The sequence below is a fragment of the Lissotriton helveticus genome, chromosome 9 (genome assembly GCF_964261635.1).
Source record: "Lissotriton helveticus chromosome 9, aLisHel1.1, whole genome shotgun sequence".
Lineage (NCBI taxonomy): Eukaryota > Metazoa > Chordata > Amphibia > Caudata > Salamandridae > Lissotriton > Lissotriton helveticus.
In genome coordinates, this window is record NC_136070.1 from 1,273,309,926 (window position 1) to 1,273,382,014 (window position 72,089).

Here is a 72,089-nt window from a genome sequence, read left to right on the forward strand (position 1 = left end):
TTAATTAGGTGGCCGGGCACTAGTGAATTACCCCCCTCCCCTAGGCGCACCCCTCCCAACTAAAGGCCCAATTATAACTTGCAGGACTTCAGCTAGCATTATGTCACAGAAATCTGTTTATTACACTGACACAATTATCACTGTGACAGTCCACTTCATATCTCCTTCAAATCAAGTCTGAGTTACACGAATTAAATCTGCTTCATTTAAAGACCCATCTGGGGTGTTAACCTGAATAAAGTTGTTGCTCTGCTCGGTGTTCAGGAGGTCCTTAATATCTGGCGATTGCTGTGATTTTACCGCACAACCTGGGACAGTCGCTGCTTCCTCCTCGCTCTGCAGAAGGTCCTCTATTATGAGGCCTCCTTTCTCCTCGCAGTGTCTCCTTTTGGGTTTGGAAGAGATTATATTGTATTGTATTGTAATTGCATTTATATAGCGCTTACTGCCCCTGATGAGGCGTCAAAAGCGCTTTTTTGGCGGGTAGCACGCTACTCCGAGACCCACAGAGGATTAGTGTTGAATTAGTATAGTGAAACATGCAAGTTCATTTTAAGTGGTGGATTGGTTAATCAGGGTTTTGGATTTGGAATGATAGCAGAAGGATAGAGTAGGACAAAGGTTTGTATTTATTTATTTATCGCTCGCTTGTTGACGCTGCTATTCAGGAAGCCTATAAAGGATTAGTGGTGAATTAATATGGTGAAATATGAGGTAATTTCAGTGGTGGAAATTGGTCTGTTACTTGGAGTGAGAGGGATAGCGGATGGATAAAAGGGGAAAGGTTTGCATTCATATAGCACTTGTTACCCCTGATGGGTGTTGAAGCGCTTTTCTGGCGAGTAGCACTCCACTCCGGAACCCATAAAGGATTAGTGTTGAAAATGAGTATAGTATAAATATGAAGTAATTTGAGTAGAAGATATGTTATTCAGTTATTTGGGCAGTATATTAGTATAGTTGAATATGGAATATGGAATTTGAGAAGTGAAACATGTTAGTCTGTTAATTTTGATTGAAAAAGGATAGTGGAGGGATAAAAGAGTGAAGGATTTTTTTTTTAAGTCTTAGCAGTAGGAAGAGGCTTTTGTATGAGTAAAAAGGAGTTTTGGAGGGAAGGAGTCAGAGGGGAGAGTTTAGAAATGTTTGTTTTAGGGGATCGGTGTAGTAAAATGAGGTGTCAGATGATGCAAGGAGGGGTAGAGCAGGAGAGAGTCTATGAAAGGTTATTTTGGCGATCATAGTAGTGGTATGGGGTTTGGAATAAATGAGAGAGTGGATGTAGAAGATATATTGATAGATCTATAGGATGAGAGATAGGGTAGTGCATTAGAAGGAGTAGTAGAAAGAAGTTTGAGATGAGTCAGAAGGTAGGGCTAGAAGATATATTGAGCGAAGTATAGGCTGAGAAATAGGCTAGTGCATTGGAAATGCTAAATTAGATGAAAGTGATAAATATATAGATCCATAAGTACGTTGAAAGTATATAGATACATAAAATAAGTAAGTATATTTAGATTAAATATATTGATAGAGGCACAGGATGAGAAATAGGGTAGTGCATTGGATATGCTTTTTCAGGAGAAAAGTAACAGACACACAGATCCAAGAACATGGAAGGTACATAGATGTACAATGGAAGTATGTACATGTAGACCAAAAATGATTTTTATTTATTGATGAATATTATTATTATTATTATTTTATTTTTTCTTCTCTTGACAACATAATTGTTTTACATGTTTTATAAAGTAATACACAAAGATAGGTGCATAGCTATAGTGAAAACAAATGTGTATGGTGCTTATGTGGGGAAGAGCCAGATCTTGAGTAGTTTCCTGAAGATAAGGTGGGTCCCAGGGAGGAGTAGGCGCTCTGCGGTGGTCCACACTCCTACGTCTACTCTCTGAGGAGAATTAGGATATTGCTCTCCGAAGGATTAATATCTCTCTGGGGCTCTCACACCTTTTCCAATCTTGAGGTCACAGCAGATGTTTCTTGCAGATCCCGCCTCTTTTTCAGCTAGCCTAATGGGGTCTCGATGGATCCGTTTTCTTTCCTTTGGAACCACCTACATTTTCTGGTATACATATGAAATGTTTTTTTTTTATTGTAGTTCCCATTGCGTTCCTGGCCACAGACTTGAAAGATAATTTTCTGCAACTCTGCGTCTTCCTGATCTTACGGTGTGGCTCCGTAGACGTCTGATATATGGCTGGAAGTGCTTCGACGTCGCGGACGTCGCGTATATTACCAAGAACGAGCTCTTCAACCGTATCAACATTACAGATTATTTTCATGCCAAGAATTACTGCCAGAGGATCCATGTTCTTCTTGGATTTTCATGAGGTCTTCGGGCAGTACCGTTCTTGAAGAAGTACCATGCATGGTTGCAGACAAGGTTGCAAATTTGCTTCCTTCTGTCTGACACTGCTGAGAATTCTGAATCATCTCAAAAGGAAGGAATGTATTCAGTATCCTATTTTAATCCTGTGGACCAATCCGGATACACTTCTTCAAGTTGAAATACTTTCCTAGTAATAAGAAAACAAATTCCATACTGCTCAGTCATGCCACGCCCTATCGCGGATGTATGTCGTTACAACGCGTGGTATTACAACGCGTGGTATTACCACGTGTACCGTTACAACGCAGGTTTTACAAAGCAAGTCGTTACAACGATTTGCATTGGGGGGAGCTGGATAGTGGAATAGTTTACTTTACTATTCCAACTCCAGTCCCCGTGGATAGTAGGGAAGGGGTTGGATAGTAAATTAAACTATTCCCTATCCTACAGCGCCCTCCAGCGCAAGTCGTTGTAACGACTTTTGTTGTAAAACCTGCGTGGTAACGGTACCGCGTTGTAAAAGATTTGTGGTAAAGGATGTCCCCCCTATCGCCAGTGGTTTGTGGATTAATGTCAGGAAGCTGGGTGTGCCTGGATGCGTCAGGCGTCCCCCTAATCTATGTACCCCAATGCTCCAGCACGCATTGCCTAAGCCGCAGACAAGTCCAGGCCACTTCTCTTGGCATTTCCATGGTTATATTTCTTCTGGTTCCTTGTAGGAGTTGGTGTATTTGTAGCAAACGCTGGACGCGTCTGTCTTGGTGGTAGAAAGGGACTCATGTGTACAGCCTGAATGGCACAAGAGAGTCGCCCCTGAAGTAAAGTCATCTGTTCTGGGTATCTTAAGGGTACCTGACTATACCTCCAAGGATCATGTTTCACTCAACGGTTTCTTGGAGACACCAGCAGGTTCTGTTGCAGTCCAAGAGTACAATGCTTCAGCCTAAGAGATTGGATGGATTGTGTTTCCTCACTGTGGTAATTGCCTCTGTGCTAAATGTGGCGAAAGGGCGGGGCGCGTTGTCTACTGTATTTCAGGTTCACCAGTGACTGCCGGCTAAGACTTAGACCACTCTACTAACTGCGGGGATAGCATCCTTTGCACCTCTCAAGGACCTGACTCCGAGGAGGGCTCTAAAATACCTCCTGAGGACTCTGAATTAATTTGAGGGAGACCAAATATTTAGGGTGCTGTGTCCTTAGGGCCCCATCAGGGCGGGGTACCATGTTGGGTGCTTTGCCCTAAGAATCGGAAGAACAGAGGTGCTTGCAATCAAACAAACCTCTCAAAGAATCTATTGTACCTGCAGGAACATAGCGAAGCCCCTGCCCTGACCCCTCTAATAAGTAGCCACTTACACTTATAGTTTATTATGATTTAGAATGTATTATGTGCTGTTATTCTACAAATGGTTAACCCTAGGCAAAGTACTACGGTACGCTTGCGTAGTTTACGAAGTTTGCGCTACTTCGCACTACGCGAGTTGCACGTAGCACAGTGCAAACATGCGTAGCATAGCGTATCGGTAATTTTTTGCTTGCTCGAGGTCGTCAACGTCAAGTTGGCGACCGCGAGCGAGCAAAATGACATCCCGGCGAGACTTTTTCCTCGTTCGCGATCAGCAACATCAACTTGCCGATCATGAGCGTGGAAAATAAACCTCCCGGCGAGATTCTCAACGCAGGGAGGTCAGGTTTCTCATTGCAAGTGGTTGCGTATGTTCGAGACCGCTCGCGATGAGAAACTACCAGTCCTCGTTGAGAAAGCTGCCGCTCGAGTAGAAATCTACTCGAGCTGCAGAAAACGACCGCTTGCACTGTGCAAGATGCTGTTTGCACTGATTGCACAGTGTGGACAAGCATCCGGCTCTGTGCAATCAGTGTGAACAGCATTTTGCACAGTGCACTACGCAGTTCGCATAGCTTGCGTAGCTACGTGCAGCGCTACTACATGAACTACGCCCAGGGTTACAAATGGTACGGTTTAGACTGGTCTTCATGAATAATACCTCAGAGTTGAAAAAGATGTGTGTGAAAACGAAATAGACCCCAAACATTGTTAATTCCTAATCCCTGCCTTTAGTCTATAATCCCATAAAGCCATGTGGTGATATGTATTAGTTTAGAATATTTTCCAGGACATGTTAATCTCCGAGCCTAACTGTAAATGAAGCCTCACAACAGATCTTTATTTAACAGTCCCTCCCCTGGCACATGGTTCATGTCCTTGCTGATCCTTATTTGTAGGGTCTTTTAAACCATTTTCCCTTTAACAGCACGTGGAATACATCAGGGCGCTGCTCAGTGGTATCCTGCATTTGCAACACAGGACTTTAACCCTGGGCGTAGTTTGCGTAGTAGTGATATGCATAGCTAAGCAAACTGCACTTTGCACTACACACGCTACGCGGAGCTAAGCGAACTGCGTAGTGCGGTAGGGAAAATGCTGTTCGCACTGATTGCACAGTGCCGGAGGCTTGTCCGCCCTGTGCAAGCGGTCGTTTTCTGCCGCTCCAGTAGATTTGTACTTGAGCGGCAGCTTTCTCAACGCGGACTGGTAGTTTCTTGTCGCGAGCGGTAGCGAGAATAAGCGACCACTCGCAATGAAAAACCTGACCTCCCCGCGTTGAGAATCTCGCCGGGAGGTTTATTTTCCACGCTCGCAATCGGCAACTTGATGTTGCTGATCGCGAACGAGAAAAAAGTCTTGCTGGGATGTTGATTTTGCTCGCTCGTGGTCGCCAACTTGACGTTGAGGACCGCGAGCAAGCAAAAAATGCTTGCTACGCTACGCACTTTTGCACTGAGCTACCTGCAATTTGAGTAATGCGTAGTAGCGCAGTACTACGCCCAGGGTTACTTACAATGCTCAATTCATTGATCAGGAAGTGCTCTGAAGCCACCGTTTTAAACCTCTTGAATGCGGCGAGAGCTGTACAAGGTCAGTCTGCAAACTGAACTTTTGTCCCACGAACACTGCAGAAAATGGAAAGTACCATTTCTTGCAAACAAAAAATGAGATGCAAAAAATGTGACATTTTAGCGCATATAAGGATTCTGTTGGCCTACAAAAATAATACTAAGGGAGTCTGGACACGTTTTACTGAATGCCTGGCTCCTAAAATCTGGGTCAAGTATATCTATAAATTGAACACCCAAGCCCCTCCAATGAAAAACAAAGAATATGTTCACATTTATCAAAAGAGACGCAGAGGCATGAGGCATGAACTCTTCTTCAAAGAACCAATCCTGATGCTGAAATAAGGAGACAGTCTTTAGTGAGCGATGGAACCAATCCTGATGCTGAAATAAGGAGACAGTCTTTAGTGAGCGATGGACTCCGGCCTGTGTTCAGCCCAATCAGTTCTGCCCAGGCCTGGCTGTGGGCAAGATTGTGAGGTGGGAGAAGCCTGAAAAAAACAAGAGAACAGTAGGCAGAACAGATATATACATTGGATCTATTCAAATGATCACCATAGGTTTCTGGGTCACAAACAGGGCTTACATCTTCGTCATGTAGACATAAGTATGATTTTAAATAGCGCAGCCGCAAAAATGTCACTCAATGTGAGTAACAGGGAAACAGGAGAAAGAGTAATTTCCCCTGTACTATAAAAAAAGGAAAAAAGGAAAACCTTGACCCGAATAACAAGAACACCTTTTGCCCCTTTACACATTCATCTGCTGTGGCAAAACAAGCAGAAAACGTTAATTTCTTTCAATTTTATGATGTTTGTCAACACTTATTTTGTGCCGGGTCTCTAGCAAATGGGATTATCCTGGATGGAGGAACAGAATCACGCCTGGTCTTAGCCCTGGAGGACAGCAGGGTCACCGAGTGTTATGGTGGTACCCCGGAAGTAGTCCTGCTTGAGCCTTCTGCTGCCCTTCATAAGGTGCTAAGACTATGGCTGGCCGAAGTTGTCATTGGTGGAAAGTTGTCAGCTTGTTTCAATCCATTGTATAACTTTGCTCTCCAATCCTGCCCTACTCTCTTGAAAAATCTGAAACATTTGAAATCAGATGCAAAGTGCCTGGGGGTCTGGCACTTCACCCACTCCAGGGCAGTGTGAGGTCACTGTCGGACCGGATCAGAGCGCTGGGCTGCAGGGCTCTCTCCCACAAAGGAGAAGTGTGGCTCAATGGTTAGAGCGGCAGACCCTGATGCAGACGTCTAGCCCGGGACCAGGGTTCAATTCCCGCCTCGGCGGGTCTTGGGCTAAAAAATTCCTCGGACCTGATAATTCTCGCCTCGGTGCCTATTCCAATCATGGAGTCCCACTCTGCAACTCTGGGCAATAGCTTGCTTAATCTCCACAACGGCCCCCACAACGCTAAGGATGCCTGGCCTCCACCTTGGGGGTGCCCAGGAGTGAACACCTCACAGGGAAAGCCAAGATGGGTTCCACAGCGGTATTCGTACAAGCGCCTTGAGACCCTTGCGGGTGAGTAGTGCGCTATACAAGTATCAATTTACATTACATTACATTTACAAAGGTAACTGGCATCAGACTAGGTTACCAAACTCCTTGTTCCCCAGTGAAACTGATGAAGTGTCTGACAGCCGCCCAGCAATGGAAGGACACAACTTCCTGCTGCTTAATGGGAAAAACTAGAACACACAACAAGGGGATGGGTGGAATGCTTGAATGAATCTCAGCCTTTGGCAATCGTTTGGGGCTGCATCCCAAACCACTGCTCCTCGTCCACCATGCCACCTCAGATTGGACCCACCCACATGCAAACCAGCTTTGCTCCTACTCCAATGGGAAAACCATCATCATTCTTTAGCTCACTCCGCCACCCCAGTTCAGACATGGCCATATGTAAATCAGTCCTGACCCTGTGCCTCATGGGAACAGTCCAACCCGAACTGCCAAGCCAGGTCTTCCCTGAACCGAAACAAGCTTCCGAAGACCGGTTTCTGGCTAATCAGCTGTCATCAGCCAGGCTAGTTTGAATCCAGTGGCAAAGTGAGCACGGGACCCACGTCTGGGCATACCCTGCCAACTTAGGGCAAACAAAGCAAAACCAAAGGGGATGATGGACGGAGTGTTGAAACACTCCAATGGGATCAGTCCACCCTGAACTGCAAATACACTTCCTCCCTGAACCAGAAAGCAGGTAACCTAGGACCCGTTTCACCCTAAAAATAGCTCATCGTCCAGGTATAGCTTGATTCCAGTGGCACAGTGAGCACGGGACGCACATCTAATATAAGCCTTCCATCTTTCACCCTGTTGGTGCAGTTAACACTCTAAGAGATACAGGTATGGCCAGACTTGTGCATAATGCAAAGGATGACATCTCTCATATTACACTCTCGGACATGCACTGCGCTGAGGGCAGGCTCTGCACATCTGTGTCCCCGAGGTTTGCTAGAGAGAGCGAGTAGGAACCTCTCCTTCCATCGACTGGACCCAAGCTGTGGAATTAACTCATTTTCAGTTCATAAGGCTTTATTCGGAACAAAGAGCAATGTCCATAAAAGCACATAAAAAATAAAAACATTTTAGACAATTTCCAATGTTAAAAACAAGATATACAGGCAAGGGGTTAAATAAATAATTTAAAAACTCAAACTTTTCCTTGCATTGATTGCTTTAAGAAGGAAGGTAGCCGTGAAAAAACAAACATCGGGATGATGCAAGTTAAAAAGTAATTTCATGGAGTCGTTTACAGTCCTGACTCCAAACTTCACAAAAATAGGTTTTAAATAAACAATTCGTAAATACCTATACGTTTGACACAACAGAAGAAAGTGCATAGTGCTTTGTGCTGAGATATTGTCACATGGACAAGGACCAACTGGGTGCTTGATCTGGAAAGGGAAAGCCACCAATTTGTGGGCAATCCCAATCCTTAATCTTGTTAGGACAAACCGATGTGATGCTCTAGTCACTTGGGTCAAATAAGGTTGATAGCCCACAAATTAATTTAAGCCATGATAGGACACACAGTTGGATAGCTTGCCACTATTACCAAGCCGCCTCTCAGAAAGAAGATTCAAGAAGGACTTCTTTATTTCGGATTTGGATAAATCAGAGGCCCCGTGATTGTCTAATTTGATATCGAGGCCATAGATCACTTGGAAGCTATCTAGATTGTATTTAATCCATGGGATCTTTAAATGGTTATCCATAGAGAGGCAGTCATTGATAATGGCTCTACATAGAGATGTTTCATCTTTCATCCAGATCGACCGCCATAACATAAGGGGTCTAAGGAGAATCAAATCGGTAAGATGTTGGATGCCGAGTTCTCTATGTACTAGTTCATTGGAGGCAGATTTAGGTAGACACAAAAGTCTTTTTAAAAAGACGTTCTCCTCCACTTGTAGGCTCCCGGCCGGGGCAAAGCCCCAAACCCCGGCACCATACAAAGCGGTAGAGAGACATCTAGCCTGAAATATTTTAAGCATGTCTCTAACCCGCCTATCCCTAGTTTTGTGGCCAATGTAAACACTCCGTAAGCACTCTTCACCATCTTAGCCCTCACATTTTTATGCTCGCTAGTCCAGCTGCAATTGTTCGAAAATGTGATACCCAGGTATGAAAAGTTTTCAATTTGTTGAACCTTATGTCCATCGATAAAATAAGAAGATGACTTCCTTTTACGCCCCTGTCCACATTCCATGATGTAAGTCTTGGATTTGTTAATCACAAGCTTTCTCCCTTTTATAAACTGTGAAAACCCATCCATCAGGCGTTGGAGGCCTATCGGGGTGCGTGACAATAAAACGGTGTCATCCGCGTAAAGTAATACCGGGACGTTAATATGGTTAATTTTAGGGGCATCTGCTGCAATGGTTTTTAGGACGGAATCCACTTTATTAATAAAAAGGGTAAAGAACAAGGGGGCGAGAACACACCCTTGTCTAAGACCCCGCCCAATCCTAAACGTAGTTGTACACTCACCATGGGTACCGTATTCTACACAAGCACGTAGTTTGGCGTAAAGGCGTGCTAAAAAATAAACGATACCCTCCGGTGCCCCCATTTCAATCAACTTGGCCCAAAGAATTGCGTGGTCCACCAAGTCGAAAGCACTACTCAAATCTGCAAAGCAGAGATAAATAGTGCCCAGCTTGGCCTGCGTATACTTTCCGATCAACAGTTCGAGATTTAGACACTGTTCGATCGTCCCCCGACCCTTTCTGAACCCAAATTGACATTCTGCCAAAATGCCATTGGCCTCTACCCATTCTTCCAGCCTGACCAGAAGCACCCTACTCATAACTTTTACCGAAGAATCTAGCAAGGAGATCTGGAGGTAATTCTTCACATCCCCCCGGTCTCCTTTCTTGTAAATAGGAATTATGATGGATTCTTCCCAAGTAGGGGGAACCCCATTACAAACTGCTGCGTTAAAATTTTTAGCTAAAAGAGGGCCCCATAGCTCTGGTACTAATTTATAAATATCGATAGGCACCCAGTCCAGGCCCTGTGCCTTCCCCCCTTTGCTGGCCCTGATACTATCTAAAACTTCCGTGACAGTAATGTCCAAAGGGACGATGGGCCAACTGTCCTCTTCATGACCCATAGCTTTGTCTGAATCAAAAATATTAGAAAAATGAGAGACCCATGTTTCTCTGTTAACCTTGGATGTTAATTCTGGAACCTTCTCATCTTTAAGGAACAGACAATTCACTGTGGCCCAAAACAAGGTACAATTATTAGTTTCGGCTGCCTGAGACAAATTATCCCAGGCCTCCTGCTGAAGTTCCAATTTCCTTCTTTTTAGGGTAACCCTGTAGCTAGCTCTAAGTTTAAAAACCAGGCTCTTATCTCTAGGTTTGGATGCCAGTGCCCTTTTTAGCTCTTTGAGCGCAGAAGTACATGCTTGGTCAAACCACCCCCTTAGGAGGTCTGACTTGCGCTTAACTGAAGTAGTAAGCTTGCAATCAATGACAAAGTTAATTCGAATAAAATGCCGAATTATTTCGGGAGTGACGTCAATATCTTCAAGAATCTCAGTGATTTCAGATAAGCAGCTATTTATAATAAAATCAGACGTCATTTCTGCTTTATCCCCTTTCCATCTTAGTCTTGTCCCATTAGGTCTATAGGGTTCAATATTCTCAATAAGCCCCATACTAGATATCATATTCTCTTTCCAGAGAAAGGCCCCTATGGTTAGACAGTCATGGTCGCTGAGCAAAATGTCAACGACTTTAGGGGCCAAAGTCCCGGGCACAAGTCTAGAGCAAATACAAATAAAACCAATCACAGTGTTGGCCCCCCGACCTGTAAAAGTGGGGATTGTCTCACCTAGATAATTTTTCTCATTGGCCAAAATAACCATGTCATATGATGCTAAGAGATTGTTCAGAGACTCCCCATACTGATTGTGTTGGAAATGGAGATCACCGTCTCCATATCGATTGACCACCCCACATGTATTAAGGTTAGAGAGGGGGCAAACAGACGTATTAAAAATCCCCTGCCAAAAGCAAATCAAAAACAACATTGGAGCCCATTGTGATGTCATCCAGGGCGCTTGCTAAAGCATTAACCACCTGTACCCTGGTGCTGTCAAAAAGATTATTGTAAAAATTAATTAAAAGGATGTTTCTACCCTCCTTCTGGGAGAGTCATAAGATCTGGGAATGTGCCCAACCAGTACATGTTTTTTAACAATTAAGGGGATTTTGACAGAAATCAAAACCAAGAGCCCACCTGTAGCTCTACCGGAGGTAGATGCCGTAGCAGGTAATTGATATGAGACAAATCCATTATAACCTTTAAAATCTTTGCACCACATTTCCTGGAAACAGATGATATCAAAAAGGGTCATAAATTCTGACCACCCCAGGCAATCAGATTAGGACATTAAACCCGCGATATTCCAGCTAGCAATATGGCAACTAGAGAATCCAGTTGCCATATTGATACAATGATTACCCCGTAAACTGGTTATGGACGGGTGGATGATGCTTTGACTATCATCTTCCGGCAATTCCTCGTTACATCCCCCTAATTCACCCTCTATACTGGCTTTCGTACAATCTGCATGAGTCAGAGTTTCTTTAACTACAGGCCCTGAAGTTGTTACAATGGGTCCTACTCCTGGTAATACAAAATCCTCACAGGATAAGGAGGAGGCCAGACCATAATCCAGTCAATCGTTAGAGTCTAACCCACTTAAACATTGAAAATGATTGGAGGTAGCCACCTGGAACCCACTCGGCATACTAAACATACTGGGTCCCCTCGCACTGCCCCACGCATGATCATTATTAGGCTGGCCAGTATAATGTCTATAAAAATAACCCAAGGGACGGAGTGAGATACCCTGGTCGTTCGGTGGGTGAGAGGTCGCTCTAATCAAAGAGGTGGTAGCAAGATGGGGAAATTGACAATGACACAATCACCCAAAATGTTCTTATGTGAAGTTCCTATCCAGTTGGTTCTGGTGGTGGCCAAAATCTGGTCTGCCAAAGCAACTGGAAAACCACATTCTCTGTTAAGCCAGGCCACAGTTTTATTCTTTAACGATTCGTGTGTTTCATGGATACCGTCAGGTCCCTCCTCCCTTACTGGTGGGACATTAGTCAGGACTGCCACATATGGTGCGCAGTCAGGTGGTAAATCAGGCTGTGAATAGCCATAACGCTTTGTCTTCACGATATTAGTTCTCAGTGTATTCCCTATAGTCAAAGTAGTGGGTATAATTGGGGACACAGGGTTGGTAGCCACTACCGTATCAGTGCTTGGACCACCATTGAGCGACTTCAATGGCTCACTGGTGCTGCCCTGAGCCGTATTAGCAGATACCACACAGTTGTTAAGGCCAGGATGTGTTTGCACAAAGCCTCCTAGCCGTTTCAGTTCCCCGGAAACAATATCAAGTTTATCAAGTAGGGGTTGTATAATTTTATCGAACTTGGCATCAATGATACCAATCAGCAACTCTAACTGCTCAGGTTCTAGTTTCAGGTGGGTATTGTTCGAAACAGTGTCAGAGTCATTGATAGTCCCTTTAGGAGTTGGTTCGATGTTTTTTTTACTCTTACGATTACCCCCCCGTTTGGACAAAGCAGGCCTACTTGCATTTCTTCCAGACCTTAACACCCTCTGGACTTTTGGGGCCGGTGAACAAGATACCACAGAATCGTCAAGAGTCTCATTCACCGCCAGTGTGGGCTCTAAATCAAAGGATGTCGGCATGATAACAGGGTCTGGGGAGCCTATAACACAGCTAACATCCACAGAGGGGGTAGACAGAGGAAGAGATGCCTGAGTTGGAATAGGGAGAGGGTCTGAAGAACTCCCCCGTCCTAAAGATTGTCGACGTTCCTTGTTACTTCTATCTACCACTTTGACAAGATAGTTGTCAAGAGTGGCTACAACAGGGCGGATATTCCCTCCATTGGTTTTAGAAATTGTAAATATAAGGAAAGATGGCCCTTCCCAGTAAAAATGGGATTAACTAATTTAAAAAATATAAAATTCCGAAGAGCACAATTTATGAAATGAGAATTACCCTAGCAAAATAGGGATAACAGAAGCAATCCTAAAGACTACCATACAATATTAAGAAGAGGGGAAAATTACTCTAAATGCCCAAAATAATATATGGGGTATTATTTTGGGAGACTAATCACAATTACCGGATCCGATTCACAGTTCTACGTATCCTCACAGTTTCTTAAGGCGACAGTCCAGGGTCCTTGGCCCAGCCCAGCCTCGTCCTGTTCCGGACTGTCACAGACTGTCCCGCCCTTGTCCCGGGCTTCTCCCGGCGCGTCCCGCACGCGTCCCGCGACGCAGAGGGAGACACTCACTTTTCTGCACCTCCGGGCGCGATTCTGGGCGGAAGTGAGGTGGTGCCGCTAAGCTGCCTGGGAGCTGTTGTCTCCTCCTACTGCGGCCGGTGATCTTCGAGCGGCGGCAGGAGAGACACACAGCATTGAGGACCCAGGAGGGGCGAGTTCTGCCCACACACGTCCACTCGTGTCCACCGCCAGGTAAGTTGTTGCCCCCCTATCATGGATCATTTAAGAGAATATGGAAGACTCAACTATTCTGCTGGTTTTATACCTATTTTCTCTGTTCCTGGTTTGTATTAGTTCCCCCTTTTACTGTTGCTGCTTTTTGATTAGGTTTCTCCTTTACTAAGCGCTCTGAAGCAGTCCCACTGGACATGCGATCAGAGAGTATTAAACATAGTAAAATAAAATAGAATAGAAAAGTAAATTGAACAGAATTGCTACCCTTGCACCACAAATGAGGACCTCAGTACCACAAATAGTGTCTGAAATCAGGGCAGGGGGTGTCGAAGTCTGTCCTTCAGCACCGTCGACCTCATGGGTAAACGATGAGGGAATTACTCGCTCTCTGTGGTCACTGTGAGGAGGGCTTCAACCTAAGGAAACATGTTTTCAGCATCTACTAACAAAATCACACCGGCAAACAAGGGATCACCACATTGGTTGAGGCATGTAGATCTTGGCATTGACTATATCCATATTACCACAGTGTGAAGGTGAGCACGGACGATCCCTAGAAGGGAGCTGTAAAACAATAGGGTTATTGGTTGAGGTGGGGTGAATCCCTACTCAAGCAACAGCCGCAATCCTTGTCAGGATGAACCACAAAAGTCATTAGATTAACTTGTGCTTGACCCTCTGGTAGCTAGGCACAAAAGCAGTCAGGCATAACTTAGAGGTAGCGTGTAAAGTACAAACAGTAATAACATGAAAACAACAAAAGCAAAATCCCAAACCAATTCAGACAAATAAATAACATTTTAATAAATAAAATGATACCAAAACAGTGTCTGTAAAACCAAAGTTATGAAATTGTAATGTTTTAGTGAAATTTAGACCCCAAAAGATCAAAGCGCCAACTGCAAGTATCTGTTTGATGCGAGACTGGGTCAAAGTCAGAAGTTAAGGCCAACCACGATGGAGCGTGGGTCTGCTACACAAGGTGGTTCGGGCACGGTCTTGGCTTACCTTCAGACTTTTGAATTCTGAAAAAAGATTCAGCGGGCAAGGAGATACAAAGTCTTCATAATTCCACAGAAGATGCTGAGAAAAAGCTCCCAGCAGGAAAATCAGGATTTCCAGGCCAAGGAGATCGTCATCGTTAATGAGAAGCCAATCGCTGCTGAAGATTTTTACCTTCAGACTAAAAAAAAAGTTCTTGAAGTTGAAAACCTCCAGCAGCTCGAAGCTGCAGGCTGTGGCTAAAGAGAGCTCTGCAAGGCTGGATATTGTCTCTGAGAGGTCCTGCAGAAAAGTATTTGCTGCTGAGCAGAAGAATGTAGAGGGAGCTACTGCTACTGCAAAGTCAGATCGACTGGTGATGCACCTTTGGCAGATCAGCTGACAGGTAGATCCCAGCCTTCTCTAGGTTCCCAGGGTGCTTTTTGGTAAAAAACAAGTTTATGTGCCATGTTTTTGGAGGAGTACCGCCAACACCATAACCAAGGATGAGGACCTGAGGGGCATCACTTGGGGGGTTAGGACTTGCTCCAGCAGAGGTCAGGTGCAAGTTCAAGGTCCCCTGAGATTGTTATGTCCCTGTAGCTCACACAGGAGGCCAGCCAACTAGCTCCTGGAGTCACTTCTGGTGGTCCTGGTTTGAAGGAAATGTCCCAGTTCTCCTTTAAGCAGCAAACAAGGCCTTCAAGAATCATTGCAGTCCTCTGGTAGTAGCATGGCAGTCCTCTGGGGTCCATATGACACTTCTGAAGTCTTCCACAGGCCCAGGATGTACTGAAGTGTTGTTTTGAGTGTCCGATATTTATGCCTGATGCCAGCCTTGTGGAGTGATGTCGAGGATTCCCTATCCTAACCCCACATCTGGTTATAGAAAGTTATTCCCTTACCCTGCCAGGTCTTGGGTGACAAAAGGCTTGTATCATATTCTTTTGTGTGTGGTGGAGGCAACCGCTTTAAAGTGTACGTGAGTCAGAGAACAGCTCCATCCCCCCCATCCTGGCAGGATGGCCCAACCTGCATTTACCCAGTCCCCTTTGTATCACTGTCTGGCAAGAATATAAAAAACCCTACAGCACTGCCATTCACAGTCAAGTGACACAGGACACTCTCAAAAGGCATCAAATGGCTACGGTAGAAAATGCCAACTTTCTAAAAGTGGCATTTTCTGACTTGTGACTTGCAATCCCACTTTACCACTAAAGAGGTGTTTAAATCAAAAATCATTTCCATGTCCAAACATGATGTATCTATCTGCTCCCAGGCCAAAGTTAGCACGTATGAAATGTAATACGGTTACCTAATGTTTTCCAATGAAGAGATAGGTCTTCCTTTCTAAACACTATCAGGACAAGTAAAACCTAAGCCCACATGTCCCAAATTTTAAATACAATGCACTCTGCCCTCTGGGCCTTTAGGGCTACCTTAAGGGTGACTTGTATATATTGAAAAGATAAATTTGGGCCTGGCAAAAGGTTTATTTTGCAAGGTCATTTTGACAGTTTAAAATTGCACTACAAGCTTCAATGGCAGGCCTGAGACATGTTTTAAAGGGCTACTTTAGTGGGTGGCACAATCAGTGCTGCCCACTAGTAGTATTTGTTTACAGGCCCAGGGAACATTAAGTATCACTTTACTGGCAACTTACAAGTAAATTAAATGTGCCAATGAGGTGTAAGCCAATTTACCATGTTTAAGGAAGAGAGGACATGCACTTTAGCACTGGTTGGCAGTGGTAAAGTGCAGAGAGTCCTAAAGCCAGGTCGCAGAAATTCAAGAGCAACAACCTGATGTCCTCACCAATACCTGTAACGCTGGGCGTCCCCCAAGGATCCTCACTATCCCCAACTCTGTTCAACCTAGTGATGGAACCTCTCACCACCTTGCTGCAAGCATCTAACTTACACTTTCACATGTACGCCGATGACACCCAACTATATCTCAAATTACAATCCCCCAAAGACATTTTGCTCCTGAACTCAACGATCAGAAACACCCAATCCTGGCTGGCCGATAATCATCTCAAACTCAATGCTCTGAAAACAGAGTTCCTTCTGATCTCACCTCCAGCGAAGATCTCCACCACTCAAAGTTGGCTCAAACACCTAACTGCACTCAATGTCCAACCCACCATCGTGGACTCAGCAAAATCTCTAGGCATAACCCTCAACACCAATCTCAACATGCAGCAACACATCAACAAGGCAACTAAGGGAGCGAATTTCCAAATCAATACCCTGAGGAAACTTAAACCATTCCTCCCAGCCAATGACTTCCAAACCGCAGTACAAGCACTAGTCATCCCGCGAATAGAATATGGCAGCGTCGCCCTCTGCGGACTCCCGCTAACTACTACCGCACCCCTAAGAGCTTCTCTAAACGCTGCAGCGAGGCTCATAACTGGATCAAAAAAGCACTCTCATATTTCCCCTGACCTGAAATCCCTGAACTGGCTACCTCTTGAAGCCAGAATACATCTGAAAATCGCCTGCATGACTCACAAGGCGGTACACCTGAACTCTCCCGGCTACCTCACTCAGAAGTTGACAATCTCTGGCGGCACTAGAAACACTAGAGGCACAAACAATCTTCTGCTGAAACCACGTAGATTCCGGAAGGAAAAAACATATAAACGCTCCTTCTCAGGAATGGCACCCAGAATCTGGAACTCACTCCCCCCCGAAACTAGGCTCATCTCTTCCACTACACTCTTTAAGAAAGAAGTAAAAGCTATCCTTATGGCAAAATACACCTGAACTGTTAAGTAGATCTCCTTAAGAATAGGCACCGATCTGTATTACTTGTTTGACCCCGTTGCATATTTGCAATACTTGTATTATTGATTTAATGATTTACATGATTGGCTTTGCCCTCACTTATTTGTACTGTATGCTCCTCTGATTTAATTGTTCTGACTATGCGCCCTCATGTACCCTTCTGTGTAAAGCGCTCTGATATCTGCAAAGATCTTGTCCGCGCTATATAAAACTTTCCAAATAAATAAATAAATAAAGCCAACACAAACAAGTTCAGAAAACAAGAGGGTGAAGACAAAACGCTTGGGGGACGACCACATTGAGGATGTCAGGTCTCACAGGAACACACCAGAGTAAATGGAATGCTCTGAATGAAGGTGTGGTGGGGGTGCGGCTGAAAGACTATGCTCAGTATGAGAAACAATGTGTAATGTGTAATCTCCCCCAGGGGTTACAATTGGAAGCTGTACCTAATTGTGCACAATTACTCTGTCATTCTGCAAGTAAATAGAATTGAGAATTTTTTCTGTTCTTTCTTTCTGTCTTTAGATTTTATGTCTCTCTCCGAGGCAGGCTTCAAGGGATAAGTGAGGATAGATGTATGTGAGAAATGTTTAGACTGCTCAACAGACATAATGTTTTGACATTTTATTTTCGGTATTTTCAAATGCGATCAGAGAATATTAAATATAGTAAAATAGAATAAAATAGAATGGAAATTGAACAAAATTGCTACCCTTGCACCTCAAATGAGGACATCAGTACCTCAAATGGTGCCTGAAATCAGGGCGGGGGTGTCCAACCCTGTCTTTCAGCACTGTCAGCCTGATGCTTAAATGACTAGGGGGCCGATTCACAGAACTAACTTAAGACAAATCCTAAACTTACTACTTTTGGTATTCACAGAAGTTAGGATTTTGTCTTAAGTTTGTCTTAAAACAGACTTAAGACAGACTTGAGTTAGGATTTTGTCTTAAGTCTGTCTTAAGTCTGCCTAAGTCTGTCTTAAGTTTGTCTTAAGCCAAACTTAAGACAAAATTCTAACTTCTGTGAATACCAAAAGTAGTAAGTTTAGGATTTTGTCTTAAGTTAGTTCTGTGAATCGGCCCCAAAGGAATTACTTGTGCTCTGTGGTCACTGTGAAGAGGGCTTCAACCTAAGGAAACATGTTTTCAGCATCTAATAACTAAATCATGGCAGCAACCAAAGGATCACCACATTGGTTGAGGCAATGTAGAGGTTGGCATTTACTAAATCCATATTACCACAGTGTGAAGGTGAGCACGGACGATCCCTAGAACGGAGCTGTAAAACAATAGGGTTATTGATTGAGGTGTGCTGAATCCCTACTCAGGCAACAGCCACAGTCCTTGTCAGGGTGAACCACAAAAGTCACCACATTAACGTGTGCTTAACCCTCTGGTAACTAGCCACAAAAGCAGTGAGGTATCACGTAGAGGTAGCGAGTAAAGAATGTATGCGGCTTACAAACAGCACTAACATGAAAACAACACAAAAGAATCCCAAACCAAATGAGACAAATAAAGAACATTTTAATAAATAAAATGATACAAAACAGAGTAAATCAAATCAGTAAAACCAGAATTATGAAATTGTAATGTTTTTAGTGAAATTTAGACCCAAAAGATCAAAGAGCTAACTGCATGTATCTGGTCTTGCGAGACTGGGTCAAAGTCAGAAGTTATGGCCAATCACAATGGAGCATGAGTCTGCTACACAAGGTGGTTCGGGCACGGTCTTGGCTTACCTTCGGACTTAGACAAAATTCTGAAGAAAGATCCCTGAGAAGGTAGACTTCAGCAGGGCAAGGAAACACAAAGGGGCAGATTTATGAAGGCCTTGCGCCGCCGGTGCGTCACTTTTTCCCATGTTAAAAATGACGCACCGGCGGAGCAAGGCCTTCATAAATCTGCCCCAAAGTCTTGATGATTCCACCGACGATGCTGGGAAAATCTGGATTTCCAGTCAAAGGAGGCCATGTGGACACCCTGCCGGGGTTTCTCGCAGGGGAATACCAGGACGGGTTCCCTAAGCAAGCGCCGGGACGCTCACGGGCAGCCGTGCGCTTTACAAATCCAGCACATTTACATTTACATTTACATCATCGTCAATGGGGAGCCCATCGCAGCTAAAAATTTTTACCTTCGGACTGAAAAAACCTTCTGGTAGTTGAAAACCTCCAGCGGGACGAGCTGCAGGCTGTAGCCGAAGAGAGTTCCGCAAGGCTGGGTATTGTCTCTGAGAGCTCTTGCTGAAAAGTGTTTAGTGCTGCGGAGAAGAATGTAAAGGGAGCTACTGCACAGTCAGATTGACTGGTGATGCACCTTGGGTGGATCAGCTGGCAGTTAGGTCCTGGTCTTCTCTCAGTTCTCAGGGTACGTTTTGGTAAATAAATGTAAATGTTTTGGAGGAGTACCGCCAACACCATAACCAAGTACCCGAGAGGCATCACTTGGGGGGTTAGGACTCACTCCAGCAGAGGTCAGGTGCAGGGCAAGGTCCCTAGAGCTTGTTATGTCCCTGTAGCTCACACAGAGGGCCAGCTAACTAGCCCTTGGGATCCCTTCTGGTGGTCCTGGGTTGAAGGAGATGCTCCAGTTCTCCTTTAAGCAGCAAGCAAGGCCATCAAGCATCAGGGCAGCCCTCTGGTAGCAGTTTGACAGCCCTCTGTGGTCCAGATAGCCCTTTCAGAAGTCTTCCACAGGTCCAGTAGTGTACTGGAGAGTTGTTCTGAGTGTCCAATATTTATACCTGGTGCCAGCTTTGTGGAGTGAAGAGGAGGGATTCCCTATACTACCTGCATATCTTGTTATAGAAAGTTCTCCCCTTACCCTGCCAAGGCTCTAAGTCTGGGGTGTCAAAAGGCTGGTATTATGTTCTTTTGTGTGTGCTGGAGGCAAACTCTTTGAAGTGTAAGTGGGTCAGGGAACAGGTCCATCCCCGCCATCTTGGCAGGATGGCCCAACTTGCATTTACCCAGTCCCTTTTTTATCAAGGTCTGGAAAGAATATAAAAACACCTACAGCACAGCCATTCACAGTCAAGTGACACTGGACACTCTCAGAAGGCACCAAATGGTTATGGCAAAATAATATTAACTTTCTAAAAGTGGCATTTTAAGAATTGTGACTTGCAATCCCACTTTACCATTAAAGAGGTGTTTAAATCAAAATCCATTTCCATGTCCAAACATGATGTACCTATCTGCTCCCAGGCCAAAGTTAGCACTTATGAAATGTAATACGGTTATCTAACGTTTTTCAATGGAAGAGATAGGCCTTCCTTCTAAACATTATCAGGACCTACAAAACCTAAGCCCACATGTCCGACTTTTTAAATACAATGCACACTGCCCTCTGGGCCATTAGGGCTACCTTAGGGGTGAATTGTGTTTATTAAAAAGAAAAGTTTGGGCCTGGCAAAAAGTTTATTTTGCAAGGTCAAATTGCCTGTTTAAAATTGCACTACAAGCTGTAATGGCAGGCCTGAGACATGTTTTAAAGGGCTACTTTAGTGGTGGCACAATGAGTGCTGGCCACTAGTAGTATTTTTGTACAAGCCCAGGGAACATTAAGTACCACTTTACTAGCAACTTAAGAGTAAATTAAATGTGCCAATGAGGTATAAGCCAATTATACGATGTTTAATGAAGAGAGGACATGCACTTTAGCACTGGTTGGCAGTGGTAAAGCGCAAGGAGTCTTAAAGCCAACCAAACAAGTTCAGGAAACTAGTGGGTGAAGACAAAACGCTTGGGGGACGACCACATTGAGGATGTCAGGTCTCACAGGAACACACCAGAGTAAATGGAATGCCCTGAATGAAGGTGTGGCGGGGGTGCAGCTGAAAGACTATGCTCAGTATCAGAAACAATGTGTAATCCCCCCCCAGGGGTTACAATTGGAAGCTGTACTCAATTGTGTACAATTACTCTGTCATTCAGCAAGTAAATAGAATTGAGAAATGTTTCTGTTCTTTCTTTCTGTCCTTAGCTTTTACGTCTCTCTGCGGGGCAGGCTCTAAGGGATAAGTGAGGATAGATGTATGTAAAGAATGTCTAAACTGCACAACAGACATAATGTTTTGACATTTTATTTTCAGTATTTTCAATAATGTATGCAACCAACAAAACACTAACAATCAGCACAGAAGCTAGTGTTCGTTACCACACTAGGACCCAAGACATTGCTGTATGGAGGACATACAGATGAAACCTGAGAAACCAAGAGAAGAGCAGACAGAATAAATATATATAGGACCAATTACATTTATCACAATATTCTTCTGGGGCACAGACCGGGTCTTCTTCCGACCGGGTCTTCTTCCGATTTACACATTCTTCATGTAGACATAAATATGAGTTTAAAAAACACAGTCACAAAAATCTCACAGTTACAGGAAAGAAGGAGAAGGGAGGAGTTATCACATCCTTACTAAAGCCTTATAGTCTGCGGCCTCACACTATACCAGTTGTTAAAGGCCCTGCCTATAAGGAGGGAGAGGGCCTTCAACAACTGGTGCAGTCCAAGGCAGAAGGGCTATAAGACTATCAATCAATCAGGATTTATAAAGCGCAGCTAATCACCCGATAGGGTATCCAGGTGCTTGCAGGCCCCAGAGGCTTATTCGAACAGTCAGGTCTTGAGAACCAGTCAGAAATCCAGATGTGAGGTGATGCTGCAGAGGTGCGTGGGGAGGCTGTTCTCTCCTACAATGTGGAAAAAGGAGTCTCCTCCACTTCTGCTTCTGTACATTTGGGGAGTATGGGCAAGTGAAATGGAGGTGGAGCACAGTCTTCTCGATGGTTGGTGGAAGTTCAGACAGTGGTCAATATAGGTGGGTCCTTGGTTGTTTAGAGCCTTGTGTGCATGTGTCAGCTGATTGAATTCACATCTCTTCTGTACGGGGAGCCAGTGGAGTTTCCTGAGGTGGGGTGTAATGTAGTTTCATCGGGGAAGGCCAAGGATGAGTCTGGCTGAGGCATTCTGCATGGCCTGAAGTCTCTGTAGAAGGTGCGTGGCGATTCCTACATAGAGGGTATTGCAGTATTCGAGTCGGCTGGTGATGAGGGCTTGTGTCAAGGTGCATCTCATGTGTAGGGGTAGCCACTTGAAGATCTTACGTAGCATGCACAGAGTGAGAAAGCAATCGGAGGAGACAGCGTTGATCTGTGATTTCATGGTGAGCTTGTTGTCAATGATGATTCTGTGGTTTCTGGCATGGTTGAAGGGAGTGGGTGCAGGTCCTAGGTCTGATGGCCACCAGGAACCGTTCCATGTGTTGCTGCTGTTTCCAGAGATCAGTACTTACGTCTAGTCTGTGTTCAGCTGCAGGCAGTTGTTATTCATCCAGTTGGCGGCGTTTGTCATGCATCTGTGGAAGTTGGTTCTGGTGGTGGTGAAGTCATCGGTGAGTGAGAGGGTGAGTTTGTTGTCATCTGCGTAGGAAGTTTTGTTGAGACCGTGGGATTTGCCGATGTTGGCTAGTGGGGTCATATATATGTTTAATAGCGTGGGGTTGAGAGATGATCCCTGGGGTACACTGCTGGTGATCTCCCTGGGTTCAGAGGTGAAAGGTGGGAGGTGGGAGGTGGTTCCTCTGGGTTTTTCCGGCGAGGAAGGAGGTGGTCCATCTCAGCACATCCTCTTGGATGCCGATGTGGTGGAGTATTTTGATCAGTGTCTGCTGGGATACGGTGTCAGCGGCTGCCAAGAGAGAGGAGGATCAAAGCTGCTGTTTCTTCTCATTCAAGAAGCGTTCGGATGTCGTCGTTGGCAGCATTCAGGGTGGTTTTGGTGCTGTGATTGCTCTGGAAGTTGGATTGGGAGGAGTCGAGTAGTTGGTTCTGCTCCAGGTGTTGTATAGGTTGATTGCCAGCGCTGGGACGCCCTAGGGTAGCTATGCGCTTTACAAATCTGCATTCAAATTCAAATTCAAATTCATTCATTATTGATGATCTTTTCCATTACCTTAGCTGGAAATGTGAGCAGGTAGACTGGCTAGAAGTTTTTGAGTTTGCTGGTGTTGGCAGAGGGTTTCTTGAGTACTGGTCTGACTTTGGCGTGTTTCCAGGCATTGGAAAACATTGCGGTGGTGATAGAAGTGTTGACTAGGGTGGTGGGTTCCTGGCCGATCCTTTGATATCTGAGGCTGAAGATGTGGTGCAGGCATGGGTCTGTGGGAGCTACTGAGTGGATGGATTTCATGGTGGAGGTGGTGTCCTGGTTGGAGAGGATGTACTAGGTGGTCAGAGTGTGGTTTTTGTCAGTAACGGTGATGGCATATCTGTTGAGAAAGTCTGTAGGTGTGGATTGGGGTTCAAAGTGTCGGTATATGGTTGCAATCTTGCCGTGGAAGAAGTGGGCTAGGCTGTCAGACAGCTCCTGTGAGGGTGAGATGTTGTTTTCGCTGACAACCGGGTTGGAGACTTCCTTAACAATGTTTAAAAGTTCCTTGATGTTGTTGGCGCTGGTTTTAATGCATGCAGCAAGGACTGTCTTCTTTGTTGCCCTCAGCTGGTGGCGGTAGAGTTTGAGGGAGGTCTTGAAGGCTGCCCTGTCAGAGGTGTCCTGGCTGGTGCACCTTCTCTTCTCCAACTGTTTGCTGTTTTGAATTCTTTGGTGTAGCAGCTGGCCTTTTTGGAGAATTATCTCTGGGTGTTGCTCTTGATAGGGACAACGATGTCTGCAAAATTGGTGATCCAGGCGTTGAAGTTTTTCACTCCCTGTTCGAGGTTGGTAGCGGTAGCTGGGTGGAAGGTGCTGGGGCCGGTTGCCCAGCTGGTCTCTGAGATTATGTTCCACCTCCTGTGGGTGAGGGGGTTGGTCATCTTGGGGGTGGTGTTGTGGGGCCTGAAGATACTGAAATGGACGATGGAGTGAGCGGTCCATGTGAGTTCTGTGACATGGCTGTATTTGATGTGGTTGTTGGAGGTTAAAATTGGGTTCAGCATGTGTCTTGCAGTGTGTGTAGGGTTGTGGATGACCTGGGTCAATCTGAGGCTGCTCATACAGTCGAAGAGGTATGCAGTGCTTTTGTCACTGGGGTTATCAATGTGGAAATTTAGGTATCTGAGGAAAATGTAGTCCTTGGAGTCTAAGGCTAGGGGCACAATGAAGTCTGGGGTGGTGTTGCAGAAGGTGAATCATGGGCCTGGGGGTCGGTATCCAAGAGTGCCTCTGTTGGCTGTCTTGTCTTCTGTGTGGAGCTTGAAGTTGAGATGTTCCATGGGGGTGGTGGTGCACTATATGGTCTCTTTGTGAATGATGGCTGTTCCTCCTCCCGGCTTGTCGGTGCGGTCCCGGTGTGTGATTTTATATCCGTCGGGATCGCTTTGACAATGTCTGGGGCAGATGTAGGTTTGAGCCATGTCTCGGTGAGGAAGACGATGTTTGGTGTGCAGGTGGTGATGACGTCGCATAATTAAGTGGAATGGTTGCATAGTGAGTGCGTGTTGAAAAGGGTACATGCAAGTTGTTTTTTTTGTTCAGGTGGTGTCTGTGATGTGTTAGGGGTGGCAGGTGAAGTGGCAGTGGGTGCAGGTGAAAGGGCCTACCATAGAGAATGGGTCAGCATGCTGGCAGTGTTTGCTGCGGGGTCTGGGGTCAAGGGTTTAGAGCTCGGTGATAGTGTATCTTCGGGGTGGGAGGGTCAGGGGTTGTGGTGCTGGGAATAGTCGAGGCATGGACGGGTGCCGACGGGCTAGCATTTGGTGCGCCAGCAGCACGCCAGTCATGCGTGTCCGCTACGCGGTTGTGCTGCAGCTTGCATTAAGTAGGTCCTGGGGTGGGCAGGGCTTTTGTTGGCAGAAAGAATGGTAAGTGGGGAAACCCCAGCGAGAAAACCCAGGCAGCTGCAGAGTCACTGGATCAGTCTGGAACAAGCAGGAGCTGGAGGTCACAGGCAAATGGCAAGCTAGGTGTCCAGGTGCCTACAGCACATTTCACTGTGGAGTGGTGTGGCTCACTGGTTAAAGGCGGCAGACCCGGAAGCAAAAGTCGGCCCGGGACCAGGGTTCTATTACCGACGCGGCAGGGTCGTGGACCAGGGTCAGCGGACTCGATAATTCTCACCTCGGTGCCTACTCTAACCAGGGGTCCCACTCGGCAACTCTGGGCATTAGCTTGCCTAATCTCCACAGCGGCCCCATCAACGCCGGGGATGCCTGGCTCCACCTTGGGGATTCCCAGCAGGGACCATCCCACAGGGAAAGCCAGGACGGGTTCCCCAGCGGTATACAGCGCCAGGACGCCGACAGGCAACAGTGCGCTTTACAAGTAAACATTACATTACATTACATTACTCACTAAAGGTAGAATGTTCTAAATGAAAAAGGACGAAACATGAAGACGAGCATTGGAAACGTGGAGCTCTGTACTTATACCAGCCGTTACATTCCTTGAGCCACTAAATTGTCTTTAATGTAGCTCAGAACATCCCAGTGTTTTAATATAGCTTTATAGCCCACCCTAGTGGGCCCACCCTAGTGGGCTATACCAGCCTTTAAAGGCTTCGGCTTGAGCCTTTACCAAGGGAGCTGTAATTTAATGGCCAGTATAGCCCCACTACGATGGGCTATAAAGCTATTAGAACATTCCGCTCCATCAGGGCAGAATATTCTACTTAGTAAACCAAAGACCTCACGTAGCCTAAGGGGGTTGAAACCCCAGGGATCTATGTGGCCTTTGTTCACAGCTATTGTTGTGAATGTTGTACTTCTAACAGACATGCGTAGGGATACCGCTGTTAGGTTTTTGAACATTCACAGCAGCAAGGTCAGCCCCTGGTTCTCCCCGGCTTGGCTGAACTGCTTTATGTATTTCAGCAAAGCCGAGGAGGCCCAGGAGCTGATCAGCATTCATCCCTACCTGCTTCTGAGGCTCAAGTGACTTTGAGCTAGGAAGGAGGAGGGGGAGGGGGAAGTGTGCCTTTCAGCACAGCCTCTGCCTTTGACTTACCACTCTCTACTCCATGAATTTTGAAGAGGCAGGGAAAGAGAAAGGCAGATGCAGTTTAAAAGAACTTTGACATTTTGAGAGCAGGGGCCTATGCCAGTTCATATAGGCCGCTGCTGCTCCACTGTCTTCAATTGAGCTCTCAACATTCCAATGTTCTAATAGTTCCTATAGGCCGCTGCTGCTCCACTTTCTTCAATGGAGCTCTCAACATTCCAATGTTCTAATAGTTCTTATAGGCCGTTGCTGCTGCACTGTCTTCAATGGAGCTCTCAACATTCCAATGTTCTAATAGTTCTTATAGGCCGCTGCTGCTCCACTGTCTTCAATTGAGCTCTCAACATTCCAATGTTCTAATAGTTCTAATAGGCTGCTGCTGCACCACTGTCTTCAATGGAGCTCTCAACATTTCAATGTTCTAATAGTTCCTATAGGCCGCTGCTGCTCCACTGTCTTCAATGGAGCTCTCAACATTCCAATGTTCTAATAGTTCTTATAGGCCGTTGCTGCTGCACTGTCTTCAATGGAGCTCTCAACATTCCAATGTTCTAATAGTTCCTATAGGCCGTTGCTGCTGCACTGTCTTCAATGGAGCTCTCAACATTCCAATGTTCTATTAGTTCTTATAGGTCGCTGCTGCTGCTCCACTGTCTTCAATGGAGCTCTGAACATTCCAATGTTCTAATAGTTCTTATAGGTCGCTGCTGCTGCACCACTGTCTTCAATGGAGCTCTCAACATTTCAATGTTCTAATAGTTCCTATAGGCCGCTGCTGCTCCACTGTCTTCAATGGAGCTCTCAACATTCCAATGTTCTAATAGTTCTTATAGGCCGCTGCTGCTCCACTGTCTTCAATTGAGCTCTCAACATTCCAATGTTCTAATAGTTCTTATAGGTCGCTGCTGCTGCACCACTGTCTTCAATGGAGCTCTCAACATTTCAATGTTCTAATAGTTCCTATAGGCCGCTGCTGCTCCACTGTCTTCAATGGAGCTCTCAACATTCCAATGTTCTAATAGTTCTTATAGGCCGTTGCTGCTGCACTGTCTTCAATGGAGCTCTCAACATTCCAATGTTCTAATAGTTCCTATAGGCCGTTGCTGCTGCACTGTCTTCAATGGAGCTCTCAACATTCCAATGTTCTAATAGTTCTTATAGGATGCTGCTGCTCCACTGTCTTCAATGGAGCTCTCAACATTCCAATGTTCTAATAGTTCTTATAGGCCACTGCTGCTCCACTGTCTTCAATTGAGCTCTCAACATTCCAATGTTCTAATAGTTCTTATAGGTCGCTGCTGTTGCACCACTGTCTTCAATGGAGCTCTCAACATTTCAATGTTCTAATAGTTCCTATAGGCCGCTGCTGCTCCACTGTCTTCAATGGAGCTCTCAACATTCCAATGTTCTAATAGTTCTTATAGGCCGTTGCTGCTGCACTGTCTTCAATGGAGCTCTCAACATTCCAATGTTCTAATAGTTCCTATAGGCTTTTGCTGCTGCACTGTCTTCAATGGAGCTCTCAACATTCCAATGTTCTAATAGTTCTTATAGGATGCTGCTGCTCCACTGTCTTCAATGGAGCTCTCAACATTCCAATGTTCTAATAGTTCCTATAGGCCGCTGCTGCTCCACTGTCTTCAATGGAGCTCTCAACATTCCAATGTTCTAATAGTTCTTATAGGCCGCTGCTGCTGCACTGTCTTCAATGGAGCTCTCAACATTCCAATGTTCTAATAGTTCTTATAGGCCGCTGCTGCTGCACTGTCTTCAATGGAGCTCTCAACATTCCAATGTTCTATTAGTTCTTATAGGTCGCTGCTGCTGCTCCACTGTCTTCAATGGAGCTCTGAACATTCCAATGTTCTAATAGTTCTTATAGGCCGCTGCTGCTCCATTGTCTTTAATGGAGCTCTCAACATCGCATAGAGAAAAGACAAGAAAACAAAATTCTGACCAATTTATGAACTTCTAGAAAATTATTTGGTGCTGGGTCGCTATCAAATGAGCTTTTCCTGGATGGGGGAATAAGATCAGCTCTGGTCTTAGCCCTGGAGGAAATCAGGATCATTATGGATGAAGGAGGCACAGCAGAAATATTCTTGCTTGGCTCTTCTGCTGCTTTGGATATGGTGGGCCATAAAGTGCTAAGACTATGACTGTCTGAGGTAGGCATTGGTGCCTTCCTCTCAAATTCTTCCCTTTCTTTATAGACATGTGCTGTAGAACCCGGGCCCTTCGCTCATTCAAATGTGAAAAATCGGAAATTAGATGTAAGTGCTCGGGTGCTCAGCCACGTAGCACACAATCGATGTCTACATAGGGCCACTGTCGCACCTGATCAAACCATTTAGCTGCAGGGCTCTCTCCTACGCTAGCGATAGACATCAGACTGGGTCAGGGAACCATTTTGTCTGCAATGACACTGATGGTCTGTCTGACAGTCCCCCATCAATGGAAGGCATGCAACTTCCTGCTGGTGAAAGGGAGAAAGGCAGAGCTGCTGGTGGTTGGTGGTAACAATACCAGGTGGAATTCTGTCCCTTGTAAGCTAGTTCAGGACTAGCATCTTTCTAAGCCCCTTGTAATATCTTTTGTGGTTACCGGTGAATAGAAGGTGACACTCAAAAGGAAGTGACGTTACAGGTAAGCCCCCACTTTCAGCTTCTCTGCAAGCCTCAGGAGACTTTGGTGGCACCGACGGACAGCGCGGGGCCTCGTATACCTGAGCACGGTCCAGGTGAGGTGAGGTCCAGTCCCCTGTCATTCTGGATCATGCTGAGTATCCAAGTGACAAGGAGGATGAGTATTATACTGTAGGCACAGGTGGTATTGCTCCTACGCCTATTATCACATCATTTGTTTTTCTTCTTTTTCTTCACTGATTGGTTGCATTTATTTCTCACAGATTTGTTACAGTAGCAACATTTAAGAGCAGTGGCCCTGATGAAAGCCAAGGGACGTTTTGCCCGTTAGGCAGAAACATGTTGGCCCTTATGCGACAGTCATTCTTTCCATACTGTCGATTGCACTGTTCCTGTTCTTTTAATTAGGGGATGTGCCTTGTTTTCATTAAAGAGTTGTTTAGACATATCACCCTATTTTAGACTCACCACATTTTTTGTCATGTTGCACTGTGTTTTCACCACTTCTAACCATCATTAACTGGCCAACAATTGGTGGTTCATAGCGTACTGTGGACCTTATCCAGCATCACTGTAAGGCATTGGGTCTTGATGATCTAAGGACTGGCCTGGTCACAGTATGGACGGCCAGATGATATGACGGGTCACTTGGTTTGTTTGATGGTTATCCATAATAAGCTGTTCTGGATCTTGCTGACCAGTTTATGATTATAGATTATTGAAGGTGCATTCCTTACACATGTGACTCATACTCTCTTTTTTCTGGCTTAGGAATTTTCCTTAAGGTGACTGTAGCACCTACTGACATAGTGCACCACATGCCAGTTGGGCCAATATATTTGGCTGATAGACCTCACAAGTTCTAATATAGTGTTGGGGAAATGAACTTGTATTGGGTCTCCAATCTCTTCTTCCCTTTGACCCTCCACTCCCTGTTTTGTGTAATAGCTTCTCTGCATGCTCAAGAAAGTATTTGGCGTCTTTCCCAAAGAGGATCTCTCCTGGCTCGTAGCAGCTCACATACATTCCAAGGAGAATTGTTGTAATAGCCTATCTCTGGGATTGTCTAAGCACCACTTGAATTCTTTTCAGCAAGGCCAGCCTTAGCCATTAGGACAAACATTGGACTACTCAAACTGGATTAGGTTTCTGGGGTTAGGAAGACCCTACACGATTTACCCAAAGAGCAAAGCATCCATTTCAAACAAGCTCTTGCTAGTTCAGTAATGTTTCCATCGTCAATGCAAATTTAGAGCTCTTGCTCATTGTAGGAAAGTAGGATCTTTCTGGCATAGATACCCCCACCCTTCGCCTGGTGTCAGTGTGTTTTGACTGTAATTCACTGGGATCCTGCTAACCAGGAAACCAGTGACTGTGCTCTCTCCTCTAAATGTGTACACCCCACAATTGGCCTACTGGGGAGCCAATATAAGTCCCTAGTATATGATAGTAAGGTACCCAGGGCATTGGTATACCAGGAATCTTCTATGGGTTGCAGCATGTATTGCGCCACTCATAGGAGCCCATGCATGCTGTATCTGCAGAGCTGCCATTGCAGTCTGCGTGAGAGGGTGCATGCACCCTTCACTTCAGATATAAGGATTCCCTTATATCCCGGTCGCTGCACTTAAAACCTATAAGTCACCCCTAGAGTAGGCACTTCGATCCAAGGGTAGGGTGCACAGTTCTAAGTGTGTGGGTACCCCTGCATGAGCAGAGACACCCCTACAAACTCCATTTTCTAGGCTTTGTAAATGTGGAACACTCTCTATAAGGTATGTAGTGCACACTCGCAAGTTGAGATGTCTAACTACATAACGGCTGCCCCAAACCTGATCATGTTTTGCATCAAATATGTTTAAATCATGCAACTACGCCAATTCCAGTGTTAGTTGCATGATACCATGTACTGGGGGCTCCTTAGAGGACCCCCCCAATACCTACATGTGTAGCCTTATAGGGTCTGACTGCCAGCCCGCACTGCTGCCAACCCTAGACAGTGTTCTGCCCCCTGCTGATGAACTTCACTTATGCAGGGGAAGCTAAACAAAGGATTTCCTGCGAAGGAGAGGTGCGACCATCGCTTCTTTAGGATTAGGTCTGGTGGGAGATCTTCCGAGCACCACCAGACTGCATTGAGGGGAACATTTTGTGCCCTGCATACATAAACCAGTTTTGCCCAGTTCATGAGCTGTTGGCTCCCACTCTAGCATGAGACCGCACAAAGGACCGGAGAGTGACCACCACCCCGTCCAGCTCCTCCCTAGGGAGGTGCCCCAGAGCTCCTCCAGGTGGCCACTTGATCCTGCCATGTTGAACATTGGCCCCTGAGAGGATCTGACTGGCTAGGACATCTGAATAGTGTCCCTGACCCCCTTTGATAGGTGGGTCACAAGAAAAGAGGTCCTTCCCATTTGTGGGGTCACTTCAGGGCTCCCCTGAGCGTGGATCCTTAGATTCATACTGACAACAATTCTGGAACCAACTGCTTGTCTTCTGACGTTTGTTTAAAGACTCTTCTACTGATGGACACTCAAACTTTGCTGTTTTTCAAGCCAGGACCCTTGACAAGACTGATCCCAGTGGGAAGAATCCTGCAGCATCTTTGTCCATTTGTTTTTCCAAATATCTGCAACTTCATGGCCATGCATCCTCCGAGTCATCAAGGACTCAGCCTGCATCTCAGCCAGAAGGAATCGCTCTTGAAGTGAAGGAGTCACTTCCCTGCACCCACAGGCACCACAGCGTCCACGACCAGTTTGCTGATCCTCTTGTCCCACGGATATCTTCTTGCTCAGCAACACAGGTGGTAGTTTGATGGTTCTCCAGAGGCCAGAACAGTCTCCCTGCAAGTTGGAAGACTGTTGTCCCTCTCCAGCCAACAGTGACCACCTCCCTGTGCACTGCATCTGTTTTTCATTGCCAAGGCTTGTTGCTTCTCTTCACTGAAGATATTCAAGCTCCAAGCAGCCACTGCCTTCAGCACTGCACAGCTCCAAGCACATTGTCCTGTCTGCATTTCTTGCCTCTTGGGGCTTCTTCTCATGTGTGTTGCTTTAACTTCATTGCAACCTCCTGTGCCTGCTGCCAGAGGGCCCTTGAAGGGGGCTTCAGAAATTATTTCTGGCTCTCCATCGTGATGAGGGCTGGTTCTGACTTACCTTTACTGGGGTAGTCCCTCAGACCTTGCTGGTATGCATCCCTGCATCTTCACCCACAAACTGTTGTTTGCATTTGCCAAGGCTTGCTCGTGGCCCCGATGGCCATTAACCTTCCTGCTCTCGTCAGCCAGCATGTGACAGCTCGTTAGAGGCACCTGGTCTGCTACAACATTGCCTGGTTTTCACAGCTGTTGTTTTCTTCTCACCACAACTCAGCAAGAACCTTTAACCAGGGCCGGTATTGTGCTCAGGCTGCTTCTTGGTCACCTCCGGGTGGTTTGGACTCTGTCCCCTCTGCTTTCAGGTTCTACTCATCTGGATTCTTTGACCTGGTTCCATCGGCCTCGTCCGCGAGATGCTGTAGCTGCCGAACTTCCAGGACCCTCCATTGGCGTCTAAGGAGGTTTCCAACATCACTTCACCCTTATGGACCCGGGCTCCCTGGTGTACATATCCATATCTTCTGGGTATCCATGGGTGGGGTGACTCTCCAACCTGCTTTCCTCCAAGTGGTTTCTTCTGGGTCCTTTGGGAATGGTCCAAAAACTTTAAGATCAAAACCACAATTTACCTTTGTTGTCCTATGGACGTATAACCCGGTGTAACCACTCTGCATACGGGGCCCCTTGAGGTCCCTTGCTACTCACGTTGGGTGGTTCCTTGCTTCCCCTGGGGTGCTCCAACCTTGGGTACTAGTCTTGTTTTGGAACCCATACGCATACCACTATTTTAGTATATGTTTTGCCCCCAGTGGGGTGCCCTATGTGTTGTTCTATGATATTTACCTGTTTTGTCATTATTCTTTGTGTGAAATTGATACCTCCGAGTAGGAGGTATACCAAGTTAGTGTCTAGAATGTAGTAATAAATCAAAAGTATTTTTCTACTCACCTGGTGTGGTTCTTTTTTGTGGAAAAAGCTTACTGGCGCCCAAAGTGGTAAATGCAATTGCTTTACACTCTCCCGTATACGCCTTAGCTGCTCTCCACAGCTACCCGTTGAGAGCTCTGGTTTTCAGGGACTTAAACACTATCACTAAGGGTAGCCTGGACTCCGTGCACTGTGCCTCGCCGTAGGTGTACACTATATACTGCCCCAGCCTCCCACACTCATAACACCTCTTCAAGCATGGACTGCACTGAGCTTGTGCAATGCAGTATCCTCAAGGGTTGAGAGAGAAAACACGTAGGAGAGCTCTCCTTTCGTCTGCCGCCGTATAAGCTGTGGAATTGACTCCTATCATAGATATTTTAAGAGAACATTGAGAATTCAACTATTCTGCAGGTTTTATTGCTCAGTGATGGAGAGACGGTGTCTCTGTTTTTTGTGTTTCCTATTTTCTGTCCTATGGTTTGTACTTTTTCTCCATATTACTGTGGCTTCTTGGCTGGTCAGATTTTTCCTTTATTCAGTGCTCTGAAGCCATCCTACTGAACACGAGCTCTGCATGTATTAAATAGAACAGAACAGAATAGAGTGGAATAGAATGAGAATTGAACAGAATTGCTGCCCTTGCACATCAAACGTGGATCTCAGCCCTTCAAATGCCGCCTGAAATCAGGGTCAGAGGGTGACCTTCTCCAAACTATAAGGTGGTAGCAGTGGCGGCTCCTCAAATAGGGCGGAGGAGCGTTGCCGCACTACTATTCAGCAGTATGAGAAAAAATAAAATTATAACTTAATGTTATTACCATTTTATATTTTCTTGCTGCGGGCACTGCAGCTTTGGGAAGCGGGCGGGGCTGCTCTGCTGAAGGAGCAGGGGAGGAGTGGTTTTCACTCCCTATGTGTACATGAATATTTGGCCGGCTGTCTCAGGCTGGCCAAACATTCATGCGCACATAGCACGCTCAACACCCAAGCGGCATTACAACCTGCGTGGAGAACATGCCCAGGCCCCCATTCCCTGTCTGAGCACCAAACCACAGCGTTGTGATTGGCTCTGTGGAGCCTGGGTGTTTCTGGTGTCCTTCCTGTTCCGGCCAGACGAAGGATTGGAAATATTCGACGAGGACAACGTTGGACGCGGACAGGAGGTATGTTTAATTTTTTATTCATCGCCTTCTCTCCCCTGCGTCACAGCCTCCCCACCCTCCACCCCCAATCAGTGCCAGCCGCCACTGGATGGTAGTCACTCACAGGTGAACGACAGCGAATGACTCGTAGTCTGTGGTCACTACGAGGAGGTCTTGAAGCTAAGGAAGAAAGTTTTTATTATCTAATAACAAAATCATGGCAGCAGCTAAGGGCTCACCTGATTGGTTGAGGCAATGATTAGGTTATCATTGACATGTCCACAACCCCACAGTGTGAAGGTGAACACGGATGTACCTTTCAAGGTAACACGCCAGAGTAAATGCAATGCCCTGAAGGAAGGTGTAGGGGTGTGGCGGAAGACTACGCTTAGTATTGGGTGGAAGCAATGCGTCACATGCCCCAGGGACTAGAATGGGGAACTGTACTCAACTAGGCTCAAATACTGTGTTATTTAGCAGGTAAATGGAATTCAGAAATGTTTTTGTTCTATTCTTTCCTTCTAATTTTGTTTTATGTCTCTCTGCGAGGCAGCCTGTGGGGAATAAGTGTCAATAAATGTGTTGAAAGAATGCCCAATTTGTGCGACAGGCATATTTCTTTTTACTTTTATTTTCATTATTTTTAAGTATGAATAACGTTTGTATTCAAAACACATATTCAATCACTATAACATGAACATCAGGTACATTTGGGCATACAACACATTTGGACATATTATTAGCAGGATTAGGCCCACTCATATTGTTATCAGTGGCATAACATATGCCTGTGAAGCCCCCCGATGCGAGGGGGCCCTGAGGTCCAAGGGGCCCCTCAGCTCAGGACCCTGTCTTGAGGGCACCTGACTGACTCCGGAGGGGGGTACCTCAATGTTTTTTTGCACGGGGGCTCTATCAACCTTCGTTACGACACTGATTGTTATGATATTAATAGTATGCACATTGGGGACAATTCCTAATCCAACCGACCCCACAGAGAGAGGACCCTTATGGGGTGCGACACGCTGTCCACCCCAGGCCCACCCTAGTAATCCTGATAACACAATTCCACTTGGTTAAAGGGTACACCCCTGGTCACAATGATATAAAAAATATGTACATGCACGAAACTAGAACACTTTTTAACAGCACCACAGCCCGGAGCCACGTGGGTACACCCAATGTCAACAGTATGGTGCTTTTGACATGAAATCAACATATCAAGCTGCCCCGCTGACCAGTGTCATAAATCTCAGGCAGTCCATAGACTATCACTCACACACACTCACTGCGCACCACAACACGGAGCGACAGGTATCAGCCTAGTCCGTACGGAATGCCTTACACACATACGCACTCAGCACTCTAATTTGGTGCCACTGGTACCCAGCAGGTCAATGGATAACACCCCACAGACCTAGCCTCCCTCTACACTCTTGTTTACCCTGATTGTCCTATACCCCCAGATGGAAGATAACCAGCCCTCTCCTCCCAGATACTAGGCCACACACAGCCAAAGTCACACTTAGTCTGGGTCCTTTGGAAGCAGGTGGGGATATGTAGCAAGTTTTAATTAGGAGGTAGACGTAAACAAGGGGAATTTAGCATCCACTCTGGAAGTTCACCTACAGGTCTCAAAACACAAGGAGTCACACAATCTTTTGACCTGCTTCCAAGCTGTCTCAGAAGCGTTCATTCAGCCCAGTCAATTTCTCTCCCTACTACCTGGCACCAAGATGTTTTCGGAAGCGGCCAGGTGTAGAGAGGTCAGTTGGTCGGCAGCGATGAGGGTCAAAAGGGAACAACCGATGAACGAGGAGTAACACAGGTGAGTCTCTTGGTAGGAGGAGGTACCCCGACAGGTGCACATTGATCAGGGTCATGCCCAGGCAATCCGGGCACAGCACCTGGTGCGTGTTGGTTTGGGTCGCACCAGACACTTCAGGTCTCAAACACTAAGAGTTGCAATTTCTGTACCTCCCCGGAAATTAGACACAATGGAAGGTGCAATTACGGTAAGGCCACTCAGCCACGCAACGCCACTCAGCCACGCAACGCCACTCAACGCCACTCACCCACACAACGCCACTCACCCGCAACGCCACTCACCCACTCACCCACGCAACGCCACTCAGCCACGCAACGCCACTCAGCCATAACACTTCACGAGCAGTCCCGGCCTTTTAGCTACAACATTGCATTCTGGGACTCGTAGTTTTGTTTCTTTTAGTAATAAAACGCTAGCAAATAATGGAAGGACCGGCTGAATGCGTTACACAGATATCTCGAAGACCTCGTTAGAATAACACCGCTCCAACAATACGTCATAGCACACCGTCATGCACTGCCTATGGAACCAATTCATACCGTGCTTGAAAGTGTATTAAAGCCAGTCTTAACACAGGGACATCAGAACAGCAAGCATGTTGGCGGCAGCAGCCCGCAATGTGCATTTCTCCTACACCCCCTCCCCACAGCAATGCCCTCCGTCTGTTTTACAATTTGAAGAGGTGCCTCCTCACATTTCACTTTACTGCCTTCCAACCTCATGTTTGAAACTTTAGTCACCATCTCCTGTTTGTCGTACCCCAAGCAGCGGTGCACGCACTACAAATCCTTCTGTTATGCCACATCTCGCAGCTTAGATTCATTTGCTCTTTCTTTTAACTCTCCACGTTTCTGCCTGTTTCACTCTCTCTTTTAACTCTCACCCCCCTCTCCATTTACTTACACAAATCTCGCAGATACCCCAAGCAGCGGTGCACGCAGTACCAATCCTTCTGTTATGCCACATCTCGCAGCTTAGATTCATTCCCTCTTTCTTTTAACTCTCCACGTTTCTGCCTGTTTCACTCTCTCTTCCAACTCTCACCCCCCTCTCCATTTACTTACACAAATCTCGCAGATACCCCAAGCAGCGGTGCACGCAGTACCAATCCTTCTGTTATGCCACATCTCGCAGCTTAGATTCATTCGTAACGCCACTCACCCACGCATCGCCACTCAGCCACGCAATGCCACTCAGCCACGCAACGCCACTCAGCCACGCAACGCCACTCAGCCATGCAACGCCACTCAGCCACGCAATGCCATGCAACGCCACTCAGCCACGCAACGCCACTCACCCACGCAACGCCACTCACCCACGCAACGCCACTCACCCACGCAACGCCACTCACCCACGCAACGCCACTCACCCACGCAACGCCACTCACCCACGCAATGCCACTCACCCACGCAACGCCACTCTGGCACGCAACGCCACTCTGGCACGCAACGCCACTCAGCCACGCAACGCCACTCAGCCACGCAACGCCACTCAGCCGCGCAACGCCACTCACACGCGCAACGCCACTCACACGCGCAACGCCACTCACACGCGCAACGCCACTCACACGCGCAACGCCACTCACACGCGCAACGCCACTCACCCACGCAACGCCACTCACCCACGCAACGCCATTCACCCACGCAACGCCACTCACCCACGCAACGCCACTCACCCACGCAATGCCACTCACCCACGCAACGCCACTCACCCAAGGAACGCCACTCAGCCACGCAACGCCACTCACACGCAACGCCACTCACAAGCAACTCCACTCACACACGCAACGCCACTCACACACGCAACGCCACTCACACGCAACGCCACTCACACACGCAACGCCACACACACGCAACGCCACTCACACACGCAACGCCACTCACATACGCAACGCCACTCACACACGCAACGCCACTCACACACGCAACGCCGTTAGTATGTATAGCATTGCACCTAAAAAACAGTTAATATTACAACCCACAAACGCCAGCACCTCTCCCCTCTGTTCCCGTACACATCCAGGCTCGCAATTCAACTCCCCCTCCCCAGACGCCAGCACCTCCCCTCTCTGTCCCTGCACACAGCCAGGCTCTCAGAACACAAAAAGACTAGAAAGTGAAATCGTCGACAAAATGAAATAATGACAGACGCATTACAAGCTACATGGCCTTGTACATTCCCTAATCAGCAGACCTACTATTCCCACCCCTCCCTCTACAGCCTGCTACGCCAAAAATAGCGCTTGTATCTATAGCATTGCACCTAAAAAAAAATTAATATTTTGACATGTTTATAAACGGAATGAAACACACAGAGCCTCTAGCACATCCACGTGACTAAACAGTCCTCGCAACCCGCCATAACCCCCAACAATACGACGGACCTGCTGGGACCATTCTTTAATACCATTTACATGAACACAAAGCCATGCCACAGACTCCAAGGCTTTCGTTACCAAAACTCCAGGATGCTAGACTACTTTAAGCGCCGTGTTCAAGATTGTAATCACTTGTGAAGTTCCTTTGGGGATGTGCTAATTTAGAACAGCAGGATGCGAGCCGGGTGTTACCTCGAGAACAACAACAAACCCCCCCAAAAACAAACCCACTGGAAGAAAATACTAACACTAGAAACGTGATGCTTTTTCGCTAAACTTAAACAATCCCACTGAACGAAAATACTAACACTAGAAACGTGATGTTTTTTTAACAAAAATTATTTACTTTACATAACCATGTCTAGTATTTCACAACTTCCCTCTACAGCGTGGTATTTAAAATCGGCCTATTCTACGTCGACGCTTGTACAGACTAAAGATTTCTTATGTTGCCTTCAGTGAAACATTTCCGATGTTGCCTTCTTTTGGATAACTACCATATTTCTTATACACACACATTAAGGGGCGCATCCGCAGCAGCCTCACCCTCACTCACCCTCACTCACCCTCAACCCCTCATGCTATTTTGAAGGGTAACTTGGAGCAGACAGTTCAAGTCGAATTACGGTAAGGCCACTCAGCCACGCAACGCCACTCAGCCACGCAACGCCACTCAACGCCACTCACCCACGCAACGCCACTCACCCGCAACGCCACTCACCCACTCACCCACGCAACGCCACTCACCCACGCAACGCCACTCACCCACGCAACGCCACTCACCCACGCAACGCCACTCACCCACGCAACGCCACTCAGCCACGCAACGCCACTCAGCCACGCAACGCCACTCAGCCACGCAACGCCACTCAGCCACGCAACGCCACTCACACACGCAACGCCACTCAGCCACGCAACGCCACTCAGCCACGCAACGCCACTCAGCCGCGCAACGCCACTCAGCCGCGCAACGCCACTCAGCAGCGCAACGCCACTCACACGCGCAACGCCACTCACACGCGCAACGCCACTCACACGCGCAACGCCACTCACACGCGCAACGCCACTCACACGCGCAACGCCACTCACCCACGCAACGCCATTCACCCACGCAACGCCACTCACCCACGCAACGCCACTCACCCGCAACGCCACTCACCCACTCACCCACGCAACGCCACTCACCCACGCAACGCCACTCACCCACGCAACGCCACTCACCCACGCAACGCCACTCACCCACGCAACGCCACTCAGCCACGCAACGCCACTCAGCCACGCAACGCCACTCAGCCACGCAACGCCACTCAGCCACGCCACTCACACACGCAACGCCACGTACACACGCAACGCCACTCAGCCACGCAACGCCACTCAGCCACGCAACGCCACTCAGCCACACAACGCCACTCAGCCACGCAACGCCACTCACACACGCAACGCCACTCACACACGCAACGCCACTCACCCACGCAACGCCACTCACCCACGCAACGCCAATCACCCATGCAACGCAACGCCACTCACACACGCAACGCCACTCACCCACGCAACGCCACTCACCCACGCAACGCCACTCACCCACGCAACGCCACTCACCCACGCAACGCCACTCACCCACGCAACGCCACTCACCCACGCCACGCCACGCAGCCACGCAACGCCACTCAGCCACGCAACGCCACTCACACACGCCACTCACACACGCAACGCCACGCACCCACGCAACGCCACTCACCCACGCAACGCCACTCACCCACGCAACGCCACTCACCCACGCAACGCCACTCAGCCACGCAACGCCACTCACACACGCCAATCACACACGCAACGCCACTCACACACGCAACGCCACGCAACGCCACTCAGCCACGCAACGCCACTCAGCCACGCAACGCCACTCAGCCACGCAACGCCACTCAGCCACGCAACGCCACTCAGCCACGCAACGCCACTCAGCCGCGCAACGCCACTCAGCCGCGCAACGCCACTCAGCCGCGCAACGCCACTCAGCCGCGCAACGCCACTCACACGCGCAACGCCACTCAGCCGCGCAACGCCACTCACACGCGCAACGCCACTCACACGCGCAACGCCACTCACACGCGCAACGCCACTCACACGCGCAACGCCACTCACACGCGCAACGCCACTCACACGCGCAACGCCACTCACACGCGCAACGCCACTCAGCCACGCAACGCCACTCACCCACGCAACGCCACTCACCCACGCAACGCCACTCACCCACGCAACGCCACTCACCCACGCAACGCCACTCACCCACGCAACGCCACTTTGCCACGCAACGCCACTCACACACGCAACGCCACACACACGCAACGCCACTCACACATGCAACGCCACTCACACACGCAACGCCACTCACACACGCAACGCCACTCACACACGCAACGCCACTCACACACGCAACGGCACTCACACACGCAACGCCACTCACACACGCAACGCCACACACACACGCAACGCCACTCACCCACGCAATGCCACTCACCCACGCAACGCCACTCACACACGCAACGCCACTCACCCAAGGAACGCCACTCAGCCACGCAACGCCACTCACACGCAACGCCACTCACACGCAACCCCACTCACACACGCAACGCCACTCACACACGCAACGCCACTCACACGCAACGCCACTCACACACGCAACGCCACACACACGCCACTTACGCAGCAATGTTCACGATTTTCATAATAAAACGAAAGAACACAACTTTTATGGCAAATATTGCATCCGGCCTCTGACCCGTTCAGCACCACACCTGTCTTTACATTTCTTTTTTGCCAAACAAAATCATCGACCATCTTTCTCATTCACCCACTGTATTTTCACGTTGCCACACACACATTTATGGACGCATCCGCAGCAATTTTCAGTATTTTCATACTAAACATAAACGCCACAACTTTGAGCCAGTATATTACAAGAGTTGTATGTTTAAAAGTGAAACTTTGTATACTTTGGATGCTTTATATATGCCATTTTTAAGTGTAACTTCGAGCAGACAGTTGAAGTCTAATTACACTAACGTAAAAAAAAAAAGGCCCTTTGCTTTGTCAGTTCCGAGCAAAATCTTATGTGGCCTTAAGGGAGTTGCCCAGGGAAGTCTACTGGCGCGCCAATGTCGAAACTCCATCTGCATACACATTCAAACATTCACACTTCCAAGTCGCGCACATCAGCTAGTGTGACTTTTCCTTGGGGCAAGGGAAGGACTAAAAGCTTTGATCCTTTCTTAAACCAAAAAAAAAAAAAAATATTCTTGCATCGTTACCCCCTATTTAAGCAGAGGGACGGGTCACTTTAAGTCATACTCTCTTTTTACCTGCGAGGACAGAACTTCGACTTACAGAACGGCGCTGTACTTGCTGCTATCGACCAACAGCCACTGAAAAATTACGGCATTCAATCTTAGAACGTAAGTGCATGCAAGTTTTATTTCTATACATCTAAGGGACAGTATTGATACATTTACTTGCGTTTATTACAACTGTTACTATATCAACATCGCACCTCTGTTAAATTATTCTGCGACATGTTTGTTTGCAAATCTACATTTTCTATGGTAATACTTAGCAAAGGACTACGGAATTTCTCAAACAGGTCATACCTTTGTTTAAACCAACCGATACATATTGTTTTTTTTATCGTTATCTCTTGTAGGTTATTGGTACGCTTTCAAGATTTCCTTGATAGGGGGGAAGAAACTGCGCACCAACATATATCATGTAAGTACAGCCAACTGTTCACTCTTCTACACAATTTTTACTTCCGTTCCTAACACTCCGACTCGCCACACAGAACATTCCTTCCAATAATTCAAGGCACAACATAAGTTTGACACACACCCATTCATTCGTATATTTAATGCAACACAGTAACTACTCCTAATTACAACATGACACACACACCTTTTTACGTCTGTTACTATTACCTTTTCACGCACACACGGTTAAGAACACATACTATATAACACGCACGGCGAATTGAGTGCAACCACAACAGAACACTCCTTACTATTTTTTTCACTGCTTCACAGCAATACAGTAAACAGGATGATCGGACTGAACAGTGAACAGAGCTCCAGCTTACACTACTCACACACACCTTGTCAGATTATCTGTCAAGATTACATGCATACCGCTTCCATTCTCTGATTAAATGTAACACAGTAACCAGTGCAAGTTACAAGATGACACATACCCACCCTTTTTTTTACATCTATTAGTATTAACTTTTCACGCACACACTGTTAGGAACACATACTATATCACACGCACGCCGAAATGAGTGCGACCACATTAGAACACTCATTATGCTTTCATTTACAGCTTCATAGCAAAACAGTAAACTGGATGATCGGACTCAAGAGTCAACAGAGCTGCATCTTACACTAATCACACACAGCCTGTCACATTAGGCAAAACACTGACTGCCACCCTTATACAGCACGTGCGACTCAAACGCAATCTAAGATCATAGCACTTCGCCACTACAGCACCAAACTTTCAGGAACAACTTCAAATTGCACATTTATTTGTACGCAAACAGGCTACACTTTACAACATTCACCCGCAGCTTTACTGGCACACATTAAGTAATCCAAGTTACTAGCTGACACACGAAAACATCCGCTCGTACAACTACTAGTATTACCTTTCCACAAACACGCACCCAATAACACATTAGCCAGGATTTGCGGCCTACAAAAATAAACACTTCACTTTACAGTTACTACACTATTCCCAGGCACATTGTATCATTCGGGAGAATAGTACAGCCATAAACCGTTCGCAACACTTCGCCACACCACAAAAAAAATTTCATGCACACATTCCACGAACAAGGGCACTTTCACACACACCATCTATTACATGGCTACTCACAATCTTTCTCTCAGGGGACAAATTTAATGTTTACTTTGTGTCCAAGGACCGCATCGGTGGGGGCAGGGTCAGTGGTTAAGGGTCGGGGCTACAGCAACAACATAAAACTGGCCATGAGGTTAATCACAGGACCCTGCAGCCGAAGGCTTCGTCCACTGAGCCCTCCCGGCATACACATAATTTTCTCGCTCTCTTTCTCTCTTCGTCTCCCTCCCTCTCTATAGCACACTAATCACACACACCCTGTCACATTAGGCAAAACACTGCATCTTACACTAATCACACACAGCCTGTCACATTAGGCAAAACACTGACTGCCACCCTTATACAGCACGTGCAACTCCTACGCAATGTAACATCATAGCACTTCGCCACTACAGCACCAAACTTTCAGTCAGAACTTCTAATTGCACATTAATTTGCACGTAAACAGGCAACACTTTACAACATTTACGCAGAATGCATTCATTCGCAGCTTTACTTGCACAGTTAATAATCCAAGTTACAAGCTGACACACGGAAACAGCCGCTCGTACAACTACTAGTATTACATTTTCACAATCACACATCCAATAACACATTAGCCAGGATTAGCTGCCTACCCAAAATAAAACTTGACCTTACACTTAATACACTATTCACAGGCACATTGGAACATTAGGGGGAATAGTACAGTCATAATCCGTTCGCAACACTTCGCCACACCACAACAAACTTTTCATACACACGATCAAGGGGACTTTCGCCCACACCCTCTATTACATGGCTACTCACAAGCTTTCTCGCAGGTGAATAATTTACTGTTTACTTTGTGTCCAAGGACCGCGTCGGTGGGGGCAGGGTTAGTGGTTAAGGGTCGGGGAGACAGCAACAACATAAAACTGACCATGAAGTTAATCACAGGACCCTGCAGCCGAAGGCTTCGTGCACTGAGCCCTCCCGGCATACACATAATTTTATCGCTCTCTTTCTCTCGCGGTCTCCCTACATCTCTATAGCTCTCTCTCCCTCTCTATAGCTCCCCCTCCCTCTCTCCTGTCTTCCTCTGTCTCACTCTAACTGTGTTCCTCCCTCTGTCTCACTCCCCCTCTCTTTTTCCTCCTCTCTCCCTCCCTCTCCGTCTCGCAGCTTAGATTCATTCCCTCTTTCTTTTAACTCTCCACGTTTCTGCCTGTTTCACTCTCTCTTCCAACTCTCACCCCCCTCTCCATTTACTTACACAAATCTCGCAGATACCCCAAGCAGCCGTGCACGCACTACCAATCCTTCTGTTATGCCACATTTCGCAGCTTACATTCCTTCGCTCTTTCTTCTAACTCTCCACGTTTTTGCCTGTTTCACTCTCTCTTTTAACTCTCACCCCCCTCTCCATTTACTTACACAAATCTCGCAGATACCCCAAGCAGCGGTGCACGCACTACCAATCCTTCTGTTATGCCACATCTCGCAGCTTACATTCCTTCGCTCTTTCTTCTAACTCTCCACGTTTCTGCCTGTTTCACTCTCTCTTTTCACTCTCACCCCCCTCTCCATTTACTTACACAAATCTCGCAGATACCCCAAGCAGCGGTGCACGCACTACCAATCCTTCTGTTATGCCACATCTCGCAGCTTACATTCCTTCGCTCTTTCTTCTAACTCTCCACGTTTCTGCCTGTTTCACTCTCTCTTTTAACTCTCACCCCCCTCTCCATTTACTTACACAAATCTCGCAGATACCCCAAGCAGCGGTGCACGCACTACAAATCCTTCTGTTATGCCACATCTCGCAGCTTAGATTCATTCGCTCTTTCTTTTAACTCTCCACGTTTCTGCCTGTTTCACTCTCTCTTTTAACTCTCACCCCCCTCTCCATTTACGTTTCTGCCTGTTTCACTCAGCCACGCAACGCCACTCAGCCACGCAACGCCACTCACGCACGCAACGCCACTCACACACGCAACGCCACTCACACGCGCAACGCCACTCACACGCGCAACGCCACTCACACACGCAACGCCACTCACCCACGCAACGCCACTCACCCACGCAACGCCACTCACCCACGCAACGCCACTCACCCACGCAATGCCACTCAGCCACGCAACGCCACTCAGCCACGCAACGCCACTCACACACGCCACTCACACACGCAACGCCACGCACACACGCAACGCCACTCAGCCACGCAACGCCACTCTGCCACGCAACACCACTCAGCCATACAACGCCACTCAGCCACGCAACGCCACTCAGCCACGCAACGCCACTTAGCCACGCAACGCCACTCACCCACGCAACGCCACTCACCCACGCAACGCCACTCACCCACGCAACGCCACTCACCCACGCAACGCCAATCACCCACGCAACGCAACGCCACTCACACACGCAACGCCACTCACCCACGCAACGCCACTCACCCACGCAACGCCACTCACCCACGCAACGCCACTCACCCACGCAACGCCACTCACCCACGCAACGCCACTCACCCACGCAACGCCACTCACCCACGCAACGCCACTCACGCAACGCCACGCCACTCACGCAACGCCACGCACCCACGCAACGCCACTCAGCCACGCAACGCCACTCACCCACGCAACGCCACTCACCCACGCAACGCCACTCAGCCACGCAACGACACTCAGCCACGCAACGCCACTCACACACGCCAATCACATACGCAACGCCACTCACACACGCAACGCCACTCAGCCACGCAACGCCACTCAGCCACGCAACGCCACTCAGCCACGCAACGCCACTCAGCCACGCAACGCCACTCAGCCACGCAACGCCACTCAGCCACGCAACGCCACTCAGCCACGCCCGCCACTCAGCCACGCAACGCCACTCAGCCACGCAACGCCACTCACCCACGCAACGCCACTCACCCACGCAACGCCACTCACCCACGCAACGCCACTCACCCACACAACGCAACGCCACTCACACACGCAACGCCACTCACACACGCAACGCCATTCACCCACGCAACGCCACTCACCCACGCAACGCCACTCACCCACGCAACGCCACTCACCCACGCAACGCCACTCACCCACGCAACGCCACTCACCCACACAACGCCACTCACCCACGCAACGCCACTCACCCACGCAACGCCACTCAGCCACGCAACGCCACTCAGTGAATAATTTACTGTTTACTTTGTGTCCAAGGAACGCGTCGGTGGGGGCAGGGTTATTGGTTAAGGGTCGGGGCGACAGCAACAACATAAAACTGACCATGAAGTTAATCACAGGACCCTGCAGCCGAAGGCTTCGTGCACTGAGCCCTCCCGGCATACACATAATTTTATCGCTCTCTTTCTCTCGCGGTCTCCCTACATCTCTATAGCTCTCTCTCCCTCTCTATAGCTCCCCCTCCCTCTCTCCTGTCTTCCTCTGTCTCACTCTAACTGTGTTCCTCCCTCTGTCTCACTCCCCCTCTGTTTTTCCTCCTCTCTCCCTCCCTCTCCGTCTCCCTCCCTATCACCCTGCATCTCACTCCCTTTCTCTTCCTCTCCCTCCATTTCCCTTCCTTTCCCTAACTTTCCCTTCCTCTCTGTCTTTGTATATAACTCTCCATTTGTCTCCCCTTTATTCCCTCTCTATCTTTCTACATTACTTGCACACTAACTGGGTACACTTTCAATATTACACGCACACCGCATTCATTCTCAGATTCAATGCAACACATTAACCAGTCCAAGTTACAAGATAACACACACACACATTTTTTTACGTCTCTCAGTATGAACTTTTCACGCACTCACTCACTCTCTCTCTGTCCCCCTTTTCCTCCCACTCCCTCTCTCTCCCTCTATCATCTCACCCTGCCTGTGTGCCACCCGTGGCGCATACACTCACAGCAGCACTAGAGCTCTTAACAGGTCTTTAAAACACTATTTACATGCTAATGTGCCCTTTATGGGAAAAATTCGAAAAAATCTCTTCTAAACATTATGTATTTTTTTTCTCCTTTCAGATTATTAAAACAACAACAAAAGAAACAGAAGTTAAGGTAAATACTACTTTGCCACTTAGTTTAAAATGTGTTAAAAGTTCAGACCTTACAGTCCCCAAAAAAATTTGTTAGTTCACAAACCTTCTTAATTTACATTTGTTGATAACAACATTTCAGTATAACTTATAAGATGCAGAGATGCTTGAAAGCAAGTTACCATCAAGGGAATAGCAAATTTAATAGCAAATCACAAGGTAAGCAATGCTTACCAAATAGTGCTTTTGCTGTCTTGCACAATTTATGCAAGCCAGTAACTACTTGGAACTCTAATGATCTGCATTATATAATGGACCGTGGGGACGCTTTATATCTCCAAATGCATTCTATTAACAACAAAACACTTATGCATCCAGATGACCTGCCAAGGTATATAGACCACAATCAAGAGATATATTCACTTTTGCTACGGAATGCTTACTACGGTGATGTCCTTAAACGTTTTGATAAAGCCTACCCAGATATTAGCACAGCATTAAATGTTACTATTAATAAGCACTGTGGTGTTCTACTTTGTATGAATGTTTATGTAATAGCTATTTTCAAACATATGCAATCATACTTTGTATTTGATTCACATAGTAGGGACCATGAAGGCATGCCTCATTCAAACGGAACATGTGTTACAATTGCATTTAATTCGTTTGAAGGCCTAATTCAATATGTTATGAAACTAGCATATAACTTTACACATCAGGCTGAGCAATGTGTCCAATTTGAATTAACACCAATAGATATAAAAGTCATTCAAAGGAAATCCTTTACAAAAGCACTTACTGTGCATAAAAAAAATAGTCACCTACCGCAAGAAAGAAAAATTTGGGTACATACTACTGAATGTACTCCTAATCAGACGATAACATCAACATCAATGTCTTCTGATGATTTACTGAATAAAAGTAAGGGAGGGAATAGCAATAGTAATCATTTAGCACAATTACCAGGTAATAGTAAAGCTATACAGGGAACAAATAAACAGTCTCGGAAAAGAAAAAGGGATTCAAGTACATGTCCAACTAAAGTTGTACAAAGAAAAAAAGTTAATACAGCTGAAGAAGACATTACCAACAGTCAACTAAGTGCTACTGATAATAACATCCCCATCTTCACGCAGGGCCAAAGACAGAAACGAGGTAAACAAAACCATACAATCATTCGCAAATTCCACCGGGAAATATTGCATGGCCCAGAGTACATTTGTACTCTTTGCAATCAACTGTGGCATAAACAAACGTTGCTAAATATACGCAGTGTTAGCCAATCTGAAATTTTCAACAAGTGTAACATTAGTAACAAGAAAACCAATTTTATATGTAAGACTTGCTATTATTACATTCGCAAAAACAAAATACCACCATGTTCTATTGTAAATGGCATGGGCTTCCCAAATGTACCAGTTGAATTAGAATTATATGATTTAGAAGAAAGATTAGTTTCACCTAGGATACCATTCTTACAAATTCGGAGTCTGCCACGCGGTTTTCAAAAATCATTATCAGGTGCAGTAGTTAATGTACCTGCAGATGTTATGACAACTGTTACAATTTTACCAAGGCAAATTAATGACGCCATGACAATCCCAGTGAAATTAAAAAGGAAATTAATCTATAAATCATATACACATTATGAGAATATTAGACCAAATACAGTAAAAAAGGCAGCTACTTGGCTAGCTAAAAATAGTACAATGTTTAATGAATATGGTGTTACGATTAACCCTGACTGGGAGTATATACTTCCAGAAATAGAATCTCACAATGAGACTTCTGAGACAAACAATTCATCTGATAGTTCTGACAACATAGAAGCTGGGAATTTGGATACTATGTTAACAAATGAAACTATTACTAGTAATTCGCTGAATGTGTTAAGTTTCGCTCCAGCTGAACATAACACGCCAAGAGGTTTATATGAGGATAAAGATTCAGAGTTTTTGGCTTTCCCTACTATTTTTTGTGGTGAACGAAGGCCTAACAATAAGGAAAGACACATACCGGTACATTATAGTACTATTTGCCAAGCAGAGTTAAGGAGTTATGATAGAAGAGTCGCTAAATCTATTAGTAATATGTTTTTTAAACTGAAGAAATTACATATTAAGCAGATCCATGGTAAAATCAACATTTCCATCAGAAAACATTTTACAGATGGGAATAAAATAACTGCTAAAGACATTAAATGTAATATTGCCAATGTTTTTCAGTTTAATGAGGGGTACAAAGTATTAAAAACTATACGCAGTTCACCTCCATATTGGGAAGGTTGCAAAAAAGATATTTTTGCAATGATAAGGCAACTTGGCATACCCACTTTCTTTTTGACTTTATCTGCTGCTGAAACAAAATGGCACCATTTAATAAATATACTATTGAGAGTTAGAAACTTAAAGGAATGTACAGAGGAAGAATTCTTAAACATGTCTTGGGAAACTAAAAGTAAATTAATACAAGAAGATCCAATAACATGTGCAAGACAGTTTGACTATCAAGTTAGGAAATTCTTTAATTGTGTTTTGCTGAATGGCACTAATCCAATTGGGGAAATAGTAGACTACTTTTACAGAGTCGAATTCCAACAAAGAGGTTCTCCACATATACATGCATTACTCTGGGTAAACAAAGCACCATTGTATGGTGTTTCACCAGTCGAAGAAGTCAATAGCTTTATTGACAAATATATCACTTGTCATAAGTCTGAGGACCCTGTTTTACAACCGTTAATAAATCTACAAAGGCATGGTCACACCAAAAATTGCAGACGTAAACAGCAACGGACATGCAAATATCAATATCCCAAATATCCAATGTCAACAACGCTCATATTAGAGCCATTAACACTTGAGGAGACAAATAAGCAATGGCAAGATAATATGAAAATAATACATGAAGCTATGAATAATACTACTTTTAATACACTTTCTTTTGAGGAATTTTTAGAGTTCATTAAAATGGATGATAAAGAATATATTACTTCTATACAAACTAGCTTACAAAAAACAACTATTTTTTTTAAAAGAACACCAGGCGAATGCTTCATCAATAACTACAATAGTACTCTTTTAGAAGCTTGGCGAGCAAACATAGACTTGCAGTTTATACTAGACCCTTATGCTTGTGCAGTCTATATTATCTCATATATCAGTAAATCGCAAAGAGGAATTAGCAAACTTCTAGCGCAAGCTGCTAAAGAGGTAACAAGCAATAGTAATATCAAAGATCAACTTAAACACATAGGAAACAAATTCCTCAACTGCACAGAAATTAGTGCTCAAGAAGCAGCATATCTAATTCTTCAAATACCATTACGGAAAAGCTCACGATCATTTGTATTTATTAATACTAGCCGTCCAGAGAAAAGAACTTATTTAATGCGCGATATCGAAACTATTAATAACTTGCCCGAAAATTCAACTGACATTCAATGTGAAAATATTATTATTAAGTACTGCAAACGGCCACAATCATTAGAGATGTGCACGTTAGCAGACTATGCGGCTAATTTCAACTATGTGAAGAAAAAAACACATGGGAAAGAAATAAATGATTGCGAAGATTTACTTGCAGAACAAAACTTTTACAGCTCAGATGAGGAAGAATTAGAAATAGAATGTAGTCACGGAAATAAACAACAAAAGAAACAGAATTATGATTATGCTTTAAATAAGCGCAGACAAGGGAAAATAATACGCTTTTGCAGATTTAGCAAAAATAATGAACCAGAAGAGTATTATAGAGAAATATTAATGTTGCACTATCCATGGAGGGAAGAAGAAAAAATACTAATCAACAAGGAAACTTACTATGAGAGGTATCTGGAAGTTAAATCATTTGTTGACACACAACTAAAAATCTATAACAAACAGCATGGCGAAGTTACAAACATTATTCATGAACAGTGTCATGAAAATGTAATTTCACCTCCTCTATCACCAACTGTTAATATACAGACAGAAGACCAAAATCCAGAACATAATAATAGATATGATTTGGCTCTAGATTTAGGAATTAGAACTACAACTGAAGAACAAAGCTTAACTAACGTTATTTTACTCAATGAAAAATACCAACAACTTATGCAAAACTTAACGGAAGAACAACTTAAATTTGTTTACCATCACTTGCATTGGTTTAAAACTACAAGCACTCCATGCTATACTTTTTGCACTGGAGGGGCTGGTGTTGGGAAAAGTTTTGTAATATCTGCACTATATCAAACTTTACTACGCTATTATAACACTAAGGCCGGTGAAAATCCAGATAATGTTTATATCTTACTTACTGCTCCAACAGGAAAGGCTGCCCATAATATTAATGGAAAAACACTGCATAGCACTTTCAAAATACCTGTGTCGCAAAGTTTGACTTATAAACAACTGAGTCATGAACATAGAACTGCTCTACAAATGGAAATGATGCATGTTAGAGTTGTTATTATTGATGAAATTTCAATGGTAGGACACAATATGTTGAATTTTATACATAACAGGCTTCAAGAAATTAAATCATCTAATGAACCATTTGGAGGAATTTCTATTTTAGCCATTGGTGACTTTTACCAATTAAAACCTGTATTTGACAGATACATTTTTCAGGATTCTACACAAATGTATGGTCCTTTAAGTGCTAACTTATGGAAAGAACATTTTAAAATTTTTGAATTAACAAAAATTATGCGCCAAAAAGAAGATCTACAATTTGCTGAATTACTAAACCGATTGAGAGAAGGCAAGCATACTGAGGAAGATATTTCACAAATTAAGCAAAGGGAAATACAACCTGATGAGACTTTATTAGAAACAATTCCATATATCATGTCAACTAATCTAGAAGTTAATGAAATTAACCAAAAGGTTTTAGAACAACATTGCAAAGATTATCCAGTCTACATAACAGTAGCAAGCGATACCGTCAGTTCAGATTTGTCTGAAAATGTGAAAAAAACGATTCTTAAGCAACTGCCCAAAGATCCACAGAAAACAATGGGCCTTTCACATACATTACACATTGCCTTACAACTTCGTTATGATTTAAGTTGCAATGTGGATGTCAATGATGGTTTAACAAATGGCGCAACTGGTGTTGTACAATTAGTTGAATTGATTAACAATACACCTATTATCGTTTGGTTGTTATTTGACAATCCCACTATAGGACAAACAACCAGACAACAATATAAACACTTATTTCATTCACAAATACAAAATACATGGACACCAATACATGCTATAGCTAGACATTTCCAATACACTAAAAAATTTATTACCATTATACGCAAGCAATTTCCTTTACGCCAAGCATCAGCACGCACTATACATCGCACACAAGGTGCAACTCTCGAACCACTTTATATACACTTTAATAACAGCAAGATTCATCATTTGCATTATGTTGCTATTAGCAGGGCAAAATCAATACAAAATGTATATGTACACAATTTTGATGAACGTAAAATTGTAGTACATCCACAAGTTAATGAGGAAATGCACAGATTAAGGACAGAAATGCCACTTGAAATACATATCCCACAGTTACGTACATACAGTGCACATTTCAATATCATTGCACACAATATCAGATCACTACAGAAACATTTTTCATCTATGGTAGCGGATAGCAATATATTACAAGCAGACATTATTTGCTTAACTGAGATCAACACTACAAGAAATGCTACAGCTAATGATTTCACGATAGAACAATATCATCACATTATATTTGATAAATTTCATACATACAACACAAACCATGGAATGATTATGTACTACAAAAAAGATTTATTTATATTGCCTATTTATGAGACACTTGAAGGGATTGACATTTTACATTTTACTCTACAGATTGATAACACAGATTACCTTATTATTATTTTATACAAACCACCCCTAAAAAGTATAACTTCTCTTTTTGATTTCATCAAAAATATTACGGATTTTTACCCCACACACAAATTCATTATTATAGGTGATTTCAATGTGGATGTATCTCAACAAAATGCAAACAGCAAGCAATTACTTGGATTCTTTGAAACGCAATTACAATGTCAACAACTCATTAACAGTTACACAACTAACTACCAATCCATTTTAGATCATATATATACAAATGTCCAACTACACAACTATGGTACTTTAGAATGCTATTACAGTGATCATAAAGCAATATGGGTTTGTATTTAACATGTTATGTCACATTTTCTATTTCAGATGATGTCTATTGAAGAAATTATGAACATTAATACCGATGACAACAAACCATACCAGAAACCAATAAGAGTTAATGTCATCAACTGCTCAGGGAAAACTACGTACAAAAATGCTAAACAAGAGCAGAAAATTTTATTCCATTTGGCTTTAGCAGATAAAACTGGAACAATAAAATGTACTTGTTACCAAGAAAATTTATATGAGCAAACGAAAAATAACTGTGGACTACTGATACGAAACTTTATTATCAAAAACAAAACAATTTTAATTACAAAACAAACTAAAGTAACCAAATTTCCCGCAATGGCAATCGAGGATGGCCTGATCCAACAAGCAAACAACATTTTGCATCCGCCTGCACCATCGGCTTCTCCCATCAAGGAAATCAAACGGGCAAGTCTAAAAAGCCTGATGACCGTTTCAGGGACAATAATTGCCGTAAGTATGAACACAAACATGTCATCATGTCAACTAAAAAAAAATATTGTCTCGCATTTGAAAAGTTGGACTTATTAGTATTGTAAATGACATATCTTATTTATTTTTTACTTTTTTAAATTGCAAGTCTAAATAGCACACCTATGTCATGTGACAGGCAGACCTGCTCTTAGGGCAGGTATGCTTGCCACATGGCACCTGTGCCGTTTTTGGGGATGCCAGAGGGTGTCAAAGTGACACCCCCTGCACCCTTCTGAATTCTTTAATTACCGATTCGGTAAATACCAAATCGATAATGCCTAATCATTCCTATGGGCTTCAAAGCCCATAGGAATGAATGGGCATTACCTATTCGGTATTTACCGATTCGGTATTTTAAGAATTGTTAAGGATTCGGTACGAATACAGATGTTGGGACCTACATACCATTTACCCATTTTTAAATACCAAATCGGTATTATTCGGTATTTCAAAATAGGTAAATGGGATTTACCTACATCGTACCCTTAGTAACTTCACTAACAAGCTCAAAAAAGGTTGCATTATACACTCTTTCACACTATGTTGAAAGTAAGAGTTTTGGGAAATATATTAGGCCAGTGCTTTGGGGTATACTACAAATTCTAGTACTCTCCACAAAGCCTTTTTTTACAAAAAAAAATGCAATATGGTAGAAAGGATGTTCATTTGGGTCGTGAAATCTAATACATTATATTGCCAGTCATACAACGCACTACTACTATGTGTTTTTACTGTCACTATTTTATAGAATTGCTCTTTTTGGGTTTCCCAAAAGAACGCAAAGACTGTCTTTACATCAATGCCTCACCCTCAGTCACCCTGACTCACCCTCAACACCCCACCCTCACTCTCCCTCAACACCTCACCCTCAACAATTCACCCTTAATGCCTCACTCACCCTCAATCTCACTCAACATCAATCACCCTCAACACCTCCTCCTCACTCACCCTCAATCACCCTCACTAGCCCTCAACACCTCACACTCAAAAACTCTACACTTCTCCCTCAACTACTCACTCACCCTCACTCTCACTCAACACTTCAACACCTCAGCCTCACCCTCAACATCAATCACTCACCCTCACTCACCCTCATCCTTACTCACCCTCAACTTCTCACCCTCACTCACCCTCAACACCTCACCCTCACTCACCCTCAACACCTCACCCTCAACAATTCCCCCTTAATGCCTCACTCACCCTCAATCTCACTCACCCTCAATCACCCTCAACACCTCCCACTCACTCACCCTCACTCACCCTCACTAGCCCTCAACACCTCCCCCTCAAAACTTCTACACTTCTCCCTCAACTCCTCAGTCACCCTCACTCTCACTCAACACCTCAACACCTCAGCCTCACCCTCAACAACTCACCCTCACTCAATCACCCTTACTCACCCACACTCACACTCATCCTTACTCACCCTCAACTTTTCACCCTCAATCTCTCACCCTCAACACTCCCTCACTCTCACTCACCCTAAACACCTCACCCTAACTCAGCCTCACTCACACTCACCCTCACATAACACCTCATCCTCACTCATCCTCACTCACCCTCAACCCCACCCTCACTCACCCTAACCCTCACTCACCCTCAACACCTCACACTCAATCACTCACCCTCACCCTCACCCTCACTCATGTCATCATATGTACTAAAAAAATGCATACTTGCCTTACACACACAGTACACCCAAGCAGCGGTGTACGCACTACCAATCCTTCTGTTATGCCACATCGCGCAGCTTAGATTCCTTCGCTCTTTCTTCTAACTCTCCACGTTTCTGCCTGTTTCACTCTCTCTTCCAACTCTCAACCCCCTCTCCATTTACTTACACAAATCTCGCAGATACCACAAGCAGCGGTGCACGCACTACCAATCCTTCTGTTATGCCACATCTCGCAGCTTAGATTCCTTCGCTCTTTCTTCTAACTCTCCACGTTTCTGACTGTTTCACTCTCTCTTTCAACTCTCAACCCCCTCTCCATTTACTTACACAAATCTCGCAGATACCCCAAGCAGCGGTGCACGCACTACCAATCCTTCTGTTATGACACATCTCGCAGCTTATATTCCTTCGCTCTTTCTTCTAACTCTCCACGTTTCTGCCTGTTTCACTCTCTCTTCCAACTCTCACCCCCCGCTCAATTTACTTACACAAATCTCGCAGATACCACAAGCAGCGGTGCACGCACTACCAATCCTTCTGTTATGCCACATCTCGCAGCTTAGATTCCTTCGCTCTTTCTTCTAACTCTCCACGTTTCTGCCTGTTTCACTCTCTCTTCCAACTGTCACCCCACTCTCCATTTACTTACACAAATCTCGCAGATACCCCAAGCAGCGGTGCACGCACTACCAATCCTTCCGTTATGCCAGATCTCACAATCTTCCATCACACATGGAGCTGGTACAGCACAGGCAACGGCAATGCAAGCTTCACTCAAACACGGAGCAGGTACAGCACAGGCAACAGCAGTGCAAGCTTCCCTTACACATGGAACAGGTACAGCACCGACAGCAGCAGTGCAATCTTCCCTCACACATAGATCAGGTACAGCACAGGCGGCAGCAGTGCAAGCTTCCCTCACACACAGAGCAGGTACAGCACAGGCAGCAGCAGTGCAAGCTTCCCTCACACATAGATCAGGTACAGCACAGGCGGCAGCAGTGCAAGCTTCCCTTACACATGCAACAGGTACAGCACCGACAGCAGCAGTGCAAGCTTCCATCACACACGGAGCAGGTATAGCACAGGCAACGGCAATGCAAGCTTCACTCAAACACGGAGCAGGTACAGCACAGGCAACAGCAGTGCAAGCTTCCCTTACACATGGAACAGGTACAGCACCGACAGCAGCAGTGCAAGTTTCCCTCACACATACATCAGGTACAGCACAGGCAGCAGCAGTGCAAGCTTCCATCACACACGGAGCAGGTACAGCACAGGCAACGGCAATGCAAGCTTCACTCAAACACGGAGCAGGTACAGCACAGCCAACAGCAGTGCAAGCTTCCCTTACACATGGAACAGGTACAGCACCGACAGCAGCAGTGCAAGCTTCCCTCACACATAGATCAGGTACAGCACAGGCGGCAGCAGTGCAAGCTTCCCTCACACACGGAGCAGGTACAGCACAGCCAACAGCAGTGCAATCTTCCCTTACACATGGAACAGGTACAGCACCAACAGCAGCAGTGCAAGCTTCCCTCACACACAGATCAGGTACACCACAGGCAGCAGCAGTGCAAGCTTCCCTCACACATAGATCAGGTACAGCACAGGCGGTAGCAGTGCAAGCTTCCCTTACACATGGAACAGGTACACCACCGACAGCAGCAGTGCAAGCTTCCCTCACACACCGTCACACACCCTCAGCTTCACACACCCTCACTCACCCTCACACACACACACACACACACATACAACAACAAAAAGAAGAATAGAAATAAACTATCCTAATCCACACTCTAACTCCTAGATTGAAATCCTGAGTCCTAATTCACCCTACAAATACACTCTTTCACTCTATGTAGAAAGTACGCGTTTTGAAAACTATAATATGCCAGCGCTTTGCTGTATACTACAAATACAAGTACTCTCTACAAAGCCATTTTTTGCAATAAATATTGCTATCATTTAGGAAGGATGTTCATTTGGGTCGCTAAATATAATACATTATATGGCCATTCATACAACGCACTAATAATATGTGTTTTTACAGTCACTATTTTATACAATGCTTACTTTTTCTTTAGGAAGAGAACGCAAACACTGTGTTTACCTAAATGCCTCACCCTTAGTCACCCTCACTCATCCTCAAAACGTCACCCTGACTCACCCTCAACACCTCACCCTCAACACTTCAGCCTCAACGCCTCACTCACCCTCAATCTCACTCACCCTCAATCACACTAAACTCCTCACCCTAACTCACCCTCACTAGCCATCAACACCTCCCCCTCAAAAACTTTACCCTTCTCCCTCAACTCCTCAGTCAACCTCACTCTCACTCAACACCTCAGCCTCACCCTCAGCCTCACGCTCACTCACCCTCAACACCTCACCCTCACTCACTCACCCTCACTCACCCACACTCCCCCTCATCCTTACTCACCCTCAACTTCTCAACATCAATCACCCTCAATCTCTCACCCTCAACTCCTCACCCTAAATGACACTCACTCAGCCTCACTCACACTCACCCTCATCCTTACTCACCCTCACTCACCTTCAATCTCTCACCCTCACCCTCTCACCCTCGCTCACCCTCACTCACCCTCACTTACATTCACCCTCACACTCACGTAACACCTCATCCTCACTCACCCTCACTCACCATCAACTCCTCACCCTCACTCACTATCAACACCTCACACTCAATAACTCACCCTCACCCTCACTCATGTCATCATGTCTACTTAAAAAATGCATAGTTGACTTACACACACATTACACCTTTAGTAACTTCAATAACTAACTCAAAAAAATTAGAATTATACACTCTTCACACATAGTAGCAAGTATGACTTTTGGAAACTATAAGATGGCAGTGCTTTGGTGTATACTACAAACACAAGTACTCTCTACAAAGCCATTTTTTCAAATAAACAATTCAATCTTTTAGAAAGGATGTTCATTTGGGTCGTTAAATGTGATACATTATATTGCCTTTCATACAAGGCACTAGCAATATGTGTTTTTACAGTCACTATTTAATAGAATGCTTTCTTTTTGTGTAGGAAGAGGATGCAAAGACTGTGTTTATCAATGGGCAAGATACCCCACTCAAATCGATTACAATAAAAGATGCAACTGATGATATAAAAGTGACACTGTGGAGAGAAGCGTCACAATTTAAAATACATCTTGGGAAATATGTTACCCTGACTCACGTCACTGTACATGAATTCAATTGCCAAAAAATATTGAATACAACGCGCCATAGCAAAATGGAGGTAAGCACAACAAACAAAACTTTTGTCAACTATCTCTTCTCAGCCACTCTTGGACTTTCACCCAGTCTTGCCCTTTCACCCACTCTGCCCCTTGCACCCACTCTGGACCTTTTACATTTCACCCACTTGGGACCTTTCACCCACTCGGGAGCTTTCACCCACTCGGGAACTATCACCCACTCGGGACCTTTCAACAACTCTGGCCCTTTCACACACTCTAGGCCTATCACCCACTCTAGACTTATCACCCACTCTAGACTTATCACCCACTCTAGACTTATCACCCACTCTAGACCTATCACCCACTCTCGACCTATCACCCACTCAAACCCTATCAACAACAGGGACCCTTTCACCTACTCAGTCCATTTCACCCAATCTGGCACTTTCAACCACTCTGTTCCTTTCACCCACTATAGGCCTTACACAAAACATAAAGTATACAAATTTAAAAACTAATTGTTGCTTTTATTTTCTCTCAACAGGTAACAGCCCCACCAGAGGAAAAGATGGACATTCTAATTTATGGTGTTGAAAGCTCTACAGAGCAAAATAGTATTATCACAATAAAAGTGACAAACACAGACGAATATCAATCTATGCCCATCGAAAACCAGATCTTAATTAAATGGTTTATGTTAGATGAGGAAGTTGACAACATCGGAGATGCCCTTGTCCACTTTTTGCCACAAACTTTTGAAGTTGTCTTTTGTAATGGCCAAATCATAAAGATTCTGCAAGAAAAAGACGATGAAATATGTTCTGACTAAATTTTGCATGTTGCCAGGATCTTATTTTTGTACAAAGTTAAACAATAAATATTTTTTTTTTTTAAATAAATAAAAAAAGTGTGGGATACAAATTTTACAACTTCTATGGTATTTTTTGCTATACAAAAGGCAAATTGTAAGTAATACACTCAATTTATACAACATAGTCACACCCACATACAACATTCAGCCTATCCATTTGACATTACAAACACATATACAAAATACACATACTTTGTAACTTGCACGCACTACAGTAGTATGTATGAATGAGACTGTTGTTGTGCTAAATACGCCTGTGCTGGTGCCGAGTTATGCTGTGTTGTTGCTCAATGTTACTGTGGGGGGGCCGAATGATAAGGTGGTATTGCTGCGTGTTGCATTGGTGGACATCACAAATTAGGTTGTTGTGAGAATTGCAACTGTTGTTGGGACAAGTTATACTGTGGTGGTAATAGTTGAACACTAACAAACCACAACTCATCATCAACACATCACAACAACAGCATTAGGAAGCACCACACTAACATCACTCATCAACACACCAACATCACTCTACACCACCACAACAGCATCATTCTACTACAACAACATACAAAAACACAAACACACTTCACATTAAAATAACTATTCACACATGCAAAACACTCACATTTGCCAATCACACCCTCACTCACACTCACTCAGCCTCAACTCATCACCCACCCTCAATTACACTCACTCACCCTCAACACCTCACCCTCACTCTCCCTCAACACCTCACCCTCACTCACCCTCAACACATCACCATCACCCTCAACCACCTTCAATCACCATCAACACCTCACCCTCACTCACCCTCACTCACCCTCAACACCGCACCCTCAAACCTTCAATCACCCTCACTCTCAACACCTCTCCCTCACTCACCCTCAACGCCTCTACCTCACTCACCTTCAGCCCATCACCACCTCACCCTCAATCAACGTCATCCTCACTCACACTCAAGACTTCATCCTCACTCACCCTCAACACATCTGCCTCAATTACCCTCAACCACACTTACCCCCAACACACTATCACACTAAAACAACACACAAACACTTACCACCACTGCACCACTTCACTCACCCTCAACACCTCACCCTTAAACTCTCACTCAAACTCACTCTCACTCATCCTCAATAACATACAACACCTCAACCACACTCAGCCTCAAATCCTCAATAACACTCAGCCCCTCACCCTCACTCACCCTCAACACCTCACCCTCAATTACACTCAACACCTCACCCTCACTCACCCTCACTCATCCTCACTCACCCTCACTCACCGTCAACACACTATCACACTACAACAACAAACAAATACTTACCACCACAGCAACACTTCACTCACCCTCAACACCTCACCCTTAACTCCTCACTCACCCTCAATCTCACTCATCATCAATCACCCTCAACACCTCACCCTCAACACCTCACTGTCATACTCACTCACCCTCAATACATCACCCTCATTCACCCTCACTCACCGTCAACACACTATCACACTACAACTACAAACAAACACTTTCCGCCACAGCAACACTTCACTCACCCTAAACACCTCACCCTTAACTCCTCACTCACACTCACTCTCACTCATCCTCAATCACCCTCAACACCTCACCCTCACTCACCCTCAACGCCTCACCCACACTCACCCTCACACCCTCATCCTCAGCACCTCACTCTCTCTCACCTTCAACGCCTCACCCTCAACGCCTCACCCACACTCACCCGCAGCTCCTCACCCTCAGCCTCAACACCTCACCCTCACTCACCCACAACGCCTCACCCTCAGTCAACCTCAACACATCACTCACCCTCACTCTCACTCATCCTCAATCACACTCAACACCTCACCCTCAACACCTCACTCACCCTCAGCCCCTCACCCTCACTCACCCTCAACTCCTCACCCTCACTCATCCTCACTCACCCTCAACACCTCCCCCTCATTCTCACTCACTCTCACCCTCTCACCCTCATACTCACTCACCCTCAACACACTATCACACTACAACCACACACAAACACTTACCACCACAACACCACTTCAATCACGATCAACATCTCCCCCTCAACCCCTTACTTACCCTCACTCTCACTCATCCTCAATCACCCTCAACACCTCACCCTCACTCACCCTCAACGCCTCACTCACCCTCATAGCCTCACCCACCCTCAACGCCTCACACTGACTCACCCTCAATCTCACTCACCCTCAACGCCTCACCCTCACTCACCCTCAACACCTCACCCTCACTCACCCTCAACACCTCACCCTCACTCACCCTCAACACACTATCACACTACAACCACACAAAAAAACAATTACCACCACAGCACCACTCATCACCACTGCAGCAATCAAAGGTCATACAATAACGACATGTACGCTTTTAACAGTCACACACACACAACAACAGCTATCAATGGCCACTTTCACCAGGCATACACACACAACAGTCATCAGTACTGCAGTATTATGTCTAAATGAGACTGTGGGTGTGCAAAATACGGATGTGGAAGTGCAGAGTGATGCAGTGTTGTTGCTCAATGGTACTGTGGGGCTGCAGAAAGATAAAGTGGTATTGCTGCATGTTGCATTCGTGGACATCAGTGATGCCATTGTTGGGAGAACTGCAACTGTTGTGGTGCTGAGTTATGCTGTGGTGGTAATTATTAAACACCATCACAACACCACTCATCACTAGCACAGAACAACACATCCCAACTACAGCATTACTAAGCACCACACACTCACATGCCCACACGCTCACACACCCCCACCCTCACACACATCCACACTCACACACTCTCACACATCCTCGCACACCCACTCACATTCTCAATAAGCCTCATAGCCTCACGCTCGCCAACAATCACTCACTCTCACCCTCACACCGTCACCCTCACACCATCATCCACTCACCCTCAACACCTCACCCTCACTCACCATCAACACACTATCACACTACAACCACACACAAACACTTACCACCACAGCACCACTCATTACCACTACAGCATTACTCAGCAGACAAACGACATACAATCCAAACATGTGCGCTTTTAACAGGCACACACACTAATAGCTAGCAATGGACACATTCACAAGGCGTACACACACAACAGTCATCAGTGCATCCTTTCACCATGCATACACCCACACAAACAGCCATCAATCCACGCTTTCAACAGTCACACACACCACCAGCCTGAAGTGCACGCTTTAGAACAACTTTTTGTACGTTGCACACACAATTACAGCTATACAAGCATGCTTTGGTGCTGTACAGTACTGCAGTTCTATGTCTAAATGAGACTGGGGGAGTTCTAAATACGGCTCTAGTGGCAATGAGTGATGATCTCATGTTGCTCAATTGTAGTGTGGGGTTGCAGAATGTTAATAATGTGCTATTGCTGCCGAAATGGACATAAGGGATGCCGTGCAAGAGAAAATTACTACACACAAGGAAAGTGCGACCGAAAAACACGTACGGCAAAACGAAACTCAATCCATGCCAAAGAATAAAACTAAATAGCAGCCATTGATAAAATACTAAACACACTCTAATGAGAGGAGCCAGACAGAAAATACGTGCGAGCAAAGCAAAACCGAAAACAATAATTACATTAACATCAATAAAAGGAAAGGCATAAACAAAAGTATAAGAACTCACAAAGGCACTTTTTCATAATATGCAAATAAAATTGTCATTACCTGTCGATCGTAGCAGCTCATTCCCTGAAATGTAGAAAATATAAAAAAAAACACAACAAAGAGAACATACACAGTGCATACATTATACTTTTAACTACAACAAGCAACTAACAAAATAAATGAATAGCGGCGAAACAAGTCACATACCGGTACAAATGACACAAGCAAAAGCTAAGTCAGAGGAAAAATAAACATCACAGTGCCACCTCAGGCGAAACGGAACTACTGAAACTACATACCAGGAAGACACTAGCAAAGATTACTCAATGCATCCCGAAGAATCAACTTAAACACGAGCCAACATTCGCATAAAGTGAGCGAGAAATAACAACGGACGCAATTTCAAAGACATAACACATACAAACATAAACATTGCTTTATGTAACATTTCGAAAAAAAACAATTTTTCAAACATATATCTTTTAGAACAGTACTAAGGAATATTGTAACTCAAAACTCGATAATACACATGGCGCAATACAAATAAAACACTCATACATCCTAATAAAACATTATTAATAATACGTATATACACACACGTATTAATACATTCAAATTCATGTACTCACTTTTAATAAATGTACATCTTACCAGTCAGACGACGCAGCAACAAACACGGAGGAATAACACACCTTTACCGCACGAACATTCACATCAATTTGGAAAAACGCCCCGTTGACGCACGTCAAATGCAACGCTACGTCACACAACGTAGAGCTGCGATTGGCTAAAAATTACGTAACGCTCATAATTACATCACCATCAATTAAAAAATAGAACGCTAACATCCCTTACGTAACAAACGTAAAGGGAATACATTGCGTAATACCCTTTACTAGAACAGAAAAAAAACACATTTTAATTACATACACTAAATAATTTTACAAACGTATACACAAGCCAAGTGCGACCAAAAAACACGTACGGCAAAACGGAACTCAATCCATGGCAACAAATACACCGAAATAGCAGCCATTGATAAAATAAAAAAAAAATCTAATGCAAGAAGCCAGGCAGAAAGTACATGCGAGCAGAGAGACCTAAAACAATAATTACATTAGCTTTACAATAAGCAAATCAATAAACAAAAGTATAAAAGTCACAAAGACACGCTTTAATATTATGCAAATTAATTTGTCATTACCTGTCCATCGTAGCAGCTCATTCCCTGAAATAAAGAAAATATAAAAAAGAAAACACACAAAGAGAACATACACAGTGCATACATAAAACTTTTCACTACAACAATAAACAAACAAAAAACAAAGCTGTGCACGCACTACCAATCCTTCCGTTATGCCAGATCTCACAATCTTCCATCACACACGGAGCTGCTCCAGCACAGGCAACGGCAATGCAAGCTTCACTCAAACACGGAGCAGGTACAGCACAGGCAACAGCAGTGCAAGCTTCCCTTACACATGGAACAGGTACAGCACCGACAGCTGCAGTGCAATCTTCCCTCACACATAGATCAGGTACAGCACAGGCGGCAGCAGTGCAAGCTTCCCTCACACACAGAGCAGGTACAGCACAGGCAGCAGCAGTGCAAGCTTCCCTCACACATAGATCAGGTACAGCACAGGCGGCAGCAGTGCAAGCTTCCCTTACACATGCAACAGGTACAGCACCGACAGCAGCAGTGCAAGCTTCCATCACACACGGAGCAGGTATAGCACAGGCAACGGCAATGCAAGCTTCACTCAAACACGGAGCAGGTACAGCACAGCCAACAGCAGTGCAATTTTCCCTTACACATTGAACAGGTACAACACCGACAGCAGCAGTGCAAGCTTCCCTCACACATACATCAGGTACAGCACAGGCAGCAGCAGTGCAAGCTTCCATCACACACGGAGCAGGTACAGCACAGGCAACGGCAATGCAAGCTTCACTCAAACACGGAGCAGGTACAGCACAGGCAACAGCAGTGCAAGCTTCCCTTACACATGGAACAGGTACAGCACCGACAGCAGCAGTGCAAGCTTCCCTCACACTCAGAGCAGATACAGCACAGACAGCAGCAGTGCAAGCTTCCCTCACACACAGAGCAGATATAGCACAGAAAGCAGCAGTGCAAGCTTCCCTCACACACAGAGCAGGTACAGCACAGGCAGCAGCAGTGCAAGCTTCCCTCACACATAGATCAGGTACAGCACAGGCGGCAGCAGTGCAAGCTTCCCTTACACATGCAACAGGTACAGCACCGACAGCAGCAGTGCAAGCTTCCATCACACACGGAGCAGGTATAGCACAGGCAACGGCAATGCAAGCTTCACTCGAAAACACGGAGCAGGTACAGCACAGGCAACAGCAGTACAAGCTTCCCTTACACATGGAACAGGTACAGCACCGACAGCAGCAGTGCAAGCTTCCCTCACACATACATCAGGTACAGCACAGGCAGCAGCAGTGCAAGCTTCCATCACACACGGAGCAGGTACAGCACAGGCAACGGCAATGCAAGCTTCACTCAAACACAGAGCAGGTACAGCACAGGCAACAGCAGTGCAAACTTCCCTTACACATGGAACAGGTACAGCACCGACAGCAGCAGTGCAAGCTTCCCTCACACATAGATCAGGTACAGCACAGGCGGCAGCAGTACAAGCTTCCCTCACACACAGAGCAGGTACAGCACAGGCAGCAGCAGTGCAAGCTTCCCTCACACATAGATCAGGTACAGCACAGGCGGCAGCAGTGCAAGCTTCCCTTACACATGCAACAGGTACAGCACCGACAGCAGCAGTGCAAGCTTCCATCACACACGGAGCAGGTATAGCACAGGCAACGGCAATGCAAGCTTCACTCAAACACGGAGCAGGTACAGCACAGGCAACAGCAGTGCAAGCTTCCCTTACACATGGAACAGGTACAGCACCGACAGCAGCAGTGCAAGCTTCCCTCACACATACATCAGGTACAGCACAGGCAGCTGCAGTGCAAGCTTCCATCACACACGGAGCAGGTACAGCACAGGCAACGGCAATGCAAGCTTCACTCAAACACGGAGCAGGTACAGCACAGCCAACAGCAGTGCAAGCTTCCCTTACACATGGAACAGGTACAGCACCGACAGCAGCAGTGCAAGCTTCCCTCACACATAGATCAGGTACAGCACAGGCGGCAGCAGTGCAAGCTTCCCTCACACACGGAGCAGGTACAGCACAGCACACCCTCAGACCCTCACCCTCAACACCTCACCCTCACTAACTTCACCCTCAACACCTAATCCACAATTCAACACCCTCACTCAAACCTCACCATCACTCACCCTCACTCACACTCAACACATCACCCTCATCTACACTCAACATCACCATCACTCACCCTCAACATCTCATCCTTAACACCTCACTCTTAACACCTCACTCACCCTCACTCATCCTCAACAACTCACACTCACTCACCCTTAACACCTCACCCTCACCCTCAATAACATTCAACACCTCACCCTCACCTTCACTCAACATCACCCTCACTCACCCTCAACGACTCACCCTCAGTTACACACACTAACCCTCAAAAACGCAACAGCACTCTGCCTCTCCATCATTCACACTCTATCCATCATTCACACACTATCCATCTTTCAGAAACTCTGCATCATTCATCCACTCACCATCATTCACCCAATCTCCATCATTCACCCAATCTCCATCATTCACCCAATCTCCATCATTCACCCAATCTCCATCATTCACCCAATCTCCATCATTCACCCAATCTCCATCATTCACCCAATCTCCATCATTCACCCAATCTCCATCATTCACCCAATCTCCATCATTCACCCAATCTCCATCATTCACCCAATCTCCATCATTCACCCAATCTCCAGCATTCACCCAATCTGCAGCATTCACCCAATCTGCAGCATTCACCCACTCTGCAGCATTCACCCACTCTGCAGCATTCACCCACTCTGCAGCATTCACCCACTCTGCAGCATTCACCCACTCTGCAATTTGAGGAATGTTAGGCCATTTTCTTACACATAAAGAAATTTCAGGACGGAAAACAAGGGGGTCGACGGAGTACAGCATCAGATACGTTAGACACAAAAAAAACTTAACATCATTGACCTAAAAGGATGCAAGGATGTTAATCAGTCTTCGGGCCAAAAAGTAAATTTAATTCGTACGATATTACAACAATATTACACAAAGGAAACAAATACAAATATGTGGCAGGAAGCGAGGACGAGGAGATACAAAGACACAAGTGAAACAGGCAACTTTTTCGTCGGGCAATAAACAAGCACTATTCATCCGGAGAATGGGACGGTTTAAAGACAGTCAACAGTTACACAAAAAACCGGACGCATACAACAATAGCACTTCTTCTCACGGAATTCCGTCTAATATAAAGCAAATATGACGAAATAAACAAAAATTCGGAAACAATCAAATTTTTCAGAGGGAAATAAACAAGAACGATTCATCCGGAAAATGGGACGCATTGAATACAATAGTCGACATTTACACAAAAAGAGATACGCTTAACACAATAGCATTTATCCAGACGGAATTAGTTCAAATACAAAAAAACATATTACGAGCATAGAAATATTCAGTCACAAAAAACTAACGAAAAATACATTAGTTCACTGTACATGTCGTTCATACATTGCTAAAAATACTACAGTCAGCAAAGACACAAAGTTTCATTTCATACTTCAAGTACGTCAATAACAAATTATCCGACTACTTCTGCATCACACAAAAAGAATATAAAAACACAACTTACATCAATATATTAAAACACATTTAGCACTTCGAAATGAAACAAACCCCTTTTGTATGTCAAATTACCAAAAAAAGGACATTAATACATTACATTACAGTTTAACAAAACATATGCATTACATATCGCCAATAAAAAACACAACTTTATGTTACATTACAAACATTTTCAAATATTACGAGCGAAATAAATACATTTAGCAAGTATTTAACTTTAACATAGTATATATACTACATTACATTACATTAAAAGAAACTTAGGATTACATTCTTACCTGTCAAACGACGCAGCAACACCACAGGAACAAGAACACGCCTTCCGCGCACCAACATTCTCGATCTATGGGGAATTCAACGGTTGACGTATGCAAATCGGAACGCTACGTCAAAAACGTCGCGCTCCGATTGGCTAGAAAAATACGTAAACAAAAAACACACACAACTCAAAAATAAACTAGACCGCTAAACATAGCAGACGTCGACGTGACGCTATACGTCGGCCATTTTTAAAAAAAATAAAAAAACAGACTACACAAACACGTTACAAAACATTAACATAGTTAGTACAATACATACACATTTAAAATTACATACTAATATACACATAAGACAGAAGTAATACAAAGGGGACATGTGACACCTTTTGTTACAAACAACACATTACTTAATTATTATTAACATATACACACACTCTTAACATCACCCTCACACAACAAAACTATCACACTCTTTCACACCCGCTCAGTAACGCTAAAACAACAGCTCCCTCATACACCATCACACACCTTCAGCCTCACACACACTTACTCACCCTCACACTCACACACTCACACACTCTCTTACGCAAATAACTTCACTCATCCTCCCCCCCTCACACCCCCTAACACTCTACGCGATTGCAGCCTGGAATCCCTGATAACTTTTCTTGTATCCGTGGCTGGCATTCAGTCATCCCGACGTAAACTGGTGCATTTGTCTTTTCTTAGCTGAAAATAATTTTCTATATTTCTATTGCATGATTGATTGAAATACTTTATCGGACAATCGTTCACATTCTAGATAGACAACTTGTACATCACACCCCTCGATGCCTTTCGGGTTCGCGCCTTGTCCTTCCTCAAATGGTAAATACTTTTAGGGATGAAAAGGCGCCGGGTCCTGCTGCGTTGTTTTCATTTATATTTCAGACTCGTGCTGTCAATGTCTCAACTACGCTTAAACACACAGGACGAAAAATGACAGTTTATTAAATGTATAATTCTGTTTTTATCAGCTCTGAAGTAGCCTCCCTACCGAGCGAGTGCTATTTAATAAAAATAAATACAACACATAAGCTCAAAATATTTTTTGTAAAATGTACCTATCGCATTTCATTCTTTTTCACATATAAGAAGATAATTGGGCTTTTCACGGGCAATCAGTAAGACGCTACCTCACCCTCACTGACACTCACTCACACTCAATCACTCTCACCCTCACTCACCAGCAACGCCTCGCCCTCAACGCCTCACCCTCAAATCCTCACTCACCCTCACTCTCACTCATCCTCAATCACCCTCAACATCACACACTCACTCACCCTCACTCACCCTCAACACCTCACCCTCACTCACTCACCCTCAACTCCTCACTCACCCTCATTCTCACTCATCCTCACTCAACCACCCTCAACTTCACTGACCCTCAACGCCTCACCCAACACCTCACCTTCACTCACCATCAACATCTCACCCTCACTCACCCACAAAACATCAGCCTCAACACCTCACCCTCAATCACTCACCCTCAACAATTCACCCACACTCACCCTCCCTCACCCTCAATTCCTCGCCCACACCCTCAACACTTCACCCTAAACACCTCACTCATCCTCAACGCCTCCCCCTCCCCCTCACTCACCCTCACCCTCACTCACCCTCAACACCTCACCATCACTAACACTCAACACCTCACCCTCACTAACTCACACTCAATCACCCTCAACACCTCACCCTCAACACCTCACCCTCAACACCTCACCCTCAACACCTCACCTTCAAAACCTCAACCTCAACAACTCACCCTCAACACCTCACCCTCACTCACTCTCACTCACCCTCACCCTCACTCACCCTCACTCACCCTCACTCACCCTCACTCACACTCACTCACACTCAGTCACCCTCACTCACACTCAGTCACCCTCACTCACCCTCACTCACCCTCACTCACCCTCAACTCCTCACTCACCCTCACTCATCCTCACTCACCCTCAACACCTCACCCTCACCATCACCCACCCTCAACCCCTCATCCTAACTCGCAATAACCCTCCCTCACCCTCACCCTCACTCACTCTCACTCTCACTCACCCTCAACACCTCACTCACCCTCAACACCTCACTCACACTCAACTCCTCACTCACCCCCACCCTCACTCACCCTCAACACCTCACCCTCACACAGTGCAATAGGTCTCGTAGGATTTTTAGTTACAGCTTTTACAATTGTTTATTGCTTTTTTGATTTGTAATTCTTTAGCATTGGCAAAAAAAAAAAAAATGCAAAAGATTTACAACAAAAAACCCATAAACAATTCTAAATGCACTAACTCTAATGCTGCGAGACCTATTGCATTTCCAATGCTTGTTACTTTGAGTCAACCTAGGCTATTTCTGAAATCTAAGGAAAAAATCCTTGTGATGGTTCACCAAACTTTCTCAGTGGCCACAGCAGCCAAGTGGAGCTCCCTACCTTTCCATCCTGAGCATGAAACTGGTCTTGGCAAGATTAGGAAATCCTTGAAGACCTGAATGTTTGCACACCACTGCCAGATATCTTCCTGTTAGAATTAGACTATAGTAGATTTCTTTCGACTTTACCGGGGTACGGGTTTCTACCACCTAAGTACCTTGTCGAAGGTGAACATTGCAAATTATAAAAAAAACTTACCTACCTAGAGAAACTAGTTAATTGATCCTTCCAATATAAACCTTTACTTAGCTAAAGGTGGCATCATACATTTAGTATATAATTTTCTAAACTAGTTCCAAGTGGGAAGTAAGGGTTGTGCAAAGTTAAAAGATACAACTTTGTTTAATTATTTAATATTTGCAAACTTAATGAAGAGGGAATCTTGCAAGCTTAAAAAAGGGGGTGGCTTACCATCCCTTTTGGGCCATGAAAAAACACTGATGTCGCTGATCAGAGTGGCTCAGGGCAGCAGGTTGAATGGTCATTCTCTGAAGAACCGGGTTTTTCTTAGAACCCAGCGGCGTCAGGGACACTCCCGAAGTCTTCGAGTTCCCCTGTCCTGGCATACAGAGACACGGAATACTTCTAGGTGGCGTCAGAGATCAAATTTATTAGCTGCAGCTAGTAACAGTAAACCAAGCAATACAACACGGTGTACAACTCAGGAGACTGCTCAACTTTCGTAGAGCAAGACATCACTTTTTATCTAGAATTTATTTCATTACAAATGCACACCCACTGCGGCAAATTCTGACGAATGAAATACATTTTCACACACATTATTACATTCCAAAAAGCTCACTTTACATCGTACCAACCCACAAGTTAATTATTAGGACTGTCCCAAATTCGATTGCCACAAGCCAGACAAACCCATAATTGAAAGCACTACCCATGTAATGAAAAGTCGTAAGGAAAGAAACAATTTAGATGTTGAATAGGATAAGATATATGCAAGAAACTAAAAGTTAACGATATCCTGAACATTGATTGGCAATTTTAGACAACGATCAGTTAGAGAAATTGGCTTTGCAAAGGGTCAGTTTCAGGTGACGGGGTCAGCGTCTTTCAGTTCACTCGCAAGTCAGAAAAGGCCTAGTTAATGCGTACATGAACAACGAGGACCATGCAACTTTGTTAGTTCGTTTACCTACACGGGCCTACATGAGGGCAACACAAAATAGCGTCACGAACAACGCAATCAAAATGGAGTCCGGTCCCGAGAACCACGGAACCTCAGGCCCTCCTTTTGCCATTACGTAGGCAATAACCTAAACTCATGTCAATCTGAATCCAGGTCTATATCTATTCTCATCAGGTCATCAAGGTGTTGCTGTAACATCATCTTATTATCCTTCGCTTCTCTCGAGACGGGTCTTCTCACACAGATCGTAGCACAACGACTACAAATGGCGGGACCACACTGGATGCACAGACAACACGAGAAAAGGATCGCTAAAACCATACCAAGAAACATCAGAATCTCCATC

At 45.3% G+C, this 72,089-nt stretch overlaps 1 protein-coding gene across 1 annotated transcript; it reads left to right on the forward strand.

The window, feature by feature from the left end:
• The first annotated feature begins 24,753 nt into the window (after window positions 1–24,753).
• LOC144783417 (uncharacterized) lies at window positions 24,754–59,136 on the forward strand. Its single transcript, XM_078662405.1, has 5 exons — window positions 24,754–24,844; window positions 41,742–41,806; window positions 46,940–46,975; window positions 53,178–53,619; window positions 59,087–59,136. Exons 1-5 carry the CDS (start codon window positions 24,754–24,756, stop codon window positions 59,134–59,136), a joined length of 684 nt encoding a protein of 227 aa, XP_078518531.1.
• The last annotated feature ends 12,953 nt before the right edge of the window (window positions 59,137–72,089 follow it).

Coding starts and splice junctions, on each gene's coding strand:
- LOC144783417 (XM_078662405.1), top strand. CDS start 24,754: ATGGACGGGTGCCGACGGGCTAGCATTTGGTGCGCCAGCAGCACGCCA. Junction 41,807..46,939: donor TGCGCACCAACATATATCAT/GTAAGTACAGCC, acceptor TTCTCCTTTCAG/ATTATTAAAACAACAACAAA. Junction 46,976..53,177: donor CAAAAGAAACAGAAGTTAAG/GTAAATACTACT, acceptor TTTCTATTTCAG/ATGATGTCTATTGAAGAAAT.